Here is a 72,089-nt window from a genome sequence, read left to right as displayed (position 1 = left end):
TCCTGTTTCCAGAAGATCAGTGTTCAGTACACTGAGTGGAGCTGCTCTGGAAATTAAACAGGCTTGATAGTGACTACCTAAAAAGCCCAATCTTAGCAGAAGGTCGAAAGAGCTGCCAAAATCACAAGCACATTTACATTATGAAGGTGTTAGCTGTAATAAAGAATTGGATTCTTTCTTTGCATCTGCTACAAAGGGATTAGGTGGTGAAGGTTTTGTTTATTCCCGGTCTCTTACATGTAGTTACTGCACATGCATGACTCATTTTCTCCATCTCGGACAGAAGAGCATAAGCTCTGATTTGAAGAAAAGTTGAATCCTCATATGCGTCATTGGAATCTCTGATCCCTGTGATTTCAACATATGAAGACTTATGCAATACTTAATATATTGAAAAAATTGGCCAGTAAAGTCTTAATTTTGACACCAAAAACTGATGGCTTGTTTTCTTTTACATCTATGACTCAGTTGCATGGAAGTAAATTCTCTTCTAGTAATTTAGGGAGCAGATACCAGTGATAAGAACTACGGAGAAGCTCATGACAAAGAAGTGTAACCTTTTAAATTCAACATCTAACATTATGCTGCCTGTTGCAGACAGTGAAGGATAATACTCTCTTGTCTTTCCATCAAAACCACAGTATCATACAGGAGACTTTATACAGAAATTCATCCACCTATCCTTGAAGGAGCTTGTGTTTCTCCTTCAACTTGCTAGAGGACCTGCGTCAATGAGCGGGTGGTTTTAAGAAGTACAGTGAGAAAGAAAGATATTCAAGTACAGTAGAAGCTAAATTTACTGCCATTTTTGTGCTCCACCTGCAAGATGGGAGAATTGTTTTGGATGCTGGATATTTATTCTATGAAAGCAAAGGCTTATGCTTAAGGAAATTAGACCAGTGTTGATTTGTAGAACACATGAAAATTATCCTGAACTGAAATCTGTCTAGGAGCTCCTTCTTCTTACCCAGGTAGAAATTGTTGCCTAATATTCCTTTGAACTAAATGTACAGAGAGCACAGGAATTACTTTGCCTTTGACTACTTCAGTGAATTTCAATATTGTATTTTAAAATTCTTGTGATAGGTGAGTGATTTGGTATTGCTGACCACCCGGAATTAGACTCTGAAATGAAGTTATGGTCTAGAAAATTAGAAAGTGGTCTCTAGAAGTATGCTGGATGCTAGGCAGTTTGCCTGAGGAAGGACATATCAGCGAGAGAAGGAGGATGTACCCTGTTACATCTCCTGGACAGAGTGGTTGTTTTGGTGCCCATTACTGAGAGCACAAACTACAAGTTTTAAAAATCAAAGGTATTTCTTCTTACAAGGAAAGGACTTTTCACAACTTTGTGCTAATTTTAGTTCTAGTCCTTACTTCGTTCTTATCTGAACTACTATTTATACTAACTAGAAATAGAAGTTTGCTTTTTTTTTGTGAGAAGGTATTATTTTAACAAGTTTTATGGGAGGATATTTTTTGGGTAAAAGACTTTCACTGTGTCATTTTGTAAACACACCCACACGTGCGCCTACATTTATAAAACTTGATTTAACTCCCTGTTTCCTTCTGCTACATTTTCTTCTGTAACCATGGCAGCAATTGTGTAAGAGATGGTGGTTATCACCAGCAGTGTTGCTATCTTTTAGTCTTCAGAATCAGCCCTTTTTTTTGTGAATCTTGGCTCCATCAGCACCAAGAAATCTGTATCTTGTCAGATTTCTTGGCTGATGTGCTCCTTACTGTGACCTCTCACTTTGAGATGTGCCAGTGACATTGAGTTCCAGTGCAAAGTGTACTATAAAGTTGTGGGATCACCACAATGTGACACCACAGCAGGGCTCTTTTAAGCTGAGGAGATTTTCTTAACTGATGAGTTAACAAGATGATAGACCAAAAATGCCCTGGGACAGATTCAGTTCCATATGCTGGCCCCTCTGTGCCTCAGGAATTCAGTTATATCTGGCCAAATGAAAATTTCCCAGCAGAAGGGAGTGCTTAGCAGACATTAGATTGGCATGGTCCTGAATCTTACCAGTCGCAGCCTATAAAATAAGAAATTCAGAGGTTGGAGGGGATGGGACCTGAGTGCTACTATGCTCCAGAAAAATTCCATCTAGCTGCCTTAAGACCACTGTCATCTTGTGTAAATTGGACCAGCCTGAGAGTTGCTCTAACACACACTGTCTCTGTGGCCAGTGCTGGCGGAGAATCAAAGAGTAGTAACCAAATCTTCCTGATTTCTCCCTTTCTCTCTTGCACTGATCAGGTCTAGGCCATAGCAATGATTTGCCTCTGTGTGCTGAAGAGCTGCTTTCCAGACAATTGTAGCAATGCTCAGTATAGTGGGTGCAAATCAAAAGTGGAGCTGGGTAGGAAAAAGGCTTTTTCAACTTGCAAAAAGTATATTAATTAAAAGGCCTTTTCTACCCCAAGGAAATTCCAGAAATTTTGTTAATGGTTCATGGACAGTAACCTAACTGCGAGTGTAGACTAGACCTGGACTTAGGGCACTCATCTGAGATGTAGAAACTTAGTTTTGCCTGTTTCTGTATAGGAACATGAAATAGATCTTTCCTTCTCTGAAGTTAGGTGTGTTCCTCTCTTTCTTTATCCATACTTGGAATACTGTTCAATAGTTGAGAAACTTTCTTTCATTAAAAAAGAGCTCAGATTATGATGTTTCTGCTGAAAACTTAAGACTGAACTAAAGCAGCAGGTTTCAATGTGCGCACATAAAAATTGTAAAATAAAAACATCCTGACTTGCTTTAATTTGAAGATCTGGATTCTTTTCTAAGGTCTAATTTATCCCATGGCTCTTGCCAAGTTATTTTACTTCAGCTGCACAAGGGAGAGTACAGATGCTGACTTTTCTCTGAGTGAAAAAGGGATGCTACTTATTTTTTATTCTTGTGCACTGAGTGCTGAAGGAATCTGGCTAATCCTTTGAACTAAGAAGGTACACAACCTACTGCTGCTTGCAGCACTGAAAGAAGGTGAGGAACAAACTTCAGAAGCTTCCACTTGTGGCTTAGATAACTGTGGTATATACTGAGAGGAGAGATTGATAATATAAATTTTTGCCTTTCTTTCACTGATTCCTTCCATCCGGGTAACTCAATTCCTTCCTGTCTTCCCTGTCACTTCCTAGCATGTTGATGGAGATGCTTGGGCTTTGTTTCTTCTTCAAAGTGTATTTTGGTCCCTGGTTCTGTACAACAAGAACATGGCCAGTACTTTTTTGGCTGCTTTAACAATCCATGGCTCTTTTATTGCTATGTATAGCTCACATTTTAGAGCAGGTAAAAGCCTTGGAAATGGAGGGAAACAAGCATTTTGCACCCTTCTGCTTTTACAGTCTCTCAGCATAGTAAGCATCCCAACCTACATCATAAGGCCAGTAAGTCACTGTGTGAACTGTGCTGGAAGGTTTCTGTGTCCAATTACAAAGCAATCAGGCATGTCCTGAAGAAGATCTGTGGTAAGAAGGGACCAGTTTTCTTTGCTGTAGTGCTCCAAAGGAAGGTATTAGATATTATTCCCTTTCCTCACAGTATGTAGGAGGACTACCTGTGCTCTTCAACTCAAAACTGAAAAATTAATATAACATATTCCTGCATCAGCCACTTCTGGTTTTATAGCACATTCAACACCTAACCTATGGCTCTGTACTTCTGCATCCTCAGTCGGCATTGCAACAGCAGCTTCACGTCTCTGTCAGAAATCTAACAAATTTTATTGGGAGTCCTTTTCAATCAGTCATGATTCAGGCTCAACTTTACAGTTTCCTTTTCAGACATTTAAAATCTGAACAAATAGTGAAAGGAATAGCGCAAAGAGCTATAGATTAGTATCACAATTCAACAATAAATAAGAAATAGGTACTTTAAACTAGAATTTTATCCTAAGTAGAGCTGTGCAGAAAAATTAATGCAGAGTGAAAAAACAAAACAAATTCTGTTTTTCTGAAGAAATTTTGTATTATGTTTCATGCAGCTGAGAAACATCTGTACAGCTGTTTGTTTCAAGAGAGGGAAATCGTGCTGTTTTATGAAACAAAGTGAGCCTAGAAGCTTGCATTTGGTCATTCAGAAAATGCTTCCTATATTAGAACTATAAAGTCAGATCAAGATAATACCATATACCTACGTGAAGTCTTAGGTGAATTCTGGATGTCAAAATCTACACTTCTGTCTTGCAAATTGAAAATTTAATTGACTTTAATTGTCTGCATTCCCAAAACTACACCAGTCCTGACAGCCTGCTTAACTCCTAACTCACATCCGTGCCTTTTTTTGGGAAGAATGAATATTGCAACATCTATGTTAATAAATACTGTGTTGGGAATGTTCCTGGACATAATAACTCAGTCATCTAACTGTTAAATTGTTAGAAGGATTCTTAGTATGGTTTTGACCTGGACCAGCGAGCACTATCCCAAACAATTGCTGAGTACAGTAAGGATTTCCAGAGGCCAAAGGTCATTCAGAGATCACAGGCAATTTGGCTGCTGCTAGCATGTTTTGGAAGATGAGAATTTAGGAGTATGGATGCTGCTCCATGCCAGTTGGACTCAGTGACAGAAAACAGTCCCACGCTCATCTGATTTACTAGTATATATGGAGCCAATGTGTTTTCTATCTGTCTCCCAGAGAGGCTTAGTTTAGTAGGTGTTATTGAGAAAACTAAACACTTCCCAAAGTTGGGATTTTCAGAAAATGAAATTATCATTGACACTTGATGTCAATCCACAATATTCCATTTTTCCCTCTCCCATTACCTTATCCTGGTGTAAAATACTCAGTTGCCTCCTGATGGAGTTCCTAAGGGAATACCAGTCTGCATTCCCAAAACATTATAACCCAAGGCAACCCTCAAAACAGCCTTTAGGGGATGAAATTGAGATGCTGAAGCTGTGGCAGTCATCATCAATTTTTGTTTTTTTAGAGTAGCATCCCAGCCCAGAGAATTTGTTCTATCTAAAGAGAACATAAAGCCACATAGGCAGAAGTCTGACACATAGCTTAGTGAAGAAAAACATCAGTGTGTGATGGGAAGACTGGTGTTCCAGGCCTTGCTTCCGACATCATCCCTCTAATTTTGCAGTCATGGGGATGTGTGGCAGAAGCACAGATCTTATTCCTCTAAAACAAACTTTGAACACGTAGGAGTTTCTCTTATCTCCATTAACTTTGTACCTCTGGCTATGAGCTAGATGTGAAGCTGTGTCCACCTTTGTTTTACTGAAGAAAAATCTTCACAGAAAAATGTAGTAAGAGGAAAGTGGGATGAAGTCAAGTGTCCAAAGCCTCTTAGCCATAGCAGGCTCTATGGTGTTTCCAGAGAAGAGCTGTTCAGCTTTTTGTTATTTACAATGAGGACACTGACTTTGGTAGATCCAGTGTCACTCCTAAACAGTTTATATCAGCAATATTTTTCTAGTAAGTATGGCTAGGAGTTCAACACTTGACCCCTGCTTTACCAGCTTTAATCAGTTGCCTTTGTTTTCCTTATTCATGTTGGTCTTAGGTAGATGCTGAGTGTTTATATCCAAAGTTACAATTAAGTGCTGCTGTTTAATAAAGAAAGTGTGTCTGTCACGGATGCTTCAAATTCGTTTTTTGAAATACCAAAATGCTTTATTAATTTTCTTAGAAGAATACTTTAAAAGCAAGATTTTTTTTTTAAACAGAATTAAGTCTTCACATGATTTAATTTGGCTGTGTTTTCACGTGCAATCAAGAATTTGCTATTTGCACGTGTCTTTATTGAATAAATTTGTCCTGAGACTGCATATCCTCTTTTTTTCTTCTTTTGGAGTGATCCAAAGCACCCACTATGTTGAAAGTTTAAGCTGTAAATGCCCACAGCAGTTCAAGTGCATGGGTTAGCAGACCCAAACTATTCACCTTGGAATACTTTATGTATAATTTTAATGTTCTCTTGTTTAACAGGATGCTGGTTTCTCCAATCCAGCTAAAGCCTGGAGAGAACTCAGCCTGTATCATGTGTTATTCTTTCCAGTAGACTTTTAGCTCATACAGTTTGACTGCAAACAAAAACCACAACCTAATTAGTACAGAAAAAACTAAATTAATTAGAAACTGTGTTTCTTTAAATAAAATTTGCTATGCCAGCTGTACATCATGTCATACTCTTCACAACATGATAGCCTTATGTGCACTATCCCTGTCTTTGTGTTTGACCCAGATGAGAGCGGTTGCTTAGCTGCAGCCTTGGGGCCCCCAGGATGGGCCAAAACAGACAATAAACATGCATCTCTGTCTCCTTGGTCACTTGAATGACTTTGTATCATTGGATCTTTGGTTTGAGAAGCAAAACAAATTCTGAAATGGTGTCTCCTGGATTTCTTCACCCAGCTCTGACTTCAAATAGTAATAAATTCATGTATTTACTGTATCACTGAGGCCCGCTTTAATAAGTGTTTACTCTGTGTTTCCAAGAAAAAAAGTTGTACAAGTGGTTACTACGACAACCACTGGCTCTGAAAAGGCATTTAGCTTTATAACCTTTTGATTCTCATTTTAATCATCCTCACAGATTTTGTTCTAATCTTAATTTAACTTTCTGTGCTTTGAGGGCTTCTCTACTGAGAGAAATGCTTCAGTTTGAAATGCCGTACTTTGTACATCTGCAGTGACGGTCATATTGCAGGTGGTGACAGGTGTATTACCATCTGTGGGTACACAGTTTATGCCTCCCTCTGGTCAGATGGGATGCAGAGGATGTGAAAGTTACTGGGACTAAATAAGAAAAGGAGCTGCATGTCTGTAGCAGGCATCTATTGCATATTTTTTTTATTCTGATGGTAAACGGTAGAGCTTTTGAAAATCCTCTTTTCAGTAGGTTATATTTCTTTTAATCTCAGTTCTGTGCTAACTTGCAATATTTCACAGATATGACCTCACAAGCACTAACCTCCTAGCCACAAAACAAAAGAAAGTCAGAATACCTGACGGTGGGCTAATATATTGCTGTTTTTAAAGGCATGCAAAGTTTCCAATATTCAGTTCTTAAGCCAGAATCCATGTTTAGAGCTAATTGGTTTTATTCTTGCTGGTGACCAGCAGCTTTCGTCGTGGTGGTGTCCTTAATATGGGTCAACAATTAGAGTACTGCAGGGTCCCTCTGTGATCGCTTCTCTTCCTGGAGATGCCTTGGGTTGACACCTTCTCATCAGCAGATGATATGGGCCACTGTTATTGTTTTATAGCCCTGTTTTACTGCTGACTAGGTTCAAGTCACCATTGACATACTACTTCTGACTGAGAGGTAGATTATTCTTCTGAAGGGATGTACTTCCCTGTACCCTTGTACCTATGCTTTCTTGGACGTCTTCACTGTCTTGTCCTGTTTTGCATCTAACAGCTAAAGTCTCAGCAATCAGGAAACAGGGAGACAGCATAAGGGTTTGTTCTCTCTTGCTATCTTTGCACTGGGTAACTAAAGGAAACCAAGCCCTTGTCCCTCTGAAGCAGTTTCTCTGAAATCACTGGTACTGCCTGAATGAAGGTCCATAGGGTATGCCTGAGTATGTTTTAAAAGAAATTACTCTTAACATCTTTTAAAAGACTTATCAAAAGCTTTTCCCAGAGGATTCCCTCTCCAATAAGTGAGCTTCATACCTCCTATGAAGCGTTCAAGAGCGAACTCCTTTAGCATAAGAAAAACTTCTCTGTAGTCATTGCTAAACAAAGACCTGAAATCAGACATTTATCAAGTGACCCTCACTGACAACTTCTTGAATCCAGCAGTCATGAACCCAAACCCTTCCACAACCAAGGACTTCCTTAAAGGGGATCCAGGATGGCAGCAATAAAAAAACAAGGTGAGATTCAGGCAGTCACATACAACCTAAGTAGGTGAGGCCTCTTCTTACTACTCCAGAGGAACATATCCACATAATGTTTTGTGTGTGTATTTACTCAAAAATTTACAACAGGTTCTGTTGAGATTTGTTTTGCACACTGGAAACATACCAACATCATAGATACTGAAACTAAAATTCTTAGGTAAAAAACAAATGGGATTTTTATTGTGACAGCATTTTCATAATTAAGCAAAAGAAACTTTAAAAGATAATGTCAACACCATAGCTTTGAAAGAAAAAATCACATTTATCTCTTCTAAGCAGAGCAATATATGGGTCAATGTTTCAATAAAATTATTTATTGAAGGCCTGTCTGATGCAGATTGATGGTTTTCAGATTTTGGGACTATGATGTCCCCAAAAAAGGAAGATTATAAAAGACAAAAGATATCAAAGAAAAAATTGTCACCACTCTCAGAAGTATCTTTTCCAAAAATGTGACCAAAATTACAGCATCTTTGGGCCAAAATATATTGTGTACCCATACATGTGTGTGTATAATATGTATGGTATATATATTATAATTTTAAGTCATGAATAAAATTCTTACAGCCAAGCACCCTCACCCACACCTGTCTCACATTTCACTGTGAAGTTGTTCTTCCCACATCCATCATAGTGTCTGGCTCTGTTCCAAACTGAAGGAGAAGGACACTCTGCCATGGGATCATGGGGAGCTTGGGACCCAACTCTTTCAGCCCCTGTGCCTTGGAGACTTTCAATGAAGCTGCCCAGGCAGTAACAGCTTGATTTAAAATAGTGGATAATGAAATTAAAGTCATTGTGGAAGAAAGTGACTGGCTGAATTTATGTGTCGGAAGTGAAATTAGTTACATTCTCAGTTTACAGGGAAAAAGAGGAAAGTGAGAAAGTATAGCTCATCACCTTTGGAAATGATTTGTTGTCCATAACCCTGACAGTGAAACTCTAACTCACTGCCAGGAGCACTTACACTCCAGCTGTGCCTCAAGGAGCCTGCTCAATCCAATTTCACCCCCACCCCTTATTTTAAAACAGTCCTCTGCATGCACATGTATGCAAAATACTGCATGGACTCAGCATTTTTTCTGGGAAGGGATCTTCTGGTGCCAAGACCATCTAATAGTAATTGACAGTGACCGAGCCTGGACACCAGCTTGCTTGCACAGTGCGTTCTGGCTTGTGCTCCCTTGCTTAGGTTAAAGTTTGGGGGTTTTGGAGTCATGCAAACAAGTTGTCATTTGCTAGAAAAAAAATTGTTATGATCAGATGTTCATAATTCCCCCATCACAGCATAATTAAAATCCTTAATTGCATATAAATGAACGGTCTCAGTGCACCTATCTTCTTTTCCTCTCCCTCAGCTTTTCTTTACATTAAGCTGGAGATGCCACCAGTACCTTAGTAGTGTGTTGGTTCAGGATGCCTCTTTGCAAAGGTTGTTACAATGCTCTACAAAATCTTGGCTTTCTTTTGCACTGTGACACTTAGATGAGTTGCTATAAAGCTGTCTGAATTTCAGGCATCTGTCTCTATTGATTTAGGTTGAATGTGCTGTTTTATTTATGCTTATATATATGTATATAACTAATAATAAAAAAGGGACACCATATGCCAAGTCCCCAAAATTGTGAATTTGTGTAATACTGTTTATTTCATAAATTAGTGGACATTTATCAACATTTATTGAGGTTTTTTTGATAAATACATTACATTTTAAGATGTAGACCTTCTACTTTAGAGCAAAAGAAAAGAAAGATTGTTATTAAAATACCCTTTTAAAATTATGTTTCCCAAAGGAAAATGAATTAAGGATCCTGGAAAATGTTTCAGTCCCTTTCTTGTACGATAATCTAATCCTGAAGGACGCCCTTTGATTCCCTTCTATACTACTTTGGTTTTTTCCTTCTTGTTGTTTTATTGTACTTATTCCCACAGCCAGCTTCAAATGACCTCAAGAACACAGGGCAGCTAAAAGATTGCTTAAACTTCTTAATACTTTTAATCCTTACTTGTTATAATTTGATTACTGAGACAGATTTTCTCTCTGGGCCTCATATTAAATCACTTTCAAGTTGAAACAAACCAGAAATCCTTTCAACTTAACAGAGCTTGCATTCAATATGAGCTAGTGAGATGTAGCACAGAGACTGTAAGATGTTGCATCACTTGCTTCCTGGATTTTAATGCAAGGAAAGCATACTTCAATCAATATTACATATGATTTTACCTTCGTAGAGTATCTCTTTTACAAGAGCAAGCATGAGTAAGTATAGTTTTGGAAGTGCATGTATATGCATGTGTGCAAATACAAGCAGATATAAATTTCAATGCAATATATATAACTTTGTTGATACTATAATCTCTGGAACTATAAAACCTTATTTATTGTGATAAGAATGAATCCCTAATGAGATTTTCTGTCATGAAACTCATTCTTTTCCTTGTCAACTATTTAAAAAGAAAAAAAATATTACTTTTTCTAGGACAGTGGTTTAGCTAACTTCATAGTGTCATTTAGAAGTGATGAATTCCTAATTTTCTCAGGAAAAATATGGTGAAACGAGAGGGATTGAAATTGAGCAGCAAATAGGAATGGTGGAATTGTTACTCCTTTGCAAAGGAACTTTGATGGGTTTGCCATCAAGTTTCATTCTGAAGCTTTTATATGAAAATATTTCTGAGAATGTGAGTTTTCCCCACTCAGCCTCCCTGGTTGATCAGGACAACATGCAAGCACGCTTTGCGTAGCTTTGTGATGCCCAGAGGCAATGGGTTCACAAGGTTCAGGTCAAACGCTGATCTTAATCAAAATTGCATTCTGCTAAGGAAAGGCTGAGGAAAAGATGTATCCAGAAAGGGGAGAATTCAATAAAAACTTAAGGGGATTCATTTACTGGAGCAACCCCTGGGAAAGGGAATGTCAGGAGTTGAAACTACCAGCAGTAGTCTGTAGGTAAATTAGTTTTAGGGAGATTAATAAGGTAGTCAGTTAACAATCACCTGAAGATAAGCATTAACTGAGTGCTCCTGTCCCTCACCACAGCCCCCCTTGTCCACCTCTGACCTCCTCTGCCACCACTCCCTGCTTCTGTGTAGGCTCTGGGGGCAGGGGATCACCTGCAGTCTAGGCTCTTGGTGCTGACGGCCACAGAGACTGATTATTGTCCCACCTATGGAAAATCCAGTTTTAAAAAACCATAAAGTTGTAGCAAGAACCTTACACTTCCAATAAGCTGCCTGGAGGCTGAATCTCTATAACCCCTTGCTGCTGAGGGCACTGATGCCAGAGGCTGGTGCTGCAGGGGTGTTCAGGAAGGCAGTGCTGAAGCGTTGCTGCAGTGAACTCTCCTGGTTCTCTCTGACCTCAGGCTGCACCTGGTGTGGCTTGCTCTGCCTCTGAAGACTGGCTGTACTGGGGCGCTCTGTCACAGTGGAGATCTCTCTGAGCTAAACTGCTTCCAGAATTGAGGCCATATTTGCTAGTGAATTCTACAGCTGCAAGAGAAATGCAAATCCCTGCAGCCCTATACTCTCATCTTGGCAGAAGAAAAGCCCTTTCACCTTTAAAATAAATTACAAGAAATGGGCTCAGATTAAATCCCTCGATCCAAACCCACTGAACTCTCAGAATGATTGAATCCAGACTCAGGCTTTGCTGGTTGGGCCCCTCACTGATATCTGTACATCGCTTATAAACACACACAGGTGCTCTGTGGAAAATGAGGGAACCTGAGGTCTGTTATCAAATACACTGATACACCTTTTAAGGGATTTCCATCCACTCACGAGTTGCATCAAGACACCAGTAAGAAAAGTCCCTTACTGAATGATGTCTGTGTGTTTCTTATGTCTCTCTAACTTAAAAGAGGCCAAGGAGATCCCTTTGAAAATCTGAAGCACAGAAATTGTTTCCAGGCTCAAAAATTCTATGCCAAGTTCCTTCTGTAGTCTAAAATTTGGGCAAAAAAAGGAATTTTAATGAAAGCAATAACCAGCTATTAAGTTTAATGGTATTGGTAGGTGTTGCCATCATTTACCTATTGGGATTGAATTAGGAATACTTAAAGGAATTAATGACTGCAGACTCTAGGTAATAGAAATTTAATTCATGTTTATGGATCAGGTCCTGCAGTTTCCTCATTGGCAAAGCTACAGTGAAGGTCAGTGGATTTTTGCTGGGTTGAAGGCAGTTAACAGAGCTTAATAGTGCTTGTTAATAATAATTTAAAAAAATCTAGCTTTCTGAATATCTAAAAAATACTGCATTTTCTTAGTATTTATTTTTTGTTTTTTCAAATTGTACTAGATAACTATTTTGCTCCTAAATATGAATGTACTTCCCCTGGTTTTGTGAAGCAAGTGTACTCTCACTCGGATTACCAAAATTTAATTAGAGACTGGTTTTTGTTAATCTTCTGCAGATGTCAAAGAGCATGATGAATGTTTGCATGCAGGAACCTTCTTTGGTCCCATCACCCACAAGTACCAGGCCCACAGCTGGAGTATTGCTGTGCTGTTGGGAAGTACCTGAGTCAGACCAGGAAGACTGGGAGCTGTCATTTGTAGCAGGATGGCTGTGTTTGTGTGCCTGCTCCAGCTCCTTTGGAATTCCTCCTGGGAGCACTGATCACCCTCTCTGTGCTCAGAGTCATGCCAAATCATGGATAGGCCCCTGGCACCCAGTGCCTCGCCAGTGCCCTGCACCCAGCTAAGAACCAGAAGCAGCTTCCTGCATACTGGTCTTGTAACTGAATTGAGTGCCTAAAGACAGCTGGGTTGAAACAAGGCTGAGGACAGTCCGCCTTGGCTTCAGCACCTACCATGGTGCTTAAATTCTGACCATGCCTCCTGGGCCAGGCTGTGTGCAGTGGATGCCCTCTATCTGGCATTATCTTTTCCCCTCCAGTGGCTCAGAATTAGCTCTTACCACACTGGGAACATATGTCGTACATGTTGAAGGATATCCTGTGCCTGGGATGTCTAAAGCCTTCCTCTTACAATTTTGTGTGAACGGGCAACCATTTTACATTTGTGCCTGCTGGCAGTCAAGTAATACGAGCACAAATATACAGGTCATTAGAATCAGCTTTTCGTTTGAAGGAGTAGTCTGATCTCCTTCCAATTAATATTTAATTTCATAGATATTAAACAGTAATTTTCTTATGGCTCCAGATTTGTGTCTCTGTTCTCCCAAATGTGAGTCTTAACTGAGCCATAGAGCTGGCTAGTTCCACTTCTTATTCCCTCACCAGCTGTATATGAAAGCATTTTCTCCAGTCTTTGAATTGGACTTGTTTTTCTTTCCTTTCACTTTCCCACTGTTTTGCCATCTTTCTAAAACATGCACCAGAGCATCATGCATTGCTCTGAAATGAATAGGACATGTGCCATATGAGGGATAAATTAATTTCCATAATCCCATGGGTTCCCCCCACAGGGCGTTGGTTCCCTGTCTCTACATAGAAGGATTGCATTTGCCCTTTTATTGTAGTTGTGTACGAAGTTCAGTCTCAGCTCTCCACCTGCTGATTCATCATTACTTTTCAGGCACTTGTTTCTGGGATACTCTTTGCCATTTGTGGGTCTGACTTATGGCTGCTGTTTTTAGAAGCTGAAGTTTTCCCATTATCATAATCAAAATGTGCAGCTGCTTTTATTTGTACCTTATTAATTTGTTGACTACCATCTGAACGAATGAGGTTCCTTGGAACCTCACTAAGAATGACAATGAAATTGTGATACGTTATACGTTTTGGAATGTTTCAGCTCTCTCATTCTTGACATTGCACACATGCTATGGTATTCATTTTGAGACTTTTTTCTACAGAAGCAGCTGAAGAGCAAAGATTTTATTATGCCACTTTTCATAGATCACAGAATATTCTGTGTTGAGAAGAACCCACAAGGATCCCCAAGTCCAATTCTTAAGTGAATGGCCTGTATAGGGATTGAAGCTACAACCTTGGTGTTATTAGCACCATGCTTTAACCAGCTGAGCTAAGTCAGGGTACTGAGAAAATTAGTGAATCCTTTAAGTCAGCATGATCAATTGATTGGTGGACATATATTCATGTTTTTGTTAAATTATTGTTCGTTAGTTCTTCGGTAGATTCCTGGTCATTAAAAGTGAAAAAGTCCCAATAGCTTGTTCAATCAAGTTCACTGACTCATTAAGAGCATGTATTAATCTGATACCAAAGACTAATGCCTATAAATAAAAGAGAGATTATTGTAGAGAATTGCTTTGAAAACAAATCCATATGGTATAAAGAGTAGGACACTGCTGCTAACATTTTTCCTTTTACATGCTTTGTGATAAGATTATGAGCTTTTTAAGATGTACTAGTGATTCAGATACAACCTTTACTTTCACTGACTTTTACAAAAAGTTTGTCTACTAAGTGGACAAAAAGAGAGTTTATGGGCTAGATAAAGTAACAGATTTATTTCAACTGTGTGTTTTTATTAGACAGGGCTAATAAAATCTTCAGCGGATTTTGTGTATGAGTGTAGAAATCTGTAAATGCCACCCAAAATTATGAATCAGAGGTGATTAGAGTTAATGGGCTACTCCAAAGGAAACCTGAAACTAGAAGATCTGTTTACATGTGATTTAAATTACTTTGAAACCTTAGTTTCAGAGAGAAAGGGAGCACGCAAAGGAGAGAGGAAGGCATAGGTTTCTGGATGTACTATGGGAAGGGAGTACAGGAGGGTGATCGAAGCCAGTAACCTTGCAACAATTCCTGGTATCACCTACATTAAGTCAGAAAAGACCAGGGAGTTATCAGAGAGTTTCTAATTTGCTTACAATTTTTTTTTTGTTGTTGTTTACTCATACATTTCTTCTTTTCCCCACTTTTAAAACCAACCTAGGCCTCTGTCCTGGCACTGCATGCTATGCCAGAATCACTTTCTCGCTTTTAACGTTGTTCTGCAGGGAATGAGCAATTCTTTTACTGATTGGGAAATCCGTATGTGACTCACTGGTCTTATGGTTCTGGTGAAAATAAAAAATCTGGAAATCAAAATTTCACTGAGGGAGAAAAAACATATTTTCTGAGCAGCTACAGTCTAAAAGCAAAACACCAGGGAGCTGGCGAAGATGAAAATATTGCATTAATTGAAACTAAACCAAATATTTACACAAATAAATGCAAACTGATGGTAGCAGGTTATAATGACTCTAAGCTGTCCTAGAATTTCAATATTATCATCTTAACCAGAGAAATAAAATGCAGTTATAAAATCAACAAGGCAAGTTTTTAAAAAACTAGCATGAAAATCTATCTAGATATAGTGTGACTGACAGAAAACATACTGAGTTGGAGTTTGCTTTCAACATTTGTGTGGCTGCCAGAGTACTATACTCAGAGATATTTAGGCCAGAAGGGACATTAGATCATCTAGCCTGACCTGCTCTGTATCACAGGCCATTTCATGTTACCTAACTGCTCCTGTGTTGAGTCCATCTAATCTGGCCTCAGCTGCCATCACTGGTTCTTGTTAAACCTTTCTTTACTAGCTGACAAAGAAAGTCTTTTAATGATTTTTTAAAAAAATTTCTTAGTCCTGATTTTCAACCTATAGAACTTTTATAATGCATTTTTTAATTGTGAAGGTTTATTTCTTTATAATGGTTACAGGGTGAATTCATAATGGTATCAAAATTTCAAACAGACCAGGACCCTGAAAAAAAACATATAAAAGGCCATACTTTGTTAGAGCAAGGAGTGATCTATATTTCCAACTGTGGCCTGAAGCAAATGTCCCCAAAAGAGTAAGGACAGTTCAAACATATTTGTTATTTTTCCAGATTCCTACAAGTTTCAATGAGGACATTTCTTGACTCTCTTGGGTTTTTTCTCTTTATTCTCAACAGACCTCTCTTCTGAGTCCTATCCCAGGAAAACTTTGAAAAAGGGGCTCCATAGATCTTCTTTCTTGTGCATCAAGACTCTCCTTTTGCTAAATTTGAAGCTGGCTCCTATTAGCTGCACTGGATAATATTCAGTAGAAGGAATGGAAAACTGCAGATTCAGTTATGAATCTGGTGGCCCTTGGCTGTAACACCGTTCTATTCACCTCTTTTCCAGACTGCAGAACCAACTCTGCTCAGCTGTTTTCCCCTCCTAGGAGCCATTCCATACCTTTGGTCACCTCTGTCACTCGCCTCTGAACCTTTGCCATTTCTACTCTGTTCTTTCTGAAAAAACAGCTGCAGACACTGTTCAAGAAACACAAGTTTATACAGCTGCATAGCTATGTTTGCTCTCTACTCTTTCCCTAATAATTCCTAACTTTCCATTCGCTTTTTTGATTGCTTGGAAGGAGTTGTTTTCATAGAACATAATCCCAGAGTCTTTCTCTTGAGTGGTAACAGTCAGCTCAAAGCCCATTATTTTATATATGAGGTTAAGATTACTTTCCCCGTATCACTTTACATATATATCCATGAATTTATTCTGTTGTTTTATTGTTTGCTCAGTCTCACAAGATCCTTCTGCATTATCTCAGCCTGACCATACAAGTATTTCCATACATGTTTTACCTCCCACACAGCATGGAGTCACATTGATATGAAGGGAACAGCCCTCGTATGCAAAGGTAAGCACTTTTCAGAGCTAATAAGCTAATTTCAGAGCTCTTTCAGAGCTGCACACGTTTGACCATCTTGAACTATGGCTAGAAAAAACCATCAGGGTTTAAAGAAGCTGCCAGCTCACAATGCAGCCTCCAAAAGTAATTTAACCCAACCTGCCAGGGACAACATAAGCATAGGTAAATTATTGTGTCTTGAGGTCTGCAGCACACAGCACACTGGTACTACATGAGGAAAGACCCAGGCTGCTCACAGTGCTACATGATAGAAGGACAAGAGACCACGCATCTAAATTAAAATAAGAGAAGTGCAGACTCGATAGAGGGAGAAACTCTCTCTCCTGAGGCTGGGGGGTAGAGGTTCAGACTATCCAGGGAGTCTGTGCAGTTTCGATCTGAGGTGTTCCAGCCCCGAGGGGCACAGCCCTGAACAGCCTTATCTGACCTTGGTGCTGAGCACATCTGATCTCCTGAGGTCCTTGGAGGAGCTTGAGCTCTCCTGCAACCAGCTTGGATGTTAAATGCACACTAGTGCAGGTTATGGTTAATTTTAAATCTTCTTTTGGAGGTAAAACTAAATATAAGGGTGTTTTTTTTGATAGACAGATATTGAAAGAAGTGATTATCAGCCTCTTTCCAAATAGTCTGGAATAAAGGGATCACTGGTTTAGACATGATTTAGACTTGTGAAGACTAAAGCGGAGGGTATAGCTTAAGAATAGCACCATGAAATGTAAATAAATTCACTTATTTTTCAAAGTTGCTCTGTATCTGGCCCATTTTGATGCCAGGTGGACAAAGCAGTTTTTTCCTGTTGGTACCTGTCTGTATAGAGATACCCTATATTTAGCCTAATATTTGAAAAAAAGGTAATTAGAATCTTAGAATCTTATGGGAGTTCTTAAATTTTCCTTTCTCTAAAGTGGTCAAACTGGATAAAAATATTTGCTGGACTTCAAAGTGATATGTGTTTGCTGAAAGGAAAGGCAGATATTTTTCTCTCAGACTTAAGAGCGTATTTTCTCTGTTGCTAGTGAGACATTATTGTGACCAGAGAAGGGTGTACATGCACACAGATCATATAACAAAACTTCCTTTTCACCCCAAATAGCTTTGAAACGAATATCAGATGGAAAATGCAGAGACAGAAAGGCAAGCTGTTTGTACAGTGTCTCATTTAGCTGCTTTCTCAGCCTACTTGGGACAGTCCTAACCTACTTTACCTTGATTAGAAAAGTCTGAATAATTTCCTGCACTAGATACAGATTTCCTCAGTGCAGACCTTTGTATCTTTTATAAATTCATAGCTTGACATCAATTATTTCTGCCCCTGGACTCCTCACCCAGGCACCCCTGAATTTGAGGATAGTGGAGAGATGGGAAATGTGGGCATCTTCCATAACCAGGCAAGTGTGTTCAAACAGAAATCCCTGAGTAGAGTGCTTCCCAGTCCTCAGTGTGAAGGTACTACTGAGGTATAAAAGTGCTGCTGAACTGTGGGCAAAAACTGTCAGGGGCAGTGCCCGCCTTGCCTGTGGTTGGTCAACCCAGCAGTTTGGGTACATTCATAGGAAAGGAGTGAACATCAGGAATGTTTTGACCTTGCTTCCTTAGGCGGTGAAAGATGGTCATAAACAGAGAGAGAAAAGGAGGCTTGTGTGGGACCAGCACCATGCTTCAGTGCTGTGGGACTTTGTAGTCTCCTGGGAAAGGCTTTGAGGAAAACGGTAAACTGTTATCTCTGAGGCTGCAGCTGGTGCCTCAGCAGAAGATCCCTTTATCCAGCACTGACATGTCAGCCAGAAAGCCACCAAGCAAAGGTGGACTGACCAGGATCTCCCATCCCAACCCACTGGATGTGGATCTGAGCCCCCTACTCAGCAACACTGCATCACAGGCTGTGATGGACATGAGGGGGGAGAGGGGACAGCAGGCACACCTGGGATGAACCCAGCACTTAGCCCAGAGACTTGGGGAGTAATTAAAGGACTTCAGTGATGGTAGTGGTGGGATGGGTGTTTTATTTACTAGCAGTGTAAATCCTTGCTCTGCCTTTCCAGCTTGATGCCATGCTCATTTCCAGCTCCAGGTTTTGTAGGCTGTTTTTATATAGTGATTCAAAGCTTGCAAATATGGAAGCACATACTTGCGAATGTGGATGCATAGGCAGGTGCCCAATTTTCATAGAAATACAGAACTGTTTGGGTTGGAAGGGACCTTTCTGTTTCCAACACCTCTGCCATGGGCAGAGATACCTTCCACTAGACTGGGTTGCTCAAAGCCCCATCCAACACGGCCTTGAACACTTCTAGGGATGGGCATCTGCAAGTTTTATCCAGATTCCTCTGGGAAGCATACTGGTCTTAGGAAGTTCATTATTTTTAAGTGAACTATTTAAAAATTTAAACCTGGCTCTTTTTTTTTTTTTTCCTGTCAGGAGGAATAGAGCTGTAGGAATAATAGTAAACCTATCCATGTCCTAAATACCCTCCAAAAATATTTGTTGTGGTATGTACAACCAAAGTTTACTGATGAGATTTTAATTCAGACCGTGGTCTAGGAAGAAGTCTAGCCCCATTTCTAGTTATTTCTTATGCATAAACCTAAACAATCTGGTTTCTATTGTATGCCAAAATGTAGTAGTTCATTTTCAGTTTGGCTATATCTTCTCATCTGCAGAAATATTACATTTTAAATTGTGCAAAGCAGATATATACAAGTCTTTTGTTTCACAAAAAACAAGCCTTAGGAAATATTATTACAGATTCTGATTGCAAAAAAAATAATTATTATGCATTTGAATAGAGGAAAAAACCAACAGCTGCCCAGCTTAGTTTTGGGTCATTATTAAATTTTTAAAGAAATTTTGCTTTTAAAGTTGCTTGCTCGAGAAAGTTGTCAAGGAAACAGATCTTGTGCTGGAGCAACAATAAATATAAGTAAAGTAAATTTTGAATTTGCTTTGTGAACTTTAAACCAGAAAAGCAGTTACATGTAACCACTCAGAGAAAGAAAGCATATCATCTGGTAATTTTAACTTTCAACCTCAATTAAGGTAAAACAGGATGACAAAATCATGCTTTGGAATGATGAATATATTATGTAAAATAAGAATCTCTTCACCATCATCCGATTACAAATAGAAAAAAACCAGGTCTATCAGATGACAAGTCCAAGGAAATCCAAGCTACTTGGGAATGAAGTTTATGTGAAGAAGAAAGAAATTGGCCATTTCTCTGTGTGCACAACTGATGTGCACACAGTGTAGTCTAACCAGTCTGGAATACATTTAGTTGGATAAGCATGTGCATCTCTGCAGTGTGCACATAATGAAATCAATGCCTCCTGTATCACCTGCAATGCATGAATTTGCAGTGTGCATGCCGCATGTGGCTGCAGTTCCATCTGAAATTCTCACCTCTGGGAACCCCAAGAACAGAAAGGAAGAAAGTTTTTACACCAACGTTTTTCTGTAGTGAGAATGTACAAGCAAGGCATTATTTCTTTCTTTAGGGACTGCATTTTGTAGTTAGCACTTCAGTGGAACTTTCCCTCATAACCTGTTGATGCTCACCAAGACTTTTTCTTTTGCAGGTGGACTCACATCAATCCTTTAGGATTTCATTCTATGTATCTGAACCAAGTAAGACTCTTACATTAAACTGTTGAGTTACAGAAATCTGCATACTTGTCATCAGTTAATTTTTGCATCGTTTATTCTCCTAATGAGCATGAGATATGCTGAAGCTGCTTTTCAGGTTTTTTTTTAGTTTAGCTTGTGCTTCACAACTGGGAGCACTGTAGCTACTTTTTCTAGTTAAATGTTAATACTGAACAATCAAACATACTTTGCAATAGAGAAACAAATGATTTCCATATGCATAGAAAATCCCTAAACAAATCTATCAAATATGTTGTCTCAACTATTTCTCTTCCAGCACTGAGAGAATACTGGCACACAGTTAGTATACAGCATCTGGTTAGCTGAGAATACATCAATATCTCTGAAGTTTTAAAAATTTTATTTGAAAAGCAAGTCTTTCCCACAAAGTATGAAAACATCCATCTACAGCATTTGACTGTGATAGTGATTCCCCAGACTTCTAGTACACTTGACAGGCATTTTAGGTAGGTTTACATGCAGAAGGTAGTGAAGATATAATTTCAGAGCTATCAAAAATGGATATTTTTGTAATTTGTTCTTTGGAAATTATAAGTGCCATATTAAATATTTGTATTTCATGTCATCTATGTATAGTTTATGATCGGGGGCTAGAGAAAATGGCATGTTCTTTGCTAAATAGACTATTTTTTATCATTTATAGGTGTTTGCATTCTATCTCTGAACAGGAGGTCTTGGCATTGCTGAAGCCAATAGTGAAATTCCCAGAGACTTCAGCAGCAGTTGGCTTCTCTTTCACCACAGGAATTTAAGACTGGGTTCCAAATGGGATCAAGCTCTATCTCCAAAACTTAGATCCTCAAAATCTCTGTTCAGTCTAGGCACCTCCATTTCTTTTGTAAAACCCCTCCATCTGTCTGTAAAAGTCTCCAGTTGGCTGCTACCTTTGCCTGGAGTTCACTAAACTGGTTGGTGACTATTTTAGACCTGCGCCTCAGAAAGAATCACACATAAGTGTTCTCCAAACTCCTTTACCCACACTGCTCAGCCTGGTAGCAATTTCAGGGAAGGCCTGAACTTTGGTAGACTGGATTGTGTATTTGAGGGTAAAGGTCCTTTCCTCATCTGCTGCTCCATTTCCCTTTGCTGCTATTTCTCACTTTCTAGAGATGTTGTAGCTCCAGCTTAGGGCCATCTGATCATGACTTTGTGGGGTCTGACTGATGAGGGGACAGAGAAACAGAGGAAGACCACGTGGAAACATGGTGTTGGAAGGACACCTGGCTTTTGGTTACTCCCTTTGCTCTGCTGCATGTGTTTTATTCAGGGAGGTATAAGCTAAGCTTGTGCACACTGTCCTTGGAGCAGGGACAGAAATATTTTCCTGAGTCTCTGATGAGTGCTTGCTAGACTCCAGAATTGCTCTAACAGCAGCTCTATCTCTCTTGCCAAATTTTTATTTAATTATTCCCTGTAAAGTGAAACAGCTTCCTGTCTCTGAGTACCCAGAAGCTTGGCAATTAATAGTCCAGGCATTTTTGCAGATGAAGTGGGAGTTCAAAGCACCTAATGGATGGAAGAGGAATGAACTTTTGGCTCCCAGCCTGTGTACCTGTGGTGCTACTGGGAGAAAGAGGCTTTCACAGTGCTCAGAGGAGCCTGATGTCCCCCTTGCCCAACAGCAGCACTGCACTGATGCAGGGCCCAAGGGGCTTCTCCCCATCACCCCAGTGCCCTGTCCTGCACGGGCACCACCTGAGGAGAGACAGCGGTGTAGTGAAGTAACAGTGGGAAATTATGGAGGGAACATGTTTGTGGAGAAAGAGCACTGTGTGCTGGGAGGTGTGGGGGGAATCCTGCTGGAAGAGATGGCTGGGGTGCCAGCTAATGCTTACCAGACTGTTAATTCTTTTTATTTCTGACCTGGTTGAGATCCCAGGGCACCCAAAAGACAAAGTTTGGAAACTATGCTGTAGGCTGGTACCTTTAAAGAGCAAGCAAACAATGAACCCATAGTCTAATTACACCAGGAATTTTCCAGACTTTTCAGCTGTTATGTAAAACATTTTGCCTCTCTAATAATAATTATAAACTTCTTAACTAGTCTGATTTACCCAGGAACAATAAAGTTTAGTCTAAATTTATATGTTATTCAAAGGAAAGCAGCTCAGGGACTTGCTGTTCAAAGGGAAATTTGTAGTGCTGTTTAATATGAAGCTAAAATTAAAAAGAAATAAAAGAAGTCTGTGTTTTACATTAAACCAAACCTTTTTGATAAGAATGCTAGCCTGGAGCAATTTAAGCCATGAAAAATGAACTCCCTGAGCACTCCTGTCAGAGTCCAGTGATGGAAGGATCCCTGCAAATTCTTAATCTGCCTTTCTTCGTGGCAGGACAATATAGTTCTATAGAAAGGAAGGTCAAGGAACTGAACCCCCACAGTAGGTATCCAAAAAAGCAATCAAGCTAAACTAGCAGGGAGTGGATTCCAGCTGAACTCTGTAGTGCGGAGCTTTTCTCTTCCACCACAGGTACCTTATAGAAGGGAAGATTCCTGGGACTAGTGGTTTAATTTCTCTGGCTACCATGCTAATCACATACGTCCCATAATTACTGTCTTTCTTTCTTTTCCCCAGACTGTCATTCTTCTGTCTCTCAGCTCCATCCAACAGGCAGACAATGTGGACACAAAGGCTGTGCAAGCTGGCGAGGCACCTGATGGAACTCCGAAGCTCCGTGACACACTTCGCTGTGCCCCACTCTTTCAAATATTTAATTTGCATTCTTTCCCAGCAATAGCCAAATGCTCAGGGGCTGCTTTCCATTTTCACCTCATTAGATTATATGTCTGAACATAAAAATGACTGAGAGCTGTGAACCAAATCAAGCTCCTGCAATGTGTGCTGCAAACATGCCAATCATAGTGATGACACAAGGCGAGGATTTGGCAAAAGTCATGCATGGCATTAATGTTAATTCTGTATTTGCAGGTTAGACGAATATCAGCTTTATAGTGAACTCATTATCTTATTTAGGGAACAATGATGGGTTTCCCAGAAGGCAGAGAAAATAATGCTATAGCAGGCTGTCAAGAAGAGGGGTCTCTGAGCAGAGGAAATGACACAGCACTGGTCAAAGGATATGGTCAAGGGATGGTGGCTTCCTCCATCCCAGTCAAATGCATTAGCCACCTTCTGTGGCTACATAAGACAGAGGAAAAGGATACAAATCAGACTAAACTGTAAAAGTTGGGAAAGCTCTCCAAGAGGCTTTCAGATGGGTTCAGAGAGTCATTGCCTTATGGAAGCACTTTGCTGACAGGGTAGGGGCCTGCGGTATATTTGTTATGGCCACAAGTGGGAATGCTGTCCTCGCTCTGTGACCATTACCAGCTGCCCACCTTCCCAGGCAGTTCACTCTGCACCAGCAGCAAAGGGGTTGAGGGCCCATGGCTGCTTCCACACAGGCCACAGGCTGCAAATAAAGAAAACAGGGAGGGCTCTGCATCTAAGAGTCATTCATGCAAGTGTGCAGAGTCTACTTCTAAATTCAGAGAAATATATTTCAGAGATGGCTTTACATAGTGTGGTGCCCCACATAGGGGTCTCCTTGGTGAGCACTCCTACAACCTGAGTTTTAAACTGAAGGAGGAAATTGAGAGGGTTTGTTAATAAGTGTGGGACACATACAGTAACTCCTTTTGCAGTCTACCATCTTTATAAGAAGGTAAGACAATTGGGAGGTATACACCATCGTATAATCAGGTTAAAAAATGTGGCAGAGGGTTTTCTTTTTCTTCCCCCTCTGACCCCCCCCAACTGTATACTTGGTTTTAAAACTTCAACATCAGTTCTTGTGCGACAGAATATTTGGAGAAGTGCATCTCATATAATGAAAGAAAATGAGAAGATTAAAACCAAAAAAACCTGTGATAAGAAGATGTACACTGTACTTAGTTTCTTGGGAGAAAGGGGGCAGCCTGAAATAGAAGGAATGTGCAAGGGAGAAACCCACCCTGTGTCTAGCTAGCCTCGCTCTCTGGGATTTCATAAGGACTGTAGTTAGAGTGGCAGGAAAGCTCTTCTCTTCATCTTTGAAAAATGTGCCCGCAGCCTTCCTGGGAACCCTGATTAGGCAGCTGATTTGAAACTAATCTGCTGTGTGTGTTAACTGTGAAAATATACCTTCAAGCATTCGGCAGTTTTCTGCCTGGTTTGTGGAAGATGTGGCCCTCAATTTGCACAATTTGGATTGTAATTTTCCTGTAGCTCTAGGATATGTATATTTAAGGGTCTGATAAGAAGCAGCTTCTGTGCACTGGGGCAGAGAGTTTGTTGCTGGTGGATATGTGAAAAGATGGGCGGGAGGCAGAGGGGCAGCATGAGGGGGTGTTGGGAAGAGAAAGCAGCTCCCAATGGTCCTGTGTAGGATAATGGAAACCTTTTGGTCTCGGGGAGCATTTTATTTAGGAGCTTGAGCAGGGTTTTATGGTCACAGAATCACAGGCAGCTATGATCAATGGGAGTTTTTTATGTCCCACATATCTGCATCTGGGGCTGCATCAAGCCCTTACCCACATTCTGAGTTCACTGGAGCTTACCAGTGGGGTCTGAACTTCACGTCTGTGTGTGACCTCTGAGCCTGGCACATGCACGCAGCTTGACTCCTTGTTCATGGGTGAGCTCAGCTGAAAGTTGTGATCCACAAGCCTTCCTGCCAGGGAACAAAGATGTGCTCAGGTACTCTTTGCTACATTATAGATGACAGCTCCATGCAGGAACACTTGCCCCTTGGCTCCTTTGAGTGGGAATTGGGACAACATTGAAGTGGCACAAGCTAAGAGCTTGCATAAATAGAGTGTTGACACCATAGCTTATAATTATACTTTTAAATTTTTGCTGCTTTCCTACTTTCATATCAGAATTTTCCACAGATATTAGTAAAACTTTCCATAGCTTGCAAGCTTAAAGAGCTTTCTTTTAAGGAGAAGAGCTTGCTTGCTTGCTTGGTGAGATTTCTCCAAGCTAAGCTGCATCAGCTCTACTGTAAAATCTAAATTCTCTCATTTTTCTTTATATTCTTTGGCAAGGGCTCACTTGTATTCCTAGATTCTTAAAGCCAGGTTGAGAGAAATATGTAAATGGCTCCTTGGCTGAAAATCTAGGCCAGAAATTTCAAAGCATGCATTGTCAAAATCCTTTAAACTACAAAATCGTAAGTCAGCCACTCGCCTATAACAAAACTATCTTCTAGTATTTTACTTTATCATTGAGCACTATCGTCTTTTAAGTGACTACTGAGACTGGCCAGCTTTATTAATGACCTCATAGCTGATAAATTTTGCAGCTAAGTGTCTCACTGCCTATGAGGTAACGCTGGGGAAGCAGATAAGTGCATCTGTCTGACTGACGGTAAGAATTGCACTTTTGTGAGCTTCCCTCTTAATTCTTTCCTTTAAGGAACGCTATAGCCAATTTTTTTTTTTATCTGCACTGTTAACTACAGTTCTCCAGGGCATGTTATAAACAGAATGTATAATATATTTAGTGTTCTGGTTGAACTGTAGATGGGCTCCCTCATAAATGTAAGAAGGCACTCAGCAAGTTTTAAACAAGAGGAGGAAATGCTGCTGAAAGGAATGAGCAGACTTGCAAACCGTGACATAAAAGTCATCTGACTAAGTAAACACAGTAAAAAATGTACAAAGAGATGGCCAGACCTATGTCAGCAGAGGAAACTGGGGACCTCTGGAAGTGTTTCAGTGAAAACTCTCTCCAAAAGAGGTCTCTCCAAGCAGTAAGATTATGGATGAGGGAGTTGTTGGATTGTGAGCCAAGTCTTTAATTATTCTGAAAGAGCAAATGCAAGGGTTTGGGGACAGAGAGTGTGAGGGAAATGGGTCTTCCAGCAATGAGGCCTGCAAAACAGATCCACTACTTCATGTAGATGCACATTATCAGAGAGAGGTTCAAACAGCATCAGGCCGACTGTCTGTCCATTCATACACTACCTGTTTCTGAGTAGCATCAAACACTGCACAGGAAAAGTAGACAAAATGCCATAGCAGGCAGTCCAGAGTAACTCATTTGGAGAGAAAGTCTCTCCCTAATCAATAACGTTTGACTTATGCACTATATGGTATCTTTTGTTTTGTAAATGTTTTCTATGGAAACTCTTTGCCCATTTTAAATATCTCATCTGGTTTTGATTCCTAGGAAAACCCTGGACTGATCTGAAACTTATGCCTGTACTTGCCTTTATTGGTGCTAAATATTTTGCCTGATAATTTTGTTGGATATCCTTCTTTCTTTTATTTTTTTTTCAAGTGAATGAGTAGTAGGAATATAGTTGGCCACAGCTCTATTAATAAAACCAAATTCAAGTAGAGAATGTATTTTTTCTGGAATGAAAATTGCTTAATAAAACTGTCAGATTCACTATAATTTTGTTACAAAAGAAAACTGGAAAAAATGTTCCAGAAACAAAAAAGTCCCATCTTGCATTTCATTTTGAAATGTTATTTAATTTCAACATTATTTGATTTTATATTTTGTTTTTAGAGTCTCAGATTAAATATTCTGATACTCTTGGATCAAGTTGTATTTTCAGAATTCTCATTTATGAACAACTTGGAAATTTTCAGTTGTTCCTGTGATTCAGAACAGCAGCTTTGCAATACAGAACAGGGCATCCTGAAATGGAGATCTTATTCTCAGCTACAGCTTTGCTACAAATCATAGAATCACAGAGTGGTTTGAGTTAGAGACCATCTCCTTAGAGATCATCTACTTAAAACCCCCCTGCCATAGACAGGGACACCTTCCACTATATCAGGTTGCTCAAAGCCCCATCCAACCTGGCCTTGAAAAATTCCAGGGTCAAGGCACCCTCAGCTTGTCTGGGCAACAAGTTCCAGTGCCTCACCATCCTTAGAAGGGTTTCATACTAAGAATTTCATCCTAATATCTAATATAATATTGAATCTAAACATACCTTGTTCCAGTTTAAAGACATTCTCCCTTGTCCTCTCACTCCATGACTTTGCAAAATGTCCCTCTCCAGCTCTCTTGTAGGCCCCCTTTGGGTACTGGAAGGGCGCAAGGAGATCATTCCAAAGCCTTCTCTTCTCCAGGCTGAGCAAGTCCAGGTCTCTCAGCCTGTGTTGACAGGACAAGTGCTCCAGCCCTCTGATCATATTCATGGCCTTCCTCTGGACCCTCTCCAACACACCAATATCCTTCCTGTGCTGGGATCCCAGAGCTGGATGAAGCTCCCCAGGTGGGCTCTCACCAGAGTGTAGCTATAGAAACTTTCCTTGCTGCCCTTGATGTCTCTGGCCAGATGTAATATTATCAGGGCTTTTGCTTTCCTGAATTGTCAGCAGCCAGATCCCTAGATGCTCAGACAATTTCTGTCCTTGCCTCCAATCCCTGCAATATGCACCAGTCATTGTTTCCTCTCTGTCCTTGCTTTCACTTTTAATTTTTTCACTATGTCATTGAAAGGGAATTATCCTGTGTGCTTAATAATAGTTAGCACCCATCTCTGGACTTCTGTTTACATTCTATTATTCTGGTATAAATTGTCCAGAACAAAGCAAAGTTATTCCAGAAATTAATGACATAAAAGGTTATTCACATCTTCATAACACTGTCATAATTTTTACATTATCTGTCTTAAATATGATTATATAAGATGATTTGAGCTTATAGACCTTCATTAAATAAGCCGTATCGCATGCACATACATACCCACAGCTTTACCCTGTAGCTTTACTGTCCCAGAGAGAAGCTGAGCTATTTTTCTTGGATGCTCATTCATGGACACCTTACTTTTGATCTTCTTTGGATGCTACTTGACATTTATCCCCTCTGACTTTTATGTACCTTTTGTTGCCAAGGTGGGAAAATTTTATAAGTGTTACTCCTGGCTGTATATTGTCTTTCAGCTCAAGAGAATGGGGTGAACATTTATGCTGAAGTTCCCACGTAACAATTGTCCATCCTCACAGTATTATGTGAAGGCTTGCATTTAGTATTTCTAACTTCTTTTTTGAGATTTCTGTCAATGAACCTTGTTTTTCATCATCATGTTTTACTGAATAGGGCTTACAGAGCGTGTTATCCCTCTTAGGGTACTGAGGATGATCCTTCCAAACTCCTCCCAGCTCTGGGAATAGATATTCATTGCACTTTATCTAACCTAGATCTGGACAGCAGAAAAACAAATTGCATAGTACAGCTATGTGCACTTAATGAGGAAGCTGACAAAATACAGGACTTGGTTGTGAAATGCCTTCTTAAAAAGAAGTTATTTATAGTCCAGCTGAGTGCCTATCTCCATGGTCACCTGTCTTGTGTTGACACTACATCCCATCCAGCAGAGGATCTGTCTATTATTCAGCATTGCTTCTAGTACGTGGCTTGTGCATATAGACCTCTTGGTGGCTGCATTTCCCAGATGGACACAGAACTGTCTGCTGAAATTAGTGTCTGAGTTCTTGAGTGGGGTATGAGACCCTCTCCCTCTCCCTCTCCCTCTCATCTCCCTCTCCATCTCCCTCTCCCTCTCTCTCTCTCTCCCCCTCTCCCTCCTCTTTAAAATTATTAGGTCCTACTTTGTCTTGTTTTGTATTGACATGCCACAATACAGGTCAGAATTCTGGATGGAGAAAGCGACTGAGTTGTCCCAGCATTTCTCTCAGAAGAGCCAGATATATAGAACACTCATACGCTATGGAAAACTCCATCTGGAGTTAGTCCCTAGCTCAGCCAGAGCAGAATTACTGTTAGGTGACTGTCCCAATAACAAGGTTTTATTTATTATGGGACGGTCATGAATGTTTGTCTTGTTCTTCAGTCTCCTGCACCTGGGAAACTCCACTAAGGGCACAGTCTCTAAAGCTAACAGAGTCCTGCAGGAGATTTCATGTAAGGTGAATCAAGATCTTAAAAATCCCTGACAGTGTTTCACAGATATTTCAGACTTCCATTAATTGCTTGCACATACTTACTCACCCTGCTGCTTACACATGCCACATTCCACACCTCTGCACCAGATTGTGTAGTTTCAGCTTCTTGTCTAACTCCTTTGCTGTGCTCAGCAAAGAAATATAACACATAAAGTGAATCATTCACTTTTGCAGCATGTGGGAGTTAAATATCATGTTATAAACAAGTCTTGAGACTCTGAGCCCTCAAGCCTGATCTCATTCTCTCCCTAATATATAGACGTGACAGGGCTACTGATGTGCTCAGGTCACTCTATACCCTGCCAATGAAAAATGCTTCACGCTTCCCAGCACTCCTGTTTGCTTTAATTAGTTCATAATCTCATTGGAAGGTTTTAGCAGCACTGGCTGCAATGGGGTTCCTAGTCTGTAGTTAAGGTTCAGTGAAACACTGATGTAACCAGCAATAATTTTCAGAGAAGAAAGCCAGCAAGCCTCCTGGTCCCTTTCGTTTACAAATCTTCAAAGGCAGTGGTGACACTGTGCAGTGAAGGACCAGAGCTCCGTTTTCCTGTAGGGCTTTCCCTACGCAGTGTTTGTACTCCACAGGAGCAGAGCAGCTGCAGGGAGAAAAAGGTGGGCATTTCTAAGCATATCTGGATAGATACAGAATCTGCCTTCTTCTTCTAGTCTTGCTAGACTGGGCTAGTTTTATTTTGGGAGCTGCAGAGTAGGTTTGCTTGATAGAATGAGATTGGTGGTGTATTAGTGTGTGAGTGTGTGTCTTTTGCAGGCAGCGTTTGTTGCACATACATTCTGGAGACTGCAAAACTGCCGCAAGGAACACGCTGAGCCTCAACTCATAAGTGTTGTCTGGCAGTACAATACAAATTGTATCGACAAGGAGAGGCCCGAACCCAGACCTTTATGAGGAAGGCAGGACAGAGATCTAAAACGCTGTTGTTTTTTGTTTTCTGTTTCTTTCAAAAATGACTCTGTGCCACAGTAAACATGGCTAACAACTCTGCCTGCTAGTTCAGAGTGCTGGCTAAGGGAGCTCACATCTGCCTGCAATCGACTGTGAAGACATATCCTACGTGGCTTCTGTACTGAAGCTGGCTCCTCTCCTCCTAGCTCTGAATACAGGCAGAGTTCACGTGTGTCCCTTTACACCCGCACCTATAAGCGTACCCAAACAGAGGGGATGTAGGCTTCATGGCAATTAGCCTTTTCCTGAGGTGTGAAAAATCTTTTTAGGTCCGGCAGCCATATGAATTCAGTGTAATAGGTTGTAATTGGGCATGTCCTGGCTTGTTTGCACTCCTAATACAACACAGCCTTCATAATTTGACACAGATATAACCCATTCTGTCACAATGGTAGCTTGCCAAGATTTATTCTTTTAACAAGGAACACAGATTCTTCTAATGTCTGAAAGCTAATGAGGAAGGCTTTTCCAAGTGCAATGTGATTACATAGAAATGCATTTTCCTTTCCTTTCCTTTCCTTTCCTTTCCTTTCCTTTCCTTTCCTTTCCTTTCCTTTCCTTTCCTTTCCTTTCCTTTCCTTTCCTTTCCTTTCCTTTCCTTTCCTTTCCTTTCCTTTCCTTTCCTTTCCTTTCCTTTCCTTTCCTTTCCTTTCCTTTCCTTTCCTTTCCTTTCCTTTCCTTTCCTTTCCTTTCCTTTCCTTTCCTTTCCTTTCCTTTCCTTTCCTTTCTCCTCTCCTTTCCTTTCCTTCCTTTCTCCTCTCCTCTCCTCTCCTCTCCTCTCCTCTCCTCTCCTCTCCTCTCCTCTCCTCTCCTCTCCTCTCCTCTCCTCTCCTCTCCTCTCCTCTCCTCTCCTCTCCTCTCCTCTCCTCTCCTCTCCTCTCCTCTCCTCTCCTCTCCTCTCCTCTCCTCTCCTCTCCTCTCCTCTCCTCTCCTCTCCTCTCCTCTCCTCTCCTCTCCTCTCCTCTCTTTTTCTTTTCAAACAATGCAGCTACTGCAGAAGGATGTGAGGATAAAATTGCTCCTAGCCCCTCACTCTTGATGTAAGCAATAAAGTAGCTCACTTTCTGTACTTTCTGTGAACTTTCTGACAAATAAATGAAGCCATATTTGATAGGAACTCATAAAAGCTTCTTATATTGCTCTTTGGAAAAGCTGGTAAATCAGTGTACAAAGGAGACCTCAGTGATTTCCCAGTTTATGCTTCCAAAAATAATCTTTCATTCAATATTTCAGAAATTTGACTTAATAGTGTGGAACAGTGCCCTTTATTGGAAACAGTGAGTCTGTGACATTTGTTACTGTGCATCAGGTAATGACAGAGAGATATCTGGATTATGTTTTCTTCTTTTAAACTCTTTACTGTCTTTAAAATGTTGTTGACATGTTTCCATACTATTTTGAAAGTCCTCCCCAAATTTCTGCCATTTTTCTCAGAAATTCATTCCTATCTTTATCTGCTTGCCATTGCTCTTGCCCTTTTAGGCTTGCTATATCTTGATTCTTGTTTCTTTCCAAACACCACTGGTTTGACAATCACCTTCTCTTAAGCTCCTGCCATTCAAAACAGCCTTCTTGTACCTCTGCTTCACTGCTTCACCACTTATTCCAAACCTCAGCTGAAAGCACACTTTCTTTTTTTGGCTGTATTAATATCAACTCAGACATTGACCTACAATTCAGTGCTTTAATATCTTCACCATACAGCCCTGCTCAGAAACCACCACCTTGTAACCTGCACGAAGAAGTTTCTTTTGTATAACTGAAACGCCATTTGGACACATTGCATTTAGTTTGACTTTCTTCCATGTGAATTTTTTAAAATATGCAATTTATACATTTGTTAGATGTTGTTCTAAGACAGGATAAAAATTGGCAAGCTCTGGACTGTTAGGTATGCTCAATAGCCTTTTTCGGGAGGAGAGAAGGAGGTTATCTGGCTCCTTGCTTTTTGCTCTGTTAGCAAGTCTGAAGATTTCAGAAAGAGCTGTACCATATCCTCTGCAGGAGAAAAGGCAACACTATTTCTGGAGGAGACAGAGGATTTTGGTTTGGCTAATTAAAAGCATTGCCTTCTGGTGCCACAGTGAAATTATCCAGCTATAGTATATGGATGTGGTGGGATGAGGAATGATATGATACTCAGCATATGTCTAGACTTGTTCCCTTAATATCTTAACACTAAACGCTGTTGTACAAAATCTCCTTGTTCAGGAATTGTGCATGTATTTTAATTAAATATGGGTGGCAGATTTATAGAAAAAGTTAAGTCAAGAAACAGGCAATATTGCGCAAAAGAGTGGAAACTCATTCACAGTATGAATTTCTGAAGGTTGTGTACAATGAGAATTTCCTTAGACAAAGAACAACTTATCAACATCAGATGATATTGCTTCATATGCTGGCATCAGGAAAAAGAACTTTTGTAATTAGAAATAATTTCGATTGTGAAGTCCAGTTTCAAAAAATAATTTGGGCACCTGGGAACCTGAATTAGACTGGGAATTGATAATGTTTCTTGGAAATGTATGTACCTTCCAAATTTCTGTACCACTGTTATTATAATGAAGCTGAATTCCAACAGAAATAGTTGGGAAACTTCAACAACTTAACTGATGCATCTAAAGACAATTCAGGGTTGTCTAACTAAAAATTCCACAAAAACACTTGAAGATTAAATGAACTTGCTGTGAATGCTGGAAATTTCACATCCCTGCACTCATTGCTTTGCAACAACAACAAAACTGCAGCATTTTTGAAGCAGACTCTGACGACTAAAAAGTCGTCTTTGAAAGAGAGGAGCATGTGTGGTGGACAGACAAAACCTTCTATGCAAGGAATGTCACTCCTCATGAACCCAAAGTGGTGAACAAATTTTAGAGGTGAGCTTGGAGGAAAATAAGACATCTGATCTCTATCTGTATTTTTTGGAAGATCTTTCCTACTGACTTTATTCATAGGGTCCTTTGCAAAGCTGATATTTAACCTTATCACACTGTCATTTTCTCACTCGTCATTTTCATTTGTTGTGGTCTGGAGCAGGTCCAGATGACACCTTGGTGTAACCACCTCAGAGTGAGTCTATACCTGGTGTTTCAGCATGTGAACAGGACCATGTCCATAGTCAGTCATTTGTGCTGAGACAGCATGGATTGTTAATAGCATGAACCAGGAAAAAAGAATACTTTTGTAAAAAATAAAGATACTGCAATTTTTCTCAAGAATTATTCAGATATTGGCATTTTTGATTAGTGAATGTACTTTCATGGTCATTTTCACACACTGTTGGTTTGGTTACTTAAAGATTTCTCTGGAGAGTGATTCAAACACAAATTGGCAGCTCATGTCAAGCATCCTTGGAGCTGCTGAAGCCCACCAATGGAACAGATAGGACTTTGGGCTTTATCCTGGTTTGAGGAGTCATGCCCTGATGCCAAGGGTGGAACATGTGATGTGGTCCTCGGCTGGGGGAGGCCACAAAGCCACAAAGTGAGCTGGACTGGAGGGGTCTCCCAGCTCAGTCCCCGCCTCCCACTGTGCTCAAAAGCCTTGCCAGTCTGGGCAGAGCAGACAGCTGACCCCACCCCACTCATGCCATCTCTATATCCTCAGACTAAATGTCCACTTTTAGGGCTAAACAGGTGTAGCTTTGGGGACCTGCCATCAGCACAAGTTTTGCAGGTTGTCAGTGCAGACCTCTGTGCTAGGTTTCAGAGGTGATACCCCAGAGTGCTGTGTCCATCAGACCAACGCTGGGTGCCTGTTCTGTGCCACTTGGCTGGTCACGTGCCAGCATGCTGAGTATACACACTGCACCAAGGCCAAGGGTTTTGATCTCTTGAAGAAAGAAAAAATCTCCCACCAACCCCTTCCTGCCTGAGTTATCTGGGAGATAAAAATACTGCTATTACAGGGTGAGGTGGGACCCTTTTTCTTTTCTCTGCAGTTCAGAGGATAACTCTGCACAGGTATGAGTCATGTTTCAAGGCTTTGCAACCAGAGTCTAGAGGGAGGGTCAGATGGAGGCTTTCTTCAGGTTCAGTGTCATGTGGTGGGTGCCTGCTTTTGGTGGGGGTCTGTCCCAGGGCTAGTGAGCATGCTATCTGTCCTGAGAGAACCAGAACACAACCTCATATTTTTTCATCAAATGTTTTCCAAAGTAAATGATCTGCAGGCATTTACGCAGAATATCATTAGCATAGAAAGGGAAGCTGAATTTATTGTGTCCAAATGTTACACTAGTGTTTACAGGAATTCTGATCTCTAAATTTCTTGCTAAACAAAATCTATTTTGTGTATGTTATAGTAACCCTGTCTGGGATTTTAAATAATAACAGAAGACTATAAAATCTAAAATTTCTTTTTTTCAAGTCATTAGATGCATTTATAGATTTAGAATATTCTAAATAACCCATTTTCTACTACAATATACAAAAATTGAAAGCCTTAGAATTTAACTAGAAACACAGAGCTAAACAGTGTTTTGTTTATGGCCTGCTTTTTATTAACATCATTGTTTTTCATTATAGGGTAATGCTGGGGAAATGATGAATTTTGTTGATATTGTTATTTGTTATGTACTTTCCAAATAAAGCTTTACATTTTATTACTAATGGGGGGAAAAAATGAGCCAGATTTGACTCATCTAACTTGATTAGTGTCATTAGATTTACGTCAAGGTTGGGCTGGGTTGAGTCTCTCCTTGCTGAGGAGAAAGCTCAAAACTTTTGGCACTTAATTAGGAGAAAGACACAGACATTTAAATGCTGCTCTTAAGTACGATTAGGCAATGTGTACAGAGTTCAGTCTGTGTGCTGGGCAGAAATGGACTCCAGGAGGCTTCTTCTGACTGAAAGAGTTTTGCAAGATCCTTTAATCACATACCTAGATAGCTTGGAGCGCTTCCTGACACCCACCCTGGGACACTACTGAAGTACGGGCATGGTATGAGTTATTTTCATCCTGGTGCCTTTCATGCCCCGGTTTTTAAAGGACGAGAAGACAGAAACATGAGCCAGAAATATGGTCTGGACTGGTTTACAATCATGGCGGTCTGGGAAAGGGTGGGAAGAGTTGAGAAGGGCACTGATGCACAGTGCGTGCTTGGCCTGTTGCACTCTGTTATGTAAAATCTTACATAATACACGCAAATTAGTGGTGAATTCTGACCACAAGGCTGCAAAAAAGTGGTAGGTCCAGAAATTCACCTTCATGAGAGCTGGAAATCTATACCTAGTTTCCAGCCTGAATTTCTTAATGGCTGTCTAATACCTCTTTGTTCTAATGCCAAATCATTGTCTTTAAGCTTAAAAAGCTCTTTCCCTTTTCTGGTGTTTATCCTCCAGCTGTATTTACAAAGAATGACTGTATCCCCTCTCAGACTTGGATCTACTTGGCTAAATAAGCCACTGTCTTTTAATTTCCTCTTGTAAAATAAACTCTCTGTTACTTGGATCAAACCAGCAGCCAGTTCTGCACCTGTTCTGGTACGAGTTCCCTTTCTGTCAACGTGGGTGACCCAAACGGCCAACAATACTTGAGATTTCACAAGGACCTGGTATTGGTGGCTTTCATACTCCTAGGAACACCTTACTGGATTTGTTCTGATCGCTCTACCTTTTCAGAAGTGCATCCTGTAGTGCACAGGCGTGCCTGTGGCTCACTGGTACATGCAGTTTTCTCACTGCTGATCAAGTAGGTGAAGAGTTTGAGTCAAGGTGACAGCAGCCCTAAAGCTTTAAACTCCAGTTACATGATTCCAACTTTCAAGAAAGTACAGCTAAATGCCCAATTGCATAGTATGAAACAAAGCAGTGAAAGAGCAGAGGTCTTGCTTATGATAACATCTCTTCCACTGTGTCCTCTTAGATCTGGCAGCATTTGCACGTAGCTTTTTTCTCTAATCATGGTGTTACACAAAACCTGAGATTATGGTATTAATTAAGCAATAAAGCAATGGCAAATCTGTGTGGGATGTAGGTAGTTTTAAAAGGATTAAGAGCTTTATAAATAAAGTACATCTGGAAAGCAAAGCTTCTGGTACCCCGGCGAACTCCCTCCCACCCAATGAATTCCTTCTTGGCTGTGCTTGCCTGCCTCAACCAGGGTTGCCTCCCATCACTTTGGGCTTTTTCATCACTATAATACAAATTTCAAGGATACCTGTCTCATGTAGTTTCTCAGGACATTTCATATTTTTTAGGATTTTTTTTTTCTGAAAGCTTCTATGTGTGTGTGTGTGCGTGCGTGTTTAAATAGAGGACGTTTCAGGTCAGCAAGTGGGTTCCTTAACTATTTCAATCTGTGTCTCAGTGGTAATATTGCTCATATAAAATTGTTTGTTATTGCTGAAAATTTCAATATATTTCATGTGATGATGGATTTAAAAGCAAAATATTGATATTCAGCTAAACAAAACATGATCAATATTTTTTCAAGGTGTTACAGCTGTTATAGAGCTGACTCACAAATATCCACAGTATAAACAAATATGGAATGCCTTTTTTTGAATTTACAGGTCCTTTTGGACTTGTACCTTCTTTATAATCTGCTTTAAATCCAAATTCATGCTTAGTACCATGTGTACCATAGAAGAATCTTTGCTGGAATTTATTTCCCATCCAGTATCACAACACATTTGTTACACAACACAGAAAAAATGTTTAATTTTTTATTTTCCCTTCACTGTGGCCTCATGCTTTCTTTGCTTTTTATTCCCCTCCCAAAATGCAACTCAATATACCAAATGTTGGAAAAATAGTTGCTGCTTGATAAAGAAAGTCAGCATAAATGAAATCTCCAATATGTGCTAAATTATTTCTATTTAGAAAGGAGTCTTAATATCTGCCATTTTGGCTATGACCTAGGAAGGAGGGAAGAGTGTGAGCATGTGTATTTGTGCACACCATATGCAAACATGTATATATATGTGGTTGGAATGGAAGACCCTACCATTTCCCTGCTGGCTTCTTATTTAGCCATGGTTGTCACAGACAGGATGAAGTTTCTGCTGAAAAAAAATTCAGGTCTTATTACCAACAGTAAGAATACTTGCTGGTTTTAAAAACTCCTAAAATCTGGTCTGGAAAAAGCAAAAATAAATAAAAGGTCATATGATAGGGGTGCTATCTGCCCATGCCAGGAGGAAATTGCTTGGCAAAGAATATCTAAAATCCTTTAAAAGTTATTCTGTGTACCAGTTTCAGAGAGATGCTGGCCTGACTTCCAGCTGACTAATGGCAGCTCCATGGAGAGTAACATCAGTGCCCATTCCTTAGTTATTACCAATAATATATCACTTAAAAAATAAACAGAAAGATAAATGACAGGACAGATGTCTAATGAGGCAGAGGTTAAGGAGTGTTAAACTGTGCTGGATGCCATCCGACATGCCGGTGTTAAATTATGCTGGATGCCCTCAGCTCCCTCCCCATAAAAGGTCAGTGCTCTGGGTATGTTCCTGGATGATTTATGAAATCAAAGAATGGCCCACATGCCTATCTCTCTGGGAGGTGAGCAGCTTGCAACATCGTCAATCGCAGCCCCATAATAAACCAGGTTTAAACAGCACTCAAATCAATCCATCTTCGTCACTCGCGCCATTGCAAGCCCTCCTCTGCCTTGTTCTCACCAGCCAGCCACGACACAGCATATTGGTCTTTGTATACATCCCTGTAGCTATTTCAGAAGCCTGCAGTGCTCTCTGCTAAGGTTAGAAACCCCTTGAAAATGGCTGTTTCTTTTGGACCCAGTCAGACTTACTCAGGCTCTCTGCTGTTTCCATGTTAGGTTTATGAGTAGATGGCATCTTTCTGTCCTCAGAATAATTTGTACTGTATTTATAGATTAGGTACAAATACAGTATTTCTAAAGAAAATATTTTAATTTCAGGTTCAGTATTTAACTACATCAGTGTAAGTTAGCTTTATCCTTCATTCCTGAAGAGTTAGATTCACTGTACCTAAAATATTTCTGAAGGATGTCATACACTGTGCCCCCACAGAAATCCGTGGCTCACAGTGCCATGAGGTATTTGCTGGTTGTAGCTGATGTGAGTAGAAGTGATTTCTGTAGTTCTTCCACCTGGTGCCCACTCTTTCAGCTTTTTTTTTTTTTTTAAGCTTGATATCTACTTTCTGCTCAATAAAAAAAGTGATTGATAGGTTGTGATTGTGTATCTTTAGTACTTTCAAGGTTGCAAAGCTTAATGAATTTTCTTCCTATTCCTGTTTCTGAAAATACACACAAGACTTACCAACATGTCCCATTTACTAGAGGAAGCATGTGGAGGAAAAGAAGCAGATCCTTGTAAGACCATTTTGGCTTTAGTTCTCCACCTGCAGATCAGGCATGCAGAGGCTCAGCAGAGCCTTCTCTCTGACACAGCCAAGGTGAAAGGAGAGATCCTGGTGAAGGACCAGGGTACCAGGAGCCAGTTTTCACTACCTTTTCAAACAATTCATTCGAGAAGCTGGAGGTCTCGTATGGTGCAGTCATTTGAAAGCCTTGTTAACTCAAGCTGTTTCACATATACTGAACATAAATATGGTGGCTGAGAGTGAGGGACTTTCCTACTTAAAGAAACGCCAGATGCTGGCTGTAAGCGCATGCTGCTGGTACCCCAGCTTTCATTCAGCAGAAAGGCAGCAAAAAGGTACCTGTTTTGCCTCTTGCCTGGCTATTCCTCTGGGCTTTTATATGATTTGCCACTGAAACGAGAGTGAATGTTGTACAGAAAGAGTCACAATCGTGTCTCCATGGTCTGTGTGTGTTTTCTGCTGTCCAGCGGGACTATCTCATAAACAGGGTGCAGGCTCCTGACAGCCGCTGGAAGTGCTTCCCAGAACGAAATGGGAACTTTCCAAATGGACAAAGTGATTTATTACTGAAATAACTCAGAGGGGTGTGACTTAACAACTGCTATAATTGAAAAATGGAACCAAAGGCACAGAACTTGTTGGAACTCATTGGACTGAAGTTCTGAAAGCACTTTGCTGCCAATAATGTTGTATTTTTCCTGGCTTTCTGTCTTGTTGGCCACAGGATCGCAGAATATCCCTGGGAAGGTAGAGAAGGATAAGGGAGGTCTTAGAGGTGATCTGACCTAAGAAATGGAAAGTGTCGGAGAAGCAGAAGTGTGAAGAAAATACAAGAAAGTCTCAGAAAAATATCAGCAATTTTCTGCTAAGCCAGTACCTACAGGTAATTATTCTGAAAAATGTGCAGCAAAACTGGAGCAAATGCCTTTCAATCCAATCGGTTATATGATTTAATTAAAAGTCCTCAGAAGCTATGGTGAGCTGAACAGAGATACCAGGTTTACAAAAAAACCATAAAATGAAGAATGACTTTAATAAAGGCTTCCTCTAGGTTAAGAAAGAGGCTAACTTCCACTTCTAACTGTCAACTTAAGCTTAACATGGCTACTGAAATCCTCATAGGGCATTCACACTGAAAACAAAAGCAATTTGATTCTTTCTTCAAAGCACGGCTTGTGCTTAGTTCTGTGCAAGTAGGTAGGCTTGAGCTGATGAGGGAGAGGTAATCCCAGGGCTAAGCACATTGTTCTCCTGGTTGCCTGGCTATAGAAACAGGCATTATTCAGCCAGGCTAGCTGAAGGCCTAGGAGGCCTAAGGAGTCAGCAACCCCTCACTCTGCTTTTCCTGCTGTCCCCGTTTTGGTCATTTTTATCACTGATTGTGAAGAAGGTTGATCTGCTCAGGATGCCTTCAAGTTTTTCAAGGATAAGGTAAGTGAAATCACCTCAACTCGCTGAGTTCAAGAGGCATTTGGATAATGACCTCAGGCACATGGTATGATTCTTGGAGTGTCCTGTGCAGGGTCAGGGGTTGGACTCGATGACCCTGATGGGACCCTTCCAACTCAGCATATTCTGTGATTCTATGATTCTGTGATCCAATGAAGAAGGATTTATATTCTAATGGCCACCAAGAGGAAATCTTGCTAGTGTTAGAGGTCAAATACTTATGTCAAGAACACTTTATTCAGTAGCAATAAAAAATTCATCCATGAACCAATAAAAAAAGCCCTCTGGGCCTTCATACAACTGCGGGTATTATGTGTGTTTCTCTATATGAGAACAATAAGTATTTTCCTGTGTTTTGTTCCACATGGGCTTTATGATTCCATAACCTTTCTGTGTTTTCAATGAAAAAAAGATTAGATGAGGCCACTTGAGCAATAGCAATTCTACTTGCAATCTCAGAACTTTAAATCTTTTCCAAAAAACTGATTTATAGGCAGTCAATAGATTTGAGTGTCATCCAGTTTTGGGATACAGGTCATAAACACTGACACATCATAATGGTATGGCGAACTATTACAATGGCGCCCGGTAGCATGGCTGTAGCTAAAGAGCTGTCAGCAATTTAGAGCTGTGTGAAGAAATTTTGAACATGAAGTACAATGGGTGAATTTTGGCTTCATGCCTGTGTCATCAAACAGCAAAAAAGCACTTTTAAAAGAGTTCAGCTTCTCTGGATGTACTTTTTCTCTCCTTTGTTTGTTGCCAAAAGGGGAGCTATTATTTTAGTGAAAAATACTTTCCTCTCTCTCTCTTTTTCTTTTGAGAAGCAAAGCCAGTGTCATACTATAGCACTAGAGCTGAGGACAGGAGGGTGGAAAAGGGTCAAAAAGTAAAGTGTGCTGTCTGCTTGGAAAGGGAAAACTTGAGCAATGTAACCAACAACACTCTTAGCACTTGTAAATAAGAAAAAAGGATTTCTTGTGTTAAGAAGTTGAGAAAGAAACCTGCTAATATAACTTGCCCCAATCCCCAATTTTGTTCATTGTCTCATGTGAAATACAATTACTCAGAGAGAACATAGGAGAGTGCAAGATTTGATTTTTGCTTGGAAAATCCTAATTTAGGACTAATTTCTTGGATATATTTACTACAGTGACTGTCCTGGGTTGAGGTACCATAAATTTAATTAAAAAGTGTCCCAAAGTTTCTGTAGATCAGTTAAGGCCAAGTCTAGAGGTAACTTTTTTGCTTTATAGTTCAAATTAGACAGAGGAAGAGAGGGTGTTTATCTCTGGTGGTCCTTCTGTTTAAGGACAAAGAATATTCCAGGGTTACCACTCTCAACAGCCCTTTCATTGTTACTGCATGCAGAAATTATTTGGAGAAGGATTGCAAATGATGCAGTTGTGTTGATGCCTGACAGCGGATGCTGCACCTTTCTTAATCAAGGCAAACAAATTGCTATGACTTTGGGAGGTGCCTCCCTTCTCATTAAAAGCAGTAAGTTAGTCGGATCACTGAGTTTTTCCCCTTTCCATTTACATATTGAAATCTGATCATCTTCTCATACAAGTAGATGGAAAAAAACCTATTGACTGTAATACCAGGGTTTTATTCTTCTGGGGAGAAAGAGTGCTGCCTTGCTTAATTCTTAACTCAGTTTTGTACCCAAAACTATAAATCTTTCAGTCCCAGTTTCCTGACACACTCAAGTGGAAACTAAAAACAATCCTTATTTTAACTTTTATTACATATCAAATTTTGCAAAGGTGTCTCTGCCAACAAAAATGACTACAGGTTGGGAAGAAAGACTGTGAAATGGCTGAAGGCTGTTAATATTCACTTAACGAACAGTACAGTTGTGGTCTGAAATGCATTTCTAATGTCAGAATTCAAATCCCATACTTGTAAGGATGTTGAAAAAGGAAAGGGAAAGGGAAAGGGAAAGGGAAAGGGAAAGGGAAAGGGAAAGGGAAAGGAAAGGAAAGCCCAGTCAATATTTTTGTAATCATTTCAGATTATTTAGGTTAAAAGCTGAAATTTGGGCTGTTTATTCAGACTTACAGAGGGGTTTGTCAAATTTGTCTATTTCCAGATTCTTAAAATATTCTGCTTGATTTTTTGTGGCCCACAACAGTCACTTTGTAGTATCATGGAGCATGAGTTAGGAGGAAGGACAAGATAACAGTCTTGGGCATCTTCTGTAATCAGCTACAGTTCATATCTCACCCTGATCTTGAGATGAAATCAGTTTCAAGATGATCCAGCTGTAAATGATTACCTGGTCATGCAGACAGCAGAGTCAAAGAGGCTTTGTCCATGGTGTTAAACAAAATGTCCAGCATTCAGCTGGATAAACACATCATGCACTGAGCAGACAACTGGCTCATGGGTTATAGTCAATGGGGTGACATCAGACTGGGAACCTGTCACTAGTGGGGTTCCCCAGGGCTCCATCTTAGGCCCTGTGCTCTTCAACATCTTCATGAACTACTTGGACACAGGAATGGAAGGGATACTAAGCAGAAAACAACCCAGCAAATGAAATTTAAGAACAATTGGTTTTTTGTTGTTGGAGGTGGTGAGTTGTTTGTTTTGCTTTGTTTTTCTATTTCTCTCTGAACCAAAGATCAAGCTCTCTCCAAGGTTCTACGTGTGACCAGGCAAGTGGATGTATACTTAATTTCCAACATGGCATGGCACACATTTTTCTGTGAGGGCAAAGGAATGGTGCTGAGACTTCTGTTCAGTAAGACCTTAAAACACAATTTTTTGTGACTATTCTATAAGTTCAAGCAACTGGCTCAGTGAGTTATTGCTGAGGTCGTCCTGTGCAGGGCCAGAAATTGGACTTGATGATCCTTCCAGCTCAGGATATTCTATGAGTACATTACTGTAACCTTTGCGAGAGGAGGTTTTTTTATATAAAATGAAAGCAGTGGTAATTGGTTGTATTTTACAGGTGCACTGCAGAATAAATTCAGACCCTAAGGAGACTTAAGATCTGGGAGAGGCAATGCAGACAGGACAGAATATTATAAAAACATCTTTTTGTGATGATATTTGGCAGTAGCTTCACTACCTATTTTTACAATGTATTGCTTTTATTTGTCCAAATCCCATAATAAGGAATAAGATGCTTGCACCATTAAATCTGATGGCTCTTTGCATAATTTGGCAAGGATTTGGAATGACTGTGAGTCAAGAACAAATGTTTTTACACCCTGGAGTGAGAAAATAGTCAGGGTATTGAACGGAAAGATATTGAATGTTTTCCTTTGGCATTACACATTCTCAAAAGAGTTGTTCTGCCAATTATTGCATATTAGACCTATAAAAAAGAAATGAAATATTTAAAAGGTGCTAACTTTAATTGCAGTATGCTCCTCTTGCAGTTGCATTCTGAATAGAAGGAGCTGGAAATAGCAAATGCAAGGGCCTGGTACAGCTTGATGTTATTTCTGCAAAACTGATGAGCTAAATGGAAAGTAGGAGAATATGTCTTCAGACAGCAGGAGCTAAAGAGACAGTTTTCTCCACTCTTCTCTTTGAAAGATGTCTGTAATAAAATTTCTGGGGATGCTCTGAGGATATTCCCTCTCTGGACTGTAAACTCCATTTGCTCCTCATACACACATCCATTCCAAACTTGGACCAAATGCTTCATCTCCTCTCCAAACCACCATAAAAGTGACATGTTATTCCACAAATAGCTGAACAAGGGAAGCCTATTCTGCCGTGGAAGTGTATCTCCTTCCCTCTTCACCACAGTAATCTCTAAATCTGTCTTTTCCACTTTGATGGCTCACTCTCCTTGTCACTTATACTCCGTGAATTATTACTCTGAGGTCTTTTCTATGCTCCCCCTTGCCTCCAGCTTTACCCTAATTCCTTTCTCTCTTCTCCATGCTCTTTAATCTGGTTTCCTTCTCACCTTCTAAACTGTCTGCCTGGACAGAATTATACAGAAGCTGCTCCTAGTTGAACTTAAATGTGCATATGCTTTATAAGTCAGTTCCTGGCTTACATGAAACCAAAGAACTTTATTAGTTAAAATTTCTGTCCCCCCACTATGTTTGTTTAAAATAAGCGATTTTGTTCCAGTGTTATTTGGGTGGCATGTAGCTGAATGGACAGCCTGACTACAGAAGTTACTTTCTTAATATTGCTGGAATAATGGGAAATTTAAGTGTCTCAGTGTCCTTTCTGCTGCATGGTGATCTTTGACTCTGAAATGTATTTGTTTTGCACTAATTTTTCCAAGCATGCATTTTTGCATTCAGAGGTTTTGTACCTTGGCCACAGAGAGGCAGGGAGAACAGATGCAGACCAAATGCTGTGCCAGATTCTTTCAAAGGAGTTACACAATAGGTCCTTGGATAATTGCACTGCTTGAGCCCATCTCATGCACTGGCTTGCTCACTAGTCCTCTAAAGACCAGTGGCCAGAGCAAATCTCTATGTATCTCATTTACTAAGATAGTGGTTATCGCTACTTCATAGTTGCAGGTCTGCGGTTGGAAGTAAATGATGTGGGAAATAGCACTTTATTAAGGCCCTATATGAAAGCATCTAAAATTCTTACCATTGTGGAAGATGAAGACTGGTATCCTGAAGCTTGCTAGCACTCCCATGTAACAGAGAGAGGACTTATATGATGGAGTAATGGCCTAGTCCCCCAAACAGTTGTCCCTACAGCTAGAGAAAGCCTGCTTGTTAACCGCGAAGGCTCAGCAGTGGTTTTGCCTGCTGACACCACAGAAGCATGTTTTATATCTGTCAGATCCAGCCAGTGCGTCATCCTCTGGCACATCATGTCCCTTCTTAGAGTTGTCTTGGGATTGCTCCTGTTCTGACACTAAGAGGGAATTGACAGCATCCTCAGTTTAATTTTTATATTTGGTGGTACTAAAGAAAAGTTTAACTTGTTATAGTTGGATATTGTTTGGCAGCCATTATAGAGAAAAAACCCAAACAAACCAAAACCAAAACCACAACCAAAATAGAAGGGGAAAAATTCTAGTTGCAATCAGTGCTGGCTAGTGCTGCATTGGAAATTGGAAATTATGTAACAAGCTTGCTTTCTGCAAAACTTTAATTAAAAAAAATAAAAATAATCTTTGCGAGCATATCTACCTTCTCCCTAGTCCTTCTCTCTGGAATAATAAAAGTTTTTTGAGTCAACTGTCCCTACCATTTCTGAAGTTCTAGAAGAGGCCACTGAATCAGCTGCATTTTCCTCCTTCCCTTTCTGAACAGTTTGAGACAATTCTCTTTTTTTGGTCCTTTCTCTATCTCTTATGTAGGTGTGTGTAACCCCTACATAGGGAAATTGCACACAGCTGTACTGGAATAGTGATAATAAAGTCTGGTGCCTATCAATATTTTAGGCTAAGCTGAAGTGGACATATTTGAGGTCCACTACTGATAAAATTTTAAAGATCCAGTGATCCAGTGACTGCGTACACATGGTGGGATGTGAGCTACAACTCAAATCAAGACTTCATTTTCCTGTTCTGGTTTTCATTAAGAGTAATCTTATATTAGATGTTTTCAAAAGTCTTTTGGTCTAAAATAAGAACATCCACCAATAAAATCTTAGTTTGCTATCCTTATTTGTTCTAGCAAGATCTTAAAAAAAACCAAACCCTCAAAAAAAAAAAAAAAAAAAAAAAAAAAAAAAAAAAATCTAACACTCCCTCCTCCACAGCTGAAATATTTTGGACCGAGATGAAATGGACTCAAACTTGGGCCAGAAAAATCAGTCTAGTTAATTAAAATACATTATCAAATGTTTGCTTTTATGGCCACAGGATGCTGTGGAGGCCCACAGTATAAACGAGTCCAAAAAAAATTATGTGTCTTTAGGGAAAATAGATCTATCCATGGCTTTTACAGTTGATGGTGAGGCTTCAGCCTCTGCCTCAGCAAGTCCCTAAGTGATGGTGCTTTGGAAGGAAAGCCAGAGAAAGGACTATTTTAGAAAAGTTTTCTTCTTATAATGTCTCACTACATCCATTACTGGCTAACATTGTACACATGATGCTGGACTAAAGAAACTCTTTTCTTGGTATTACAATTATTTTTATTCCTAAGATCTGTCTTATTAACATAACTGGTAAAAAGATTGGCATTTAAGCAGCTTTCAAATATTTTTTTTTTGCAATCAGATATGATGCTAAATAATGAAATGTCTGTCATGTCTTTGGGTATTAAAATGAATTTATTTTCTAGTTAGATTCAACTGACATTGTTGTACAGAGTTCCTTCAGTTTTCTAAATGGGCTAAATTATTTCTAAGATTCTTATAAGCTTGGCTGTTATACTCTATGAATTTTTCAAAAGCTAAAATTGCTTCATATGCTATAACCATTATATCTTAGTGTGGGCCAGAAAAAGAACTGAATGGACACCAAAAATTCTGTTTTATGGAGAGCTTCAGAAATTTGCTCCAAATTCTAGTGCCAAAATGTCAATTTAAAAAGCTGAAAACTACTTTTAATGGCTTGTTTTAATCTTGACTTTTAAAGCATGCAATGCTCAACATAGTCATTTATGGAAGAAATATCAATATTTTTTTCCCCAAAAAACAACCTTGCTCTTTTTTTTGGTACCTTTTTATTGCATTTTTAGATATCCTTTCTCCTTTGACAAAACTGAGCTATATTTTTTTATTTGGGTAGAACTCTGTTTTTTGACTTCAAATGTGTTCTCTCAAAGCTGATCTGAACAGTTGTAAGCAGAAACATAAAGAAACCTAGAGCCTCATTCAGTGTCAGTTTTAAAAAATTTCCATTAGCTCAGATTTTCAGATTCTTGTCTGTGCAAATACTTCAAAGAAAATGTCCCTCCTGTTCTAGGCTCTGAATTTGTGCCAGATGGTTTCTCATTCCTTGATCAGTTTAGATTTGTCCTTCATGTTGTGTTTTTCGAGACAACGTCAATGGCTTTTACCACACCATCATGGAAGTTCTGCTGCTGTGTTATCAATAACCACTCAAAACAGACTTAGACTAATGGTGAATACCAAATACCATGATCATCCATGCTTTCCTACAAAATCATATCGTAAGTATTTCCTCTGGGATTGTTTGCTGTGTGACCTGGTTTCTAAAGTTCCCAGGCAAAAAGCTCTCTCCTAGTTGCTAGGGAAGCGGATCAGAATGCTGATTGAAAATTTTGTTCTAAATGCAGTTGTGCTTGTGGAGAAGTGGCTTTTCTTTTCCTGACTTTCCTTTCCTTCCTTTGCAGTGTAATGTAACTGACATCAATGGATTAGGGAACTGCTTTTCCTGTTTCAGCGCTTCTTAATCCTGCCTAAAAAATTTATTTACACAAAGTTTAAAAAGTAGACAAGACATCTTTTTGTTCCAAACAAATGTTTAAGATGAATGGCAGCTGCTATGTGATTGACAGCCTGAGGGAAATAGACCCCATACCTTGTGCTGCCTCTGGCTGCTATTTGATAATCTTTTGGGGAAGAAAACACCCAAACACATACAAGCACAGTTCCATAGCTTAAGCCTTTAAAGGCCAATTGGAGAGCTGATGATATTTCCATTTCATTTGGGAAAGTTTCTATTTTAGTACTTACATCATGTAAGAAACTAAGAATGTATAAACTACCCTTAAAATATCTCTTTGTAAGTGGTTTACTCAGAAGTGGATGTTTAATGTTATTTTTCTGTCATCTAGCTACATTTACAACCTGTAAGGTCTTGAACTGACTTGTCATTTCTGCTAGTTGGACTTACATAGGGGAAATTGCTCCAAAGTTGCTGAACCTAGGAGAAAATTTTTAATTTAGTTTTGTTAGGCTTTTTTTTTTTTTTTTGTCATTTTGGTTTTTCGGTGTTTTTGTTTATTTGTTTGTTGTTTGAGTCATATTTCTTTTAATTAATTCCTCTCAACTTCTTTTCTTTTAGGTTTCAATCTGTAAAGTAGGCAACTGTTTAGTGGCTTAAGTGTTCAGTAGCAGCATTATATAACACATTTTATATCCCTATAATGAAGGATACACCTGTTTAAATACCCACAGCTTTATGTATTACATAAAAGAATATTGATAGGTGATGCAATTTATCTTTCATGGTCCTGACACTGAGAAACTCTTGTCCTGTCACCAAAAGCCAAAATACAACTAAATACAACTAAAATACAACTAAAAGTATTAGAGGAGCTCAGGCAGTGATAAAAGTGATAGTTATTTTCCTATTGGGTTCTTGCCTGCTGGTCTGATCCCATGGTAAATTAAAGACCAGCCCATCATGTTAATAGTTCATAAGTTAATGGGTTAAAATATCAGTCCTAATGAGAGCTCAGCACTGTGTTTAAGTATTTACAGCAGCATAATTTCATAGCAATTCCACTGATATTTGTAAAGGTTGGGTATAAATAAGATGAGAATCAGCATACTCGTGTGCTTTTTAAAAAGAAATGTCACAGGCCAAAGTCTTTCAAAGGGAGGGCTGGGTTTTCATTTTGAATAATGTTCCTTATATCAGGAAAGAAATATTGCTTACACAATGCTTTCCCAAGCAGAAGGTCATTTGCAAAGTGGAGTGAAGGAGAGAGTTGATCAGATTTTCCTTTGTGCTTTAACAGCATGTCATCAGGAATGTCTATTTCTTAGCAGTAGAACAGATTCTTGGTCTAAGGAGACATTTTCAAAGGGTCATCAATCTGACCTTTTGCATCACAATAATATTTGGACACAGTAGTGGTCTAATTCATAGTACCTATATCCAAGCCAACTCTTTGCACAGCAGAGAGATGTAAGCATGGCATCCATGAAAAACATTCTGTGTATTGTATTAATCAGTGAGCAATGTAGAGAATATAGATGAGTTGCATTTGAAAGACAGTGCTTTTCTCTACTTCAGATTACATTTCTAAATTCACTAAGCCAGACCTTATAAAAATGGGAGAGGAGATGGTGGTGCCTACTGTCTTCTCTTACCTTTCAGGTGAACTGCAGAAACATGCAATGGCCTAAATAAGGAAAAAGAAAATCAGAAATAAACGCTATCATAAAATAATTAAGGAATTCTCCTAAATTCTAGTAAACTATTCTATTTTCAGGCTGTAATCTGTGTCTGACTCACCTTGGTGAGCTCCCCCACAATAAATCTGTAGGGGCAGAGTTACTAGCTCTCCTTTATGTCGTTCCCAAAGACTAAGTAGTAACTTAATATGAAATAATTGCATCATAGAATATATCAAAAGTAGCCTGGTATAAGGGTACTTTTTTGCCTTCCAGGGTCAATTGGCAGCTAAAGACAGGTGCTCTAAATCATGACTGACTGCTCTGTTCACTGGGTTTTCAGTGTAAAATGGGTGTGCCTTGACAAAAGGGAGGAATTAAAGGGGAACTACTTATTCTTGCTTTGGGTTTTTTTGTTTGGTTGGTTTGCTTCGGTTTTGTTTTTTTTATTTTTTGTGAAACCTGATTCAAGTTAGAAGAGGAAACAGGTTGTTTTTGGAGGGTTTTTTTTTGTGAGATGTGTCATAAGGTCCTGTGTTCTTTGGGAATGTTCATGACCACGTCAGTGGTTGAGAAACTTCACTGACAGCAGACTTGACACCAAAGGGTTCCTTCCATATGACATCAGAGACATAATACAAGACCAGTCTCATTGAACTGTGATCTGTACTCAACCCATGACAACCAGAAGAGGTGAGACTCTTGCAACTGCCTATTTAATTTAGTTTGTTGAGTTCTGTCTTTATGAACTAGCCCCATGAAAGTGAAGGCTGACCCTGTGGTGAATTTTAAGTTGAACTTATGTCACAGAATTTGAAGCCACATACTGGACAGTACCAATTAGCAGTAGCAAACAAGCACTCTTTCACTTAGGGATAATTTTTTACTGGGTTTGGGGTTGTGGTTTAGTTAAATAATCAGATTTTAAAAGGTTTTATATGTTGGGGTTCTTTTTCTGAGCAAGTGATCTAGTTAAATTATCAGTTATATTGAAACAAAGTGTTCTGTTGCTTATGTAGGTCTTCTTTGAATCTCTCTGATATGGAACACAGAATGGAGAAATCCTTGTACCATTACTTTTTAATTTTAAAGTAGAATAACCAATTCTTCATAGAATTCCAGTAGTACCTCTAAATTTCCAAACTTTAGTCAATGGACTTAGGAAGATTTTTGTTCTCTCTTCTTGTTATCTTCCTTTTGCTCATTGTCCCTAGCTTACCCATGTATTTCACTCCTTTTGGGCCAATAGCCGAAAAAAACTTCAACATTTAGCTTTGAAAAAATTCTTGTAAGAATTTTTTACTAGCTCTGGAATTTAATTCTGCAGAGACCTCAAGATTTTCTTTCATTTTGAACAAAGTATCAAGAATGAACATATGAGTTTGCCAGAAACCCTGAATCAAATTTATTTTCAATTAAAAATATTGATTTTGGATGGAAGATGAGGAGGAGGTATTTAAGGAAGAGAAAATACCCATATTCTTTCTTAAAAAAAACTCTTTAAAGTGGAAGAAATTAAATGAAATTAAACAGATGGGATAAAAATTGCAAGGAGCAGATTTTGATCTAAGGGATCATGAAATATTTAGAGAAATCTTAAAAGAAATAATATTGAAGCACTGATCATATTTAATGGAGGTGAATAAGCCATATTACCCACATATTTTCATGAAATATTATTAAGGGGATATGAGCACTTTGTACATTTTGGTGGTCTGGATATGAATAAGGATTAACACAGCAAGACATCCTCTTGGAAGCTGAAAAAGCAAGAATGTCAGGGGCTGTCCTTTCTTTCATTAATTGCCATTGATAGTGGAATATGAATCTGAACTGGATTATATTTGCAACTCCTTCGGATTCTACTGGGATTCGTCACAGAGTTGCTAAACCTGACTTGTCATAACAATTATGAGTGTGACACATATGAATGGACAATCATAGAAGAGCTTTCTGCTGGTTTCTCCTGTGTGTTGTGTGTTGGTCTAAAGGCACAATACTCCAATAGGCCAAGAGCATCCTGTGCAAAACTGCATTTCCTGTGGAGAGATTGCATGCAGCAGCATGAAATACTGTTGCCTGCTTGGTGCTCATGACCCAGGCTTTTCTCCCCTGTTTTCTCTCTTGTTTTTGAAAATAATTAATTCCTCCTCTTCCCATTTCATTTAGCAAAACTTGGGAAGATAGAATTTCTCCCTCTACGTTTTTGTGTACCTTAGGGAGGCTTCACTTTCTGTGTTTTTAAAATTCAAAAATCCTGTACTTCCCCTCCTTTAGGTTTGGAAACTCATTTCAGATTTCCTCAGTAAAAAGAACCATGAACTACTGCAGAGGGTATTTCTGCTTTGGTTATGTCAATATATTTTAACAGCAGCAATCCTGTCAAAATACGTTTAGGAACCAATAGCACCTTTGAAAACTAAGTGAGGTTCTTTTTAAAGCTTCTTTTCTGTGGAAAATGTGGAACCTTTTACACACACAAAGAATACCATCGGGGAGACATAAAACCTTAAAGAATTATTGAATATGAACGCCAGCTGCCCCTGTCCTCAGCCATGCTCTGAATCTTGTTTGTGTTACGCTTCTAGTCTTCAGCATCGTGTCTGTAAGGGAGATTTTCCATAAAGACCTTGACTTGTTTTCTACGCACTTCCAGAAGATACAAGGACAAGAAGGAAAAGATAGCACAGTGTGAAGCAGAATTTTCTTTAGAGTGCATTGCCTAGAGGCAGATATTTGTTATGTCACCCACTTGTCTCTCTCCCCTCCTCGCTTCAAAGTGTTCTTCCCTATGGCTCCTGCTATATGTATACACAATCCTATAAAGAAATCCCAGGAGGTTTAGACCACAACCCAGGAGGAAGGTGCTGCTTTCTCCACTTGAGCACAGATTTTTGCTTGAAGGTTTGATCCCAGTCTTCCTATTCAATCTGAGAAGAACTTGATCCTGCATCTGTTGAAGACAGTGGCAAATCTTCCACAGACTTTAGTGGTTCAGAAAAAGGTTTTATTAATTGTTTCTCTGGGAGTCCTCCAGTCTTGCAAAGCTACACAAAACTAGATTCATCCTTGCCTTGTTTGGAGGGATGACAGGGAAAAAGATGTCTTGATGGGATTGATCTTTCTGGAATTTTAATCAAAGTGCAGTATGGAAATAATGAGATATGTGTGTGTGTGTGTACCTAAATATCATGTGCATAAGAAATACAGCACAGATTAAGATGCATGGCATAAATCATACACATAACATATGTTCAAATACACACATATATACTCACATACTTATTCTACAGATGCATATGTATTTTTCATGTGTTCATGGTGCTGAGTATGTGCTATTCTGTAATTACTGTCCATGTGCAATCTGCCAAAATGTGTTCCTTTAAGATTATGGTCCCCTCTGCAAGTGGAAAGCTATTGTGGTCAATAGCTAAGTTCTAATTTGACAGTGGCTTTCATTTCTACTTCAAAGCTCTCCCTAGCACACAAACATATTTCCAGTCTGGTTTTTATTTCTTTGTTTCATTTTAGTTGCTACCCTAAGCTATTTGGTAATACTGCAGCATTGAAGAGAGCAGCTGTTTCAGAAGCATCTTATTTAAAGACAGCACAGTGTCACAACAAAAGAGGAGTGAAGAAAGGAAGCAGACTGTGTGGGTTGCTCATTCTGGAGAAGACAGGAAGGAAACATAAATAAAAAACATTTGTGATAAGCCTAGATGTATAAACTATATAGCTTCATTGTAGCCAGTTGTGCCTAGAAGTAGGAAGACACCTGTCTTTGCCTTGCAGAGATTTGAATGTAAGGTTTGAATGTGGTAGGAACAACACCTCTCATATTGTGTTTTTCTAATATGCATTTAGACCACACCCCAGAATTTGTGATTATCAGACATGTGCAATGCTTACTTTTGGACCAATGTGACAAAATACCCATGGACCGTTGCTTGGATTTCCCAGACATGCTTGGTTTTGGTTCATTTTGTTTTTTATTTTGTAATGTCCCTTTTAGACTGCATTTTCTCTCTTTTGCCCCTACCCCCAGAGTCCTTTCAAAACTTAGCTCTTCTCTTTCTACAATATTTTCATTTGATTCATTTATGGATCAGGTCCAGAGACTGTTAATTTTACAGCAAAGCTACACTAGCTTCAACAGACCCCTAGGATCAGGTCCTAATAGACATTTAAGAACGGTGTTAAAGAAATTGCTCTGAGGCTTAAACCCATTAGGTATCCATGAACTAGGTATAGTGGTGAGGGGTTTTTTGTCTGCTCTATTCTGATTAATATGCCTTTCACCTCCTAATAGGCTTTATTTCATCAGATGTTAATTCTGCAGAACATTATAACTCAGTTGCGGCACTTCTTCTTAATTATTTTGCATTATCTATGATGTGTGAACAGTCGTCAAACCTGTGGGTTTCAGGGATTAATAGCTTTTTCCCCTTTTCTGCCTTCTGTTTCAAAATGTGAAGGAAGAAAACGTGCAATTTCCAGGCCCCTGCCAGAGTGTCCTTGAGGTGAAGGAGGCTGCACTGCCAGCATCCCCTGCATTAGTGTTAGGAAGTTCCGCCTTGTGCGGCTTAAGCAGGCGGCACGGCAACTGCCGACAAGGCTGCTTGGATGATCCCATTAATCTACCCCTAAGGGATCCACAGCAATTATAGCAGTTAGTGAGGCTCAAATGGAAAACCCCATAGACAAGGGAAAAGGGAGAGGCAGCAGGCGTTTTCAGGACTGGATACGAGCTGTGCTGTAAATGTTCCTCCACCTGCAGTTTCAGCTGAGAGTGCTTGGTGCTGAGTCTGCAGTTGCACGGAGCGGTCCCTTTACATATTGTGTGGGATCTGATACAATTTTTGTAGGATATTTTCCAGCTGTGCTCTCATCACGTTGATTTAATGGCCCTTAAGAGAAACCATAAAAGTGCTTTCTGGTTAGTGGGCCCCAGCTGGTCCTCATAGTATTGCATAATACAGCAGGCTAAGTTAACTATAGATTAATGATTATGAAATGTCTTGCTTAACCATATAATTTTTCAAACATACAAGGCATTGGATAAAATGCGGTTCACTGAGGTAACAAGATGACTACATTCATGAAGGAAAAAGGCTTAAGATGTGAGGTATATTTTAATGCAACCAAGATTTTCCACAGGCCAACCATGGCTCTGGCCAGACATTTCCTGATATATGGGGAGTCATATGTGTGTGCATGCATGATTGTGTGCCTCTCTTCGTATGTATGTTTTCCCTTAAGGACTGAAGGGTGATGGCTCACTGCTGGAATTCTTTCTCTGCTTTCATTACCAGGCAACAGTGCAAAGAGCCAAGAGTATCATTTGTGGATTATCAGGCTCTCTGATGAGGCTAACATTGCAAGGCTGTATGAAACTGGGGACCCCTACATCACCATGTCATACAAGCTCCTGCTCTCCTACCACCACCGAGGCAGTTGAGCAACTTGGTAACTGGTGAAGCCTTAAGGTCTCATCCTACTCCCACCAAACTCAGCGGCCACAGATTTCTTGACTCAAGTGGGGACTATGCTTGGGGAAGCATGACCTATGGGATGCTGCTGTACCAAGAGGCTTATTTACAGAGTTTCACGAGAGCTCAAGGCCCTCTGTGGTTCCTGATCACCATAAAGGGATAATATGAGTAAAGGAAACTATAAGAAGAAGTGAGGGTATGGTGGTTTGCTTTTTAGTAAGTAAGCCAAAAAAAGTATGTACAGGAAAGCTAAAGTACCATTTGCAACTATTGAGGAAAATCCATATGATAGCAAGGGGCCTGGACAAGACACTTTGAAAAACAGATCTGATGAGACCCTGGATTGCTTCTATCCCTTTGCTTCATCTACTATCACAGCACTTCAGTGGCTGTGAAGTTGCATGTGCTTTTCTCAAACTACAGGCAAACTAGAAAATTAAGCGTATATAAAATAGATTGCGAAAAGTCAATAGCAGTTCCACTTGCAGGCATAAAACCAGCTACCCAAAGCTGCCTCTGGTTCCCTAAAATGTAAGAAAGCACAGATTTGACATGTAACACCCTAAAATCAGGTCCAGATTCATTTTGTGCCCTTTTCCCCTAGACATGATGCAGCCTGCAAGAGTTTTGATGGGTGTAGTTCAACCATCTTATTGATGCTGAACATTTAAGGCAATATAAATAATGTAAGAAGATAAATGGTCAGCAATAGTAAGCAAGCTAAATTAAAGGTGGATATTAAAACCTGAAAGCATAGATTTTTAGTGGTTTATTTTTTTGGAATTTGTTAAAATGCAAATGACAAAGCTCCCTTCTAAGTACCTGCAGCTCAGCAGATGTGTATCCAAAGTTGGAACACTCTACCATAGATCCAGTGGCTGTTGTCAGTCATCTGTTATGATAATGTGGAACATTTAAAGTAACTGAACCACGAGTTTATTTCTTAGATCTGCTAAATCTGGGTACTGAGGACATGCAAGATGTCATTTGTAGGAAATATTTTTAAGGCTGACAGCCTAGATCAGGGGATGAAATGATCACTCCTGGGTTTTTAAAAAGATTTTTAGTATACACCTTAGCCCATCTAATGAAGAAAAAGCAGCATTAGAAATCTAGCTGCTTTTGATTTTTAATATATAATTGGCTGTGGTTTTAATTTTAAGTGGGAAGTAATTTCATTTTTTTGAAAATGCAGCATAAAAAAAATATTTTCCTTTCTTAATATGGAGTCTTTATAGCTAACAACCAAAGGAGATAGAGAAGAATAAAATATTATTATCTTCTCCAGTTGTTTGTGTCACCAGAATTTGTACTTCTGCCAGGTAAATTTTCCACTGCTTAAAGCAGAGACATGGCATGTATTTCGAGAGCTATAGTTTGTCAGCAGTTGGATTTTCGTGTTGAGTTACTTGAGCCTGATTTAATTTCAGATACATGCAGAATAATCTTGGTCTTTTAATACTGAGCTGGCTGCAGAAGGAAGTACGTGGCTTACACACCTTTCCTTATGTTTACCTACAAAGCAGCAGCCTCTTTTATGTGCTTGAGGGTAAAACCAATTGTTTCCTTCCTTGGAACAGGAAACCACAGTCTGTTCATTCTGGCTGGTCCACTGTGACTGAGCATTTCCATCAACAGCTTCTGCTGATGGTAACAGGGAAAAGAGTTTACTCTGGACTTCTTCCTAATGAAGTTAAAAAACTTAAATTACAGGAGGTGCAGTGATTAGCACGGAACCACATGAAACATGGCAAATTCAGAGACTGAATTTCAACCTCATCTGGATGCTTCAGGGTTGAATATGGCCCAGTGACACTCTGGGATGGGCTTTCTAACCAGATGCAGATAAAAGGGCATTTAGGAAATCTGTTTGTAGATAAACTTTGTGCAAGCATTTCATGAACATAAACAGAACCTGCATGGACATTATAGGTATGTAACAGCAAGGAAAGTTTGAACTGGAAATATGGAAGTGGAAGGAATCTCTTGAATTGTTTTTCTTGCTCATGTGGGCCCATATGCAGAAGCACTTCTCTTTCTGTAGTCTTAAGCAACCTTTTGAATGTCTGCTTAACTGCCTGGTGTCAACCAATCTTGTGAAGAGTTACTCTTGGACAGTACAAGGGAAGCATTAACTGAAGCAGCAGGTGAGATAAAGTGCAGAACCATTTCACAGACACAGTGAACCCTGGTGTATGAGAGACTAGTTTTCAGACTTTACCTATTGTTTTCTGCCTGTGATGTCTAAATTCTTTTCTGTGATCTCTTTCTTTCTAATTTCTCTATGGTTTATCTGTTTGGATTAGACAGTAAAATATCCTAATGATGATGTGAATTAGAATAAAAGCCTCAGGTTACCTTGGAAAGAAAGTTCTTTGTTAAAAACTTACAGTGAATAGCTAGAGCTACGAGGAAATGCTTAGCTATTGTGTGCAGATTATAAGACAAATTCCTTTGTGAAAATAATTGCAAATTATTATTCTGAGTTGAAAAATATGAAACGAGTGAATAATCAGAAGAAGGTTTGTCTCATTTGTCATTTGTTACATGACTTTTCTTTTAGTTGATCATTGCATCTGGTTAGGAAGTCATGTGCAATGTGATGTGTACAGTCAAGCTTCTGAGTCTCTAGGAGAAAGAAAAGATATTTGAGTGTAGGACTGGAGAAACACAGAAACCACCTCATAGAAAGGCAGTGAGATCTGGAGCAGGGACTCATGGTTGAAGGGATTACTCTGTTTCACTGGTGCATCATGACAAAAATCTATCAGAAGTCCTGGCAAATTCGACTTGTGAGATTAAGTTAGAACAAGGGCTGTACTGATTGTACTGTCATCAATTTCATGCATGCTGACATGTTAGGAAACAACAGTCAATTATTTCATGCCAGAAAAGTAGCCCAAGCATTTCAAGAAGGAAATACATCTTGGAGGAATATTACTGCAGACTACCATTTTGTGCCATGGACATTGAATGGTTGCATAAATGCTTGTCTTTGTAATTTAATGCTACATTGCTGCTTTTAAATTTTCCTCATAACAATATATACTGTACTGTTCTGAGAAAAGAAGGAATCCATACACAGCTACAGCAGTCAGATTAGGAGACCACATTAACGCGGCAATTTAGAGACAGACCAGAAGGCTGATCTGCTGAAAGATGTCTTTTTAATTAAATCAACTTGATTATCAATAGGTGTAATATTGTATCTGTAAAGAAGGCTCAAAACTAGAAAAGAGAAAGAAGGTAAGAATTAAATACTTCATTGGGAGCCAGGAATGTGGTGTGTCTCAGCAGAACCATTACATCTTGTCAATAGAAATCTGCAAGACACATTTAAAACTCGTTCAGTTTGTGAAGAGCAATCAAATCATGTTGTAAATCCACCAAGAAACTCTGTTTTGGCTTACAAATACAGTACTATGAGTGGGGAAAACTCCTAACTCACTAATAGGGTCATAACTTTTCCACTTTCTCTGGGTAATGAAAGCCATCCAAATCCATGTTTCTTTGTAGTGTTTTAAGATTATTTTTTTTTTTTTATATTATGGGATGGACTCAAACCCATAGGCAAGAGGGTACCTCAACCTCAGTCTCTGAAAGTGAATGAGTGCCACAGTACTAGTAATGTAGCACCTGGTTCTGTATCAAAAACATAGTCAGAGGATTTTTGAAGTCATCAGCATGACCATAGACCACTAAAAGAATGTCTTAACAGTGCTAATTAACATTACATTTAATCTAAACACTGTTGGGCTGTGTGCCAAATTTAACTTGCCCTCAGGTCAGGAAGAAATAAGTTCTTCTGAAGATGAATCACTCTGAGGAGATATTTTACTGATAGTCAAGACCTTCATTACCTGAAAATCAGTTCATTTAGTCTTAAGATTTATGAAAGCAATCTCTTCTGTCATTATGCCCAAGCTGGATGTCACATGATCAAATGCATTTGTGACTGGCGCTAATGATATTAAACCAAAATGATATTATCCCTAAGATAAAGATTTTGGAGGCAAATGCTTACATGTTTTTCAGCTCAGTGTTTGTCCATTTATTTACAACACTTCTGTTCTATTAGAATTCCACTGTCAGAAGGAATGGAATTAGTAGTAAGGGGTCTTTCTGGGTGCTATTTTGATTCAAACTTAAGCAGTGTAACTATAGTTAAAGGCTAAAAGGTGATGTAAGTGAAAGCTCGCAATAATTGTCCTATTGCTTTTAATTGGTTTCCAGGATCCAAAAATTCACACTGATCAGTACAGAAAAAGAACTCCAGCATCTGTTTGTTTCAAGGACATCAAACACTAGTGAAATTAATTGGGATTTGTAGATTTACCATTGTGCCAGCCTTTAAAATAGCAGAGGTTTGGAAAATTAATTTTCACCCTGCAGAACAGACTGGTTCCATTTTTATCAGTGAAACATATTACTTTTTAGTAAAGAAAACACTATAAAATGGATGGTTGGGCAAAAGTCTTTTCAGTAATGGAGAAAATGATATAATCATGAGAGAAGGCAGCTTCATTATAGTGTCAGCATTTAATGACTGGTCAATTTGGTATATCGTCAAGCTCCTCTGAAAAAAAATTTAAACCTGCTGAATAGATGAATTTTTTGCTATTAAAAAAATTATATATGTATATTTTCTTCATATTTTAGCAAGAACTTGTCCTGTATGACCAGCCACAATGTTTTCTTAGATCAAAACCACAATCCTTCAGTGTTTAAATTGTTCCATACTTCTCAGAGATATGCTAACTAATAAAACAAGAAGAAGCATGATGGTAAGGAAAATGTGCATGTAATGACACCCCTGATTACATGTGCCTCTTAGAAAATACATGCCAAATGACTGGACTTACTGCAAAAACATTAAAAAATATCCCTTATTTCTGGTAAAAAAATATCACTTATTTAACTTTCTACACAAAAATTTTTTATGTTTAGTCTTTTTGAAAACATAACTCAAATCAAAGTGTGAGACTTGTGGACTACAGGAAGAATGTCCCAGCTTAAAACCATTAATTAAATTGTAATTTATCTTGGAGAATTAGTTTTACACTTCTGCAGATATAACAAAAGAAATAATGCAATGAAAACCACCATGATTCACAGTGTTTCATTGGTGTTCAGCAAAGTAAGTCGTTAGAAACTGAAACTTTGTCCAAATTAATCAATTTAGATGAAGTTTTAGTACATTTCATTAAAAATCGTTAACCAGGCTTGTTTTACCTAGTCCTAGATATGGCTATGTATTAATAGTGGTTTTGTAGTTGACTTTGTAAGTAAAATCTATATAACGCATGAAATCAAAAGGCAACACAAGCACAATTTAGTATAGATTTTCTTCTGTACAACAAGTAACACAGCAAAAGGACTCAGAAGCTGTATGAATGTATGAGCTAATGCAGCCAAATGGATTTGCTGAACATGCACTTTAATAATGTTTACAAAATAACTTGTGCTTAAGTTTTGGCTAAACATGCTTCCAATGACTTTTTGTGTGCGTGCGCACGCGTGTGTGTATAAAGCAGTACAAATAATCCAAAAAGCAAGTATTACAATCAATTTTTCATGTCTTGCAGATAGGAAGCATAATCTCAAAGTGACTCTAGTGATGATTTCTATTAAAAGGTTTCACATTAAAATACTTTGCATAACGTAAACCAGATTGGCTTGGCTGAAGCCTGACTTTCAAGCAGTTTTAGAGAGCTATTGTTAACAGAAATGATCACTTTGTTAGGCTAACGGCAATTGTATGCAAGTTCTGGAGTATGCCACAGACTTACTATTTGTGGTAAAATTGTGGCAACTTTCTTAACAAGACTGACGGAAAGTTGCCAGTAGCAGGAATTGCTGGTAACCTCAAAACTGCAGCTGTGGTTATCCTCTCAGATTACCGAGAAATTATAGCAGAGTTTGTAACAAAAATTTGTTTTATTATATTGAGAGAGAAAGTGGGAGAATGGACATTAAGTGCAGAGGCAAAGAAAAATACCAATATTGAGCAGTCTTCTTTCAACTTGGTGAAGACAAAATGGCAGCCACTTCAAAGACTGTCAAGGTTGTTAATTATAACTAATTTTAAGCTGCTGCTTTGATCTCCCATTAGAAGATTGTAACCCAGCTTCCTTTCAAAGGAGCTGGAATGATGTTTGGCCTTTTGTAAGGATGCAGCTGATGACCATGGCTGAGCTTTCAAAAGCCTTAATCAGTCAGGAGGCTCTCCTTGTGCCCTCTCATGTCCTGACCCTCCACTGGTTTCTCTCCAGCCAGCTATGTGCAGGGATGTTTGGATGTCCAGTATCTGAGCTGGCTGGTGACAAACTAAAACAGAAACCTAATACGATGAGGAAGAGTTGTAAGTTCTCCATCCAGTCCTAAGCACTTGAACACCCCCACTGCAAGTGAAGCTCTGAGTGCCTCTAAAGGACTTCCCTAGAGTCTTGAAAAGACTGACTTTAGCAGTGGTTCAGTTTCATATTTTCTATCAAACCTGGCCAATCCCCTGGATCTCAGGTCTCTTCAGGCTTTTTCTTGCACGTCATGAATAAGGTTTCATGCGTATAAGAGAGTTGACTGAGAGCAGTGAATGTAAATCTAATAGAGCCCTGAAGTAATTGGTTTACTGAGGAATGAACACCAAGTGACTTGGAGGGAGAATGAGCATAAGAAAACCAAGAAAAACAAACAATTAACAGTGTTTATATTAGATTACCCACATCAACTTCATTTTCTTATAATAAGTTCAACATTTAACCCCACCATTTCTTTGTATTGCAGTTATCTTTAAGCATGGCATCCATGCAATTCCTTAAATAAAGATATCAAGGTTTTCTTTATTAAATGCTTTAAATTCATATATTTGATTTAATTTCACACATGGCTAAAGCTAATTTTTACTGATTCCAAAAGATGAGGTGGCCCATTTTTTTTAACACTGGTGTGTCTTCTGCAGGAAAAGTTTGCACATTTGGAATGTCTTGGTACAACAATACAAAACTATGGAAAGCCTATAGTTTAGTATACATATACATATTCATACAGCATCATTTTCTGTATGTGTACAGGAAACAACAAGCAGAAAACTTGAAGAGGTGAATCTGGGTGAACTCCCAAGAGGACATCTCTGCTTGTATGTTGGGAACTGGTAAAGAAGTCATTTCTGAGACCTCTTGCACTGAAAGACATGTGGAATAGTATTTCCTACTACCAGCTAGTTTGAGTGATGATTGGGTCAAAAGATGTATCTGATATACAGATCTAGCTAAATGTTTCCAGAAGCTTAATTTAATAATAGTCAATGTCTCAGGAGCTGTGTTGAACAGAAATAGCTGAATTCATAGTAGCAGGACTTGATTTGCCCACCTACTGTAAAATCAGGCATTGACCTCAATGTTTCTTGTCTACATTTATATGCTATTCCTAGAAATTCATATTTTCTTGACAATAATATAACGTTTGATGCCAATAGCTAATACAAATTTACTCTCTTTCAATTCTTCTAGATCTTCTAGACTATAAATCTACCCTCTAGTTCTACTAGAACAATATTACCACATTAAATCTTCTGTGAAAGTCATTGTTTGAACTTGTTTCTCAACGACTTAATTTGATGATATTTCACTGGACAATGTTGAGGAAATAAAGACAGGTATTTTTGTGAAAGTATGCAGATTTGTTAAAACTTATATTTGGTCTATGAGAATTCATTCAGTCCATGACTGGATTCTTCATCTCAATGGCCAAAATGGAAACTAAGGTTATGTGGTTTCCGAATTTTTACCTTTGTTGCTCTTTTTCTTTATAACTGAGAAGGAGAGTATGGGGACCCTTTTTCTTCGAGCTTGAGTCAGAACAGGAATGTTAAACCAAGGCTGTTCAACCCCTAACCACTCAGATATTGGAAATTCTGGGATGGTTTGAAGCAAGTAAACTTTCATGGGGACAGGAAGGACAAGTCAGAATGACTTGTTCAAAGGTGAATGAGTGCCCTCTCCAGGAAGACAGGATGTTCAAAATGCTCCTCATATGGAAGCAGAGGGCCCAAACTATGGGCTATATACCATCATTTTCTTCTCTGGCTGGTTTGCTTTTTGTTTTGTGGGTTTTTTTTTATGGAATATTTTTAATGTGCTTTTTGAATCTAATCCAGAAAAACTAAACACTTCTTTTTGGAAATGTTGAACTATTTTGAAATTTCTGCATTTCTTTCATATTAATCAGAGTTATTTTATCTCTCCTGAATTTATCTATAATTTACAAACATCTTTATTTCAAAAAGAGCTACCATTTTTGATGAATAAAAACAAGGTGGGAGTGCATGAGTCCTTCCCAGTCTTCACCAGAGCCTCAAACAGATGGTCAAGCCATGTCATATATCCTTGCCATATAGCACAACTGCTGCAATACAAGTAAGTGGTATCTGACTCTGGCCATAAAAAGAGAAGAGTTCTTTGTGTATTTCATATATTCAGGTGAAATTAGTGGCTCTTTGCTCTGCATGGTCTCTGGGATAAGTCCTGATTCCAGACAGGAGAATCATAAACTATCTTAAGACTGCTGAAACCTTTCTGCTGTGCCTGAAATGCCATCAAAAGAGTAGGTAAGTGGGACATGGCTTAATTTTCTCTGACTCTGAGTCACTTAAAACTACTTAACTTCATTGTTTGGTGGTCTGTTTGTGACACAGGCAACAACCTGCACTGTGTCTTGTACTGGGAATCTTAAAGAGGCTTAACAAGTATCTGACTTGCTCTGACAGTCCTCCAGGGAAAACACCACTGAAGGAAGCATGGATGTTGAGATTTTTTCCACTCATTCTGTAAACATATAGGGTGTGAATGCTAGAAGGAGTCTGCAAATCACACGAAATGAGGAGCCATCAAATCTTTTCCATGGAAGGTCTGGGCTGTAGATCTGCCACAGGCTCTCATAAGTGCGGGTAAGACCATGACCATGAGTTCTTAGCCCTGTGCCTGCAGCTGGTCCAAGGAGGACAAGTTTTTCAGCCCTGAAAGCATTGTGGCTTCTTCCAAATGCCCACATCTGATTCAGCTGAGCTGGTGGAAGAGATCTGTCTTTTTCAGGGTGAAAGCAGCTCTGGTGTCAATTCCTCTGTGGGAACAGTGGCAGGACAGGCAGAGCAAACCCTCAGGGCTTGCACCCGGGTGTATTGCAGCTTACCAGATCAGCTTACCAGTTTGACTATGCATTACTCAAAGCCTCACTGTAGACAGATTTTTCCCTTTATTTTTGTGGGAATTTGTTTTAAAATGTATTTTCACTCAAGTTAAGACTTTGTCTGCCAAGTTTCGCCCAGAAAACATTTTTGCAGCCAAGTTATAAACCCCTCCAAGTGAGGGTACACAGAGTAGCAATGGAGAGAGCCTAAAGCATAATGGCACCAGTTAGCTCCCTGAGAATGCCACCTTTATGATCTGTTATCTTCCTTTGCCAGCTTCAGTTTGACATTTCACGAGAGTGGGGCTGAGCAATTCATTTTAAGCTTAGTTTTGGACTTAGTTATCAAAATAGGACAGTAAAGTTCTCAAATATGCTGTATGTTCTTGGAAAACATTGCAGAAAGACAAATATTTCACTTGGACTGAAAGGAGATATAAATCTCACATAGAATGCCTGTCAGCAAATTTAGCTAATACGCTAATTGTCTGAGGAGAGGACTGATGGCATATCCTATCTTAAAACCTTAATGTGGAAAAGTCCATGTCTGTCTTATACTGTGAATGTCATGTTAACAAGATTCATATACCCACTGCAATGTTTGTCTAATCACAGAAATAGTTTTGGTATTTATTTCTTTATTTTTAAAGCACCAATTTATTATCTGAATCTGTTAGTTTGGCCACAGAGTGCTCAGAAACCGAGTACTGACTGGGGTTAGCATGGGGACCATTAAATGTTTTTGAGCATATTGTTTTAATTGATGATAGCTTGTTAGCAGAAGCAGTATTTATCTAAAGATTGCAGGGCCAGTACTAAGGCATGGAGAATTCTGCAGTCCTGTTTCCATGGATTATACAAATGCATCCCAAAGGATGTAATGATCAGTGCTTAATAAGTCCCTACTGATGAAGTTGGAAGTAAGGACTCCACCAAAGGCTGTGGGACAGGCAGAATGTGCAGGTTAGCTCAGAGGAGATTCTCTTAGTCTTCTGGGTACACCCAGCCTGTGTCCAGCCAGAGAGCTGCTGCTTTCTGAGTGCTGCAGAACTGGCTGTCTTTTTTCACCCCTGAGAACTCACCTGAGATACACATAAGCAGAACCATTGACCTTCAAACCATGTACAAGGGCCCACGACAGACCCTGCTGAGAGTGTGTCTCTCAGGAGGCCACTTAGAGAGAGGATGTTAGGGCAATGTAAACTACGAAAGATGAGTTTTTTAAATTCTGTAGTGGTGTCAGCATGGCCCTCGCTAGGGACTGGGGAGAAGATGGCTGGGAGCTGAAGAGCTAGCTGTCCTGTTTGCAGTGCACCATATTTTTCAGTCACTTCATGTCCATTTCCACAGAATCTCAGAAAATTCTGAGCTGGAAGTGCCCCACATGGATCACCAAATTCAACTCCAAAGTGAGTGGCCCATACAGGAATCAAACCCACAACCTTGGTGTTATTAGCACCATGCTCAACCAACCAAGCTAAGGGATTCTGGCTAAAATTCAGAAATTTTCAAGATACAGTCAACACAAAATATGGAAAGAATATCATGCCAGTAGCATGCCCAGTACTTCAGGAGCAAAGGTATCTTGTGTTGCAGAAATTTTCAGTAGGTGTCTTTTTTGTATCTCTTTCCCTTCAAAGACTTCACACCAAACACTGTTTGGAGAATAAATTCCCAGGATCAGTGTGCTATCTTTGTACACTCATCAGAGGTAGTTGTATTTTTGCTGTGATTTCTTCTGATGGAGAGAAGTCCACATACAAAGCTCAGATATCTCCCAAAGCATTGTGGAGATGACCACTTTGCTTAAGGTGATGGTGCTCAGAGCTCATAAGCAGTGCAAACAGGAAGGTAATCTAAACATTACAGAGCTACAATTCTCTTTTTCTGTGAGGTTTTTAGGTCAGTGGTGCCAGACAAACGTGGCCAAAGTCTACTCTCTTTGCCCTTGGTCAGTTCCACTGATTTTACAGCAATTTCCAAACTGAAATCATTCAAAGTAACCATTCCTCTTGCTGGTTTCAACATCTTTGTGTTAGCTTCTCTTAGACTTGTCTTTCCATGAAAACTGACTGCACATCTGAAGAAGAACTTGGAAATAAAATGTGGGAAGTCTGGTACCTATGGGATAGTTACTGTACTGGATATTTTGCACAGCTGTGATTTAGTTATTGACTGGACAATTCCTTGTAACATCCATTTTAATAACAGGAAGAAAAGAGTTATCTGTAGTAAAATTTAATATTTTTTTGGCTCTGTGGATATGATAATTAGCTATAGTAATATTATTATGATGGGGTTTTTTCACAGCTCCATGAAATTTTAAGAATTTTTCCATCTCTCAGAAAGAAATCCCTTATCTGATCAACCTTATTAATGTCTCTAAACTTAAGAAATTTTTTTGAAGTTGGGAGGTTTTTGTCTGAGGATATACAAAACATTATCAATTGTTTATACATTTATAAAACATAAAAGTTTTCAGAGTACTTTTCAATAGTACAATGGGTCTGCTTCAGTGGGAAACAAAAAACTCTCCATCTGAAAAACAGACACTTTTCCCAAGCCACTGCTGTGACCATTTTTGTGTTAGATTGGCAGAGAAATAGAAGGAGACATTTCCTTTAACTGTGGTGGAAAACTCTTTGATTGTTTCACATATGAGAACTTTCAATATAGAAAGGTAGTACATTCTGAAAGTTTTAGGTTTTGGTTTTGATTTTTTTTTTTTTTTTTTTTTTTGGTGAAGAAAACATTATAGGGTTGTATATGAGACTTTCAGCTTAATTAAAATTTGTATTAAAATAAATTAAAATAAATGTAGTGTCCTGCAAGTCTGCCACGTGCATTATATCTATTTCTTCTAAGTAGCCACCACAACTACCAGAGCAGACAGTAGATGTCAAATCCTTTTGTTGCTGCTTTCCTTTCCAGAACAATAATAGCAATGCGGAAACAGCACATGGTTTTTCTAAAGTTATATTAGACATATCTGATCTTCATGTTTGCAGTAATCTGACTTTGGCAGGCTTTTTAAAGATGGGTTAGGGAGTATTACATTAGACAGTGGTGCTAGGCAGCCAAACTTATGATATTTTGCAGTTCCAGAAAAGAAAGTTCAACACAGCCAAGATCTGAACAGAACAGATATTGTATATTAAAACAGGCTGGAAAACCTAAGAGAGAAACATCCAAATGTTGCCCAACTGAGCGATTGCATTGGCAGCTTGCATGGAGCTGAAGTTCTAAATCAGATATGCAGAAAATGGGGAGATTGTAATCCCTTTAATAAGGGAAGTATGCCCTGTGGGGGACTACTCCTCCCAGCATGCAACTGCAAAATGTCATAGAGCTCAGCCGCCCTTAAGCATTACGGCTGAAAAGCATGCAAAATTGCTTTGACACAAATAATCCTATATACAAAGTGGAGGCCATTGCCTCAGATGCTGCTGGAAAACAAATCTCCTGTCCCTGTCCAAAAGAGATGGCAAAGATGTGAAATTACGCTGACAAATATTTTTGTCTAGTTGTACACCATTTATAACGCTGTTTTGAACTCATTGCTTTTATTTGAGTTATGACTCTCTGTAGGAGAAATTTATTGCAAAGGTACTGACATCAGCCAGTAGAGCAAGTAATTTTTATTTTTGGCAGGGAGATCATTGCAGAAAATGGTATATTATTAAAACAAAGACAAATAAAGGAAGTGGGCAACAGCTACGCATTAAAATGGAAATTAGACAATGTTTCTAAATAATAAATTGAAAATTAAGGGATGATTCAACAAATACAAAATATTTAAGAGTATAGCTTTTCAAATTAAATTAAAATCTGTCAAAAATGCAAGAACACTTTGAGCTGTATATCATCCTTTGGCTAAAATACCATGCTGATGTCACCTTCCCAGATAACTACAATGACAGACACTGACTTCATGTAGTTAGAGATGTCTCACGAAGTGATGGGCTTCTCCAGATGCCTGTCTGCAAACACCTTTTTAAGAGAAGAGACTGTAACTCCACTTTGATACTGAAAATAAGTTTCCTGATTGCTGTTTAACTGTTCTGTATCAAGTGAGTGAATGCACATGCATATTCCCAGATAAAATCTGTAGTGAGGTTGAGAACACACATAACAGTGATTTGGCATGAAATCCTCTTTTGAGGCTGTTGTGGTATCCCTAAAACAAACATTGTAAGATCAGAAAATCTTATGAGATTAAAAATACCAAAATAGAAACATATATATTTCCACATGAAAAGCCACCAAACAACCTTACCTCCAGCTCAATGTAATACGACGTATTAGGTATGTAAAAAGCCTCTTATTAAATATAATTTGATCAAAGATCAGAGCAAAAGATTCTAATTCTTTCCTTCCTGTGTGTCTGGAAAATTAAGTTTACCCTTCTAGGTGTCCTCACATAAAATAGACATAGTCATATTAATTTTAACCCACTTCAGTAAACCGCTTGAGATAATAATGTCATTTTCCTTAATTAATTCTTATAATTACTCTAATGTATGGTACATTTTTTCACAAAAAAAAAAAAAAAAGAAAAAAGTCAGTAAACATAACACAGCTTTAGTTGCACTCCAGAGCTTCTTTGTGCTGAAGAGCTTCTTTTAAAACTATCTGTGTTGCCGCTTCACAGGAGAACGCTAGAGAAGGAGGATTTGTAGCAGAAGGATGCAATGTCTAACTTCATATTATTTGACATGCAGTGCTTTTGACTCCTTTGTCAGATATTTATTTACTCTTTTAGGCTTCTTTGAAGAAAACAGCAATCGGCAGGTTTGGTGTCAGCCTGGAGCGCTGCCAACATTTCTAGAGTCAGTTCCCTGCCCCTTGCATGATCCCCTGTGCACCCACACACCTCACTGCCTCCCCTGGCAGGTTTTTCCCCATTCCTCCACTCCAACTTCTGCCAGCCCTTCAGAGCAGAGCTGACTGGTGATTGCTTCCTTTGCTCACTGCTTTGTTAGCACTCAGAGGGAAGCTGCGGTTGGGGTTAAAAGAAACCTTTGGAACAGGTTTTTGAAAAAAGCGGGAGAAAGCCTCCCTCTGCTGAAATGGCTGCCAGCTGAGGAATTTCCTGAGGAATGACAAGGACAGCCATTGCAGCAGCTCCTTGGGTGTTGCCTCTACCAGCAACACTGCCAGCTCTGTTGGTGAGGGAAGTTCACAGGGGCTGCTCTGTGACTGAAGCTGGTTTGGGCACCAGTGCTGTGCTGGGTTTATTTTCAAAAAATTGACTCTATGGGCAGGCAACTTTTATAACTGTCAAGAGACAGGCCATAGATTGAGCCTTTAGTCACCAAATCTTTCCATTTGAGAAAAACAAAGTCACTCCGAGCCATTATACAGCAGGTCCTGTGGTGCTGAATGCTTGCAGTCCTCCTGGGTTTTGCTGATGTTCATGGGTGGTAAGAAGGAATTTAGGAATACAAAAATGGAAAACTGATCTTCAAAATGTCATTTTTAAGTTATCTGATTTATAATCATGCCTTTCTTTTTGAATCCAGGAATTGGTCAGCCTTTCTCTCTGTGGACATTCTGTGAGCAAAAGCATTGAGCGGCCACCTCAGGTGGAGCAGATGTACTCAAGCCAACCAAACTCAAGCAAAGACATTCCACATTATAGACAAACATCTCTGCTGGTGGTTTCGCAGTAAAGTTACAGGTAAGTTTCTGTTATAGACACCCTTTCAAGCAGTCCATCTTTCTACCTTCACTGAGAAAAACCCTTTGCAAGACTTTTTTTATGACACTGTCTCCCAGTTCTGGTATGTTCTGTATCATCTAAAGTCTTTGAATGTTTTTCTGAACTACATACCTATAATCCTATGAAAGCCTCAACTCAAATGTTGTGAAGTTCAGTTGTTTGTCTCTTCTCTGCCATTGTGTTCCCAGGGTGCTGTAAACTAAATGCTTTTGAAGGTACAGAAGCTCACAGCTCTGAGAAAATAAAGATTGTTAGGTCCTATCAAAATTGTAAGAATACAGAGATGCATTTCAAGAGGTGCCTAATTTTTAAATTTTTAGCTGGCTGTCAATTCTTTGGTCATATATCTGATGGTGCTGAGTCCAGCATTAAACACAACAGATATGGATATTTTAATCTAAAAAAGCCCAACAAAATGTTGATGATAAAGAGTATTTCAGTACACCAAATCAATGTCACACCCAAGCTGGAGACTGACTGAAGGGATTCTCTGTGCATTTATGTCACTTAGGCATAGGTAAATCCCTCACTATAATTAATCACTTAATTTTGGTTAAAGGCAGTACAATATGAGCTCCCAGGCAAGTGCTGAGTACCAGCCATTTGCTGAAACAGTCAGGAATGGAGGGGCATGCAGCACAAGATAGCTGTGGTTTGTATATTGTTCCAGAATAAGGGTGCTTTCTTGAGAGAAAACCATAATAAAATTACATGAAAGATAATTCACACTGTAAGTATGAAATACTTTGGTCGTGAAAAGAAAATCAATTAAATATTTTACCATGTTTCAGTGCAGAGCCTTCCACATGGAGTGAAGCTGAGAGAACACTCGAACCTCTTCTTTCTTCAGAAACAGAAAAGACTGACTTAAATAGACCTTTCTGGAATACCTTTTTTGTTTAAAAACAGGGGGTGAAATCACAATAGTAGTAAATTCAAAGACTACATTTCCTTTGACTTTAATGGATGAAATTTTATCTCAAGGAAACTAGTTAGATAACCAACAACTTACCTCACTCATCTGCAAAAGAAAGAATAAACGTGCCCCCATATATCATTATTATCAGTCTGAAAAAATGCAACACATATAAAGCTCTGAAGTAGGTTATCCTCTTGATAGCACTGAAGGCAAATTTCTCTTTCCACAACAATCCAGTAGAAATGTTGCCAATACAACTTTTCCTGCTTATGGAGATAATAGTAATGACTGAAAGTCAATCACAACTATATAATAGTTTAAAATACAGCTTTGTCTCTCTTGACATCTGCATAGACTAAATGAGTTGTTGAAGGATTTGAGCAGTTTTACAGAGTATATTAAGTTTCAGGACTTACACACAAAAAAATATTCATTTGGTTACATGTTGGAAATCCGGAGCCAACAATAACCTTGGGAATTATTAAAAGCAGGCCACTGTTTTAATGGGAAAATATTTTTATGCTATGAGCAGTAATGACTTTTTTATAAGTCTTGTAAAAACTCAAAGAAGAGCAGTGAAGATTCTTGGGATGGATGAATTTTGCTGCTCTTGAGTCTATTAGTATAATAAAATATTTGTTTAAAATGGAAACAGCACCTGTTTCATTTACTAGCAGGGAAAACTAGAACTTTATTTACTATTTTAATTGTAGAAAGAGGCTATAAAAACTAAAGATGAGCAGGTGTTAACTGATGCTCTGTGACTCACGGCTTGTGGGTATTCTGAAATTGTCCATTTCTAACAGAACCGCCCGCTACCTGGCAAGATTTCGGTAATACAGCAAATTACTACTACAGATGGTATTTCACTCAGTGTCACACTGCACTAGGCTGCCATTGTAGTGTCTCTCTTGGAACTGCCCTTTTGTCTGGATTTCTCCTGATATACAACAAAGTTTCCAACCACACTGAGACAGGAGTTTTAGTGCATGGTTTTGTTCAGATGAACTGTTACACTCCCGGCGTGCCAGTGAGTAGGTTCCCTTCACATCCTGTTCAGTTGAGCTGGGTGATGGATATTTGTGCCCACCACTGAACCACTCACAGAAAATACCCAGGCCATCACAAACAGCCTAGGCTGGTCTCTGGTTTTGGTTCCAAACCCAGTTTGAGGAGAGGAGAGGAGAGGAGAGGAGGGGAGGGGAGGGGAGGGGAGGGGAGGGGAGGGGAGGGGAGGGGAGGGGAGGGGAGGGGAGGGGAGGGGAGGGGAGGGGAGGGGAGGGGAGGGGAGGGGAGGGGAGGGGAGGGGAGGGGAGGGGAGGGGAGGGGAGGGGAGGGGAGGGGAGGGGAAGGGAGGGGAAGGGAGGGGAGGGGAGGGGAGGGGAGAGGAGAGGAGGGGAGGGGAGGGGAGAGGAGGGGAGAGGAGGGGAGAGGAGAGGAGAGGAGAGGAGAGGAGAGGAGAGGAGAGGAGAGGAGAGGAGAGGAGAGGAGAGGAGAGGAGAGGAGAGGAGAGGAGAGGAGAGGAGAGGAGAGGAGAGGAGAGGAGAGGAGAGGACTTATATTTTGGCAGAGGATTTGACTAATTGCTGTTTTTGTCTTAACATCTTGTACTCAAGGCATTTTGCTTTCTTATTTCTATCAGAACTTGACCATTCAGTATTGCAATACGTTTCTGTTGGGAGACAGTTGTTTCATTACTTTGCTTTCTAATGCATATGAAATTTAGACTGTAATGTGTTAAGCTTCTTTTTAGCTTTTCTGATCAATTCCACTGTTTTGTCCTCCATCTACACTCTAATGGTATCATGTCTGGAGTAGTGCAGTATTCTGAAATTACAGAAAGTTACATAGTTGGTTTGGTTTTTTTCGTATTTGTTGGAAAGATATTGAACTTCAGAAAAAGCTGCAGTTGTGGTGAGAACCCTTAAAATAGAGCAGTGTCTGCTACAGCTTCTGCATGTGTGGGTGGTGGGGGGTGGGAATTCCCCAGT

This window comes from Coloeus monedula (assembly GCF_965178545.1).
Source record: "Coloeus monedula genome assembly, chromosome: 2".
NCBI lineage: Eukaryota > Metazoa > Chordata > Aves > Passeriformes > Corvidae > Coloeus > Coloeus monedula.
The sequence above is the reverse complement of the archived record's forward strand: the minus strand, read 5'-3'. Positions refer to the sequence as shown.